This window comes from Aythya fuligula, chromosome 1 (assembly GCF_009819795.1).
Source record: "Aythya fuligula isolate bAytFul2 chromosome 1, bAytFul2.pri, whole genome shotgun sequence".
Classification (NCBI taxonomy): Eukaryota; Metazoa; Chordata; class Aves; order Anseriformes; family Anatidae; genus Aythya; species Aythya fuligula.
This window is the reverse complement of record NC_045559.1, coordinates 18800404-18872492: the sequence shown is the minus strand read 5'-3', so window position 1 is coordinate 18872492 and position 72089 is coordinate 18800404.

Sequence of the window (72089 nt, the reverse complement as noted above, 5' to 3'; positions counted from 1 at the left end):
TGTTATAGTACATAAAGACTGTTTAATAGGAGCTCAGTTTTAATCTACAAATCTTACATCATGAGAAGCCAGCTGAAAGAAGTTTCCTGTAGAACTTCTCTAGGTCTTTATGTTCTCTTTCACTTCAATATATCCAAAGTCTAAGGTGCATCACTATAGGCCCATTAACCAACCGCATCATGTGTCTGATCAATAGGTGCCGTGAGGAATTTATTTTGTTATTATATGTTTTTGTTGTCTTCTTATAAGAGCTACAAACAGACATTACCTAGATGGAAGTGATATTGGGCTAGCTTTCAACATCCATTTCACACATATGGTTTGCTTTAAAACTAAACTAGACATCCACAAAGACCAGCAGTAAAAACTGCTGGTGTTTTTATTTAGTGTTTTTATTAGTGTTTTTAATATTTTCCTCCCAGAACTAATTCTGCTTCCTTATGTTTTCATTACTCTCTATATCTTTTTTGTTTGTCCTTGGCTTTCCTTTTTCTGCTTTTCAATATCAACTTGTTTACCTTTAAAGTAATGCACACAAGATTTTAAACAATTTACCTATCCAGAGTGATAATATGAAGTGTACAACTGTTGGAGTGGAAGTTTAGTTATTCAAAGACCTGGACATCCCCTTCTTCCTGTACATTCTACCTTCATCATTACCACTTCCTTTTCACATCAATATTATCACTGCATGGATAATAATAAATATTAGCACTGCAGGATAATAATGAAAGTAGGACAAACTTAACAATTTTAGGATAGCTAGAAAAGCATAGAATTGTAAGAATTATCAATGCCTGTGAAGACAGAATTAATATCACTGACACTTCTCTTGATATAACACTTAGTCATAGGTATCAGTTTGAACCTTTTTCAAAACTCAGTTTTGTTTTTTGATATTTAAGAATTTGTTACTGAAGTGATGATTTTAATATGAACTTCGTTACAAATAATCAGAATCTTAAGATGGAAAAAGAAAAAAAAAAAAAAAAGAAAAAAAATCTATGCAGAAACAGGTGTCGTGTTAAATACAAGAGATAAACATGTTTGATTTAGAAAAATAATCTGCTTTACCTTATCTTCTAATAGTGTCAGTTCATTGCTTTCTATTATTATTTCATTTTTTTAGATTATTTTTGTCGTATTTGAGCTAGTTTCACTGCTGATATAAAGAGGATATCATGGTATTGACATTAAAGAAAATGATTGATAAAGTTGATAGGAACACAATTTTTACATAATGATAAATAACTGTAACCAACATCATGTTCACAAAGATGAGATGGAGAGCCAAGCAGAAATATCTCAAAGGATCCATTGAATTAAAAACTCAACTGTGAAATATCAATGTGTGTAAAATGGTGTACATGTATTTATTTATTTATTTATTTATTTATTTATTTATTTATTTATTTATTTATTTTTGTCTGCTTCTTGCATTTAACAGCATATGTACCATCAGTTTTACTTCATTGCTACATAATCAATTAGATAGGCATGGCTTTTTGTGTTGCTGGAAACACTCTTTTGAGTAGCAGTAAGAGAGCAGATATAAAGAATTGAATTTTAGAATGGTATCAAGAGACAGTCAGAAAAAATATTTTTCATTATTAACACAGAATTAACATATCCTACAGAATTGTGTTTCTGCTTCATCTGCCTTAATGCAAAGTTTCAAAGAATTTCAGAAAAGAGTGTTGTCCTGTGCAGACTGCAAAACATTCTGGCTATAAATGTTCCCAAACATGACGTAGTGGCTATTTTAGCTTCATGCTAAACAATGCATAAAAATTGCTATTTAAAAGTAATTTAAAAACAAATGAGAATAAAATAAAATAAATAAAATAAAATAAAATAAATAAAATAAAATAAATAAAATAAAATAAAATAAAATAAAATAAAATAAAATAAAATAAAATAAAATAAAATAAAATAAAATAAAATAAAAATTAACTTCTTCCAAAAAGGCCATGAAGGTAATTATCTTGTAGTGTATATAGAATTGCATGGAAAATATTGAAGGAATTCTACCTTCACAAGGTTAAAATTAGGAGTTTTGTTTCAAATTTTTGAGTTGGGTTGTCTACAGAACAGCTTAAAAAAAAAAAAAAAAAAAAAAAAAAAAAAGGTGAGAAAAGGTGAGAAATACATACCAGAGCTGTAGATTAATTTTCAATTGTTTTGTTTACTTGAAATTTCAAGAAACAGTACTCTATTCTTTTTTTCCTGTTATATATGCAAAAATCCTAATGCTATGAATTTGAGGTGCTGAAGAATTAAATTTTCTTAGTGTTTACATATCAGTACCTTTTCCCTTCTTCCTTCTTGTTCTTTCTCTCTCTTTCTCTTCCTTTCTTTCTCCCTTGCTGTCTTCCTGACCTCCTGCCTTCCCTTTCTTTTTCAGGAATTCATGTATCACAAAGACTTCTGTAGCAAACAAAATAGAAAAATTTACTAGATGAGCATTAATGGGATCTTTGTAAAGTGAGATCTGATCTTCAGTCTATAGGCTTTCTCATTACTGTTTTTTTCCTATTTTCTCCCCCGTTCCACTAAGCTGAGAAGAGTAAGTGAGCAGCTGGGTGGGAGTTTGGCTGTTAGAAAAAGCTAATTTACCACAACCACTTCAGTTGTTAACCAGAACAATAAGAACCATTTTTTATACAAATATAAAATGTGGTCAGTGCCACTAACATCATGCAATCTGCAAGAGAAAAATCAGTTTTAACAATGACACCAGAATTTCAGGGATCATGTTCTCAATTCCACGATCATAAGCAGCAAAGCACTAATTATGTAGCTGCTTAAAAGTATAAACATATCAAATTTCAGCATTTGCTAAAGCTTAAATGCTAATAGTTATTCATGTAATCAGTATCTCATTTTAACTCCTTTGTTCACAGGTTCGTGTTAATTCCTGCAAACTAGGAGAAATGTGTTTTGCTTAAACTGCCTGTAATCTGTCTTGATTATATAAAGACAATAATTTAAAAGTGTAAGCATAATCTTTAATGGAAAGTATAGGGGGTTTGAACTAAACTGACCTACTATCTGGGCTACATATAAACAGGAAAAAATAATAATAATAATAATAAAAATAATCTTAGAACCTGAAGGCCTGCATTCAAGTCATAAAAAAATACATTTGCTCTTTTTGATAAACTAATTGATTCTTTCTCTGTGACCGTTTTTTAATCATACTCTGTGGAGACCTCTGCTGTGTTTGTCTGTGTGAAAGCTGATACGTATGTCAATTCCTTTTCATTTTCTTTTCAGAGTTAATTAGGAAGTATTAAGTATGGGAGAGGGCAGGAGGTAAGGAATTTTATGAGACGTATGCCAAACTGTTCTACAGATATTCTAATTAAATTTAACTTTCATAAGCATATAAAAGGAAGCCATCAGGGAGAGGTTATGAAAGAAACTATGCTAAACAATTTAACTGTTACTTGGAAAGAAGAAATAAAGTGCATATTGCAATGGTTTTGACTTAAATAAATATATAAATAGGACTCAGTAACCTCATTTTATTTTCTAAAGAGAAGTTGAACAAATGTTTCTGAAGAATACTAGAGAATTGTTATTATATTTTTAACAGAGAAAATATAGGATACTGAGAAACTCATACTGGCTGGGAATGGCTGCAATTTCCTGATTCCAAATTGGCTTGGACAAGGTGGCTTGAAATTACTGCCTACATGACATTGCAAAAAAGGAAGCAGAAAAAGAACTAATCCCCAAATCTCTGCAGTTTCTAACTCAATTAGACTTGGCCATTATCAGGATTTGGTCCATTATACCTGTTCTATTTTGAAGAAGTACCAAACCAGTCACCCGCCAATTCAGTCCCCATTTATTGTAGCATTATGAATGGCAGGGGCTTGATGAAGAAAGACAGAAGTATTAGGCTTTTGCCAAATTTAACCAAGCGGATGCAATTTTATTATACGTTTATTAACAAACAAGATAATTCTAGAGACCACCTGTCTTGGCAGCAGGGAGAGGGAAGAGAACAGCTGTCTTGAGCTATCACCAGCTGTCTCCTCATTTTAGTACTCAAATAAAAATGACTGTGCAGAGCCCTAGTGGGTTTGCACAGCAACCCACTTAGCATAGTATATTCCCAGGTCAACTCTTGTCTCACCTTAAGACTTGCCCATAGGAATCACTTAATGTGTCATGATGGTCAACAGAATTGAAGCCTCCTTGATTCATCTCCTTGATTTCATCTGCTTGTTCATCTTTGTAATGCCATCTGTGATTTTAGAAACATGTAACTAGCTTATTTTCTTCCCCAGGAAGTGTTTTGTTTTCTGTTTATTTATTATTATTATTATTATTATTATTATTATTATTATTATTATTATTATTATTATTATTATTATTATTATTTTATCTATCCTTCTCTAGCAGCCTTTTTATATCTTTCTTTTTATATCTTTGATCATTTTCTTTGTTTTTTTTTTTTTTTTTTTCTTCTTCTTTTTTTCTTTCTTTCTTTTTGGTTCTGTTACATGAATTTTAAGATGGGAAGTCATGAGCTACACATAGGGCTAAAGAATGTTTCTGTTTGTTTGTTTGTTTGTTTTCTTCTTCCCAAAGTGCCATAATGGCATTTTCTGTTTTGTTATTCATGTTTTTCTTAATAATTCCTTATGTTCAGTATTCCTTTTTGAGAAGTGATGGTCACTTAGGTGATATTTTGAGAAAAAAATTCTGCAATGATTCCAAGATGTTTGAACTCATATCTAGTCTTTGAATAACTAGGATTACTTTCCTTATGTGAAAAACAGACATTGCATTTCATTTGACACCTTACTGCCCCTGCTCTTTCCTCTGCATTCCTCAAAAAAACTCATAGTTCAACCAAAACCATAAACAACCGATTTTTGTCTACACATGGCCTAAGCTATTGTATTCATCTTAAATTCTTTACAGGCTTTTACTCTTCAGTTATAAGACAAACTGAAAGGAAACCTCCTATAGCTTTACAGCTGTAACTCTGGGGTTCTGTCTAATCAATTTTCTCTCACTAATCAACATGCCTCCTGTGCATTCAAGACAGAGCAGTCTCTTGGTTCATACACTGAAGCCTTACCCTTTCCATCTTCAAAAAGTTGTAAGATTTGCACCACCTGCCCATTGGCAGCCTAAATTCACAAATAAGAAATTATTAGTTTTGACTTACTGACTTGAGAGTTAAGAAGATTCTGCTAAAACTACTCTCTCTCAGGCAGCCATTCTTTAAAGGTATTTATATACTGAGAAATTTTCTAAGACAGAACTAGGAAAACACAACTGTACTCACCTTTGGTAGAAGAGAAATAACATTGCATGGGAAACACAGTTTCACTTATATTTGTCTAAGGTTTGACCATTGGTATAACCAAATGCCGGGCAGGGGAACATTATTTTCTTTCAGCAGCATCTGCCTCCTTGGGAGATTCCTCAGACAGTAATCTTGGCAGCTTCAGAATAGCATCTAGTTCTGTCATGTAGCTACCCTTGTCCTTGCAACAATGTTTTATAGTGATTCAATTTGTTTCTGAATAATGTCTGCAATTTTTACACAATTAAGCTCTAACACAAATCACTTACGAAATCTCTAAGCCAATATTTTTATGGCAATATGCAGTACTTCTTAATTATTGACATTCACCCTACTAAGATTTTATTATAATAAATAAAAATTACAACAAAAACTATTCCTTTACCAGCCTGGAAATAATCCATCCTTTACATTCATAGAGTTCTTTGTGAATATTCTTATTTTCTGCTATTTGCACAGACATTTTTCAGATAGCTGTACTCAAGTTTGAGCCATGACAATATCATTACCTATCATTTAATCCATGCAATTAAAATATCATACAATATGTTTGATGTTATGTCTAAGGAGATGAGTGTATAACTGGTTATATAGTAGTTCGCTTTTATTTACAGCACTGACCTATTCTTGAACATTAACCATTGAAAAGATGCTTGCAAAATTTTTGTACCCCAGACTAAAAACTGAATCTTTATTGGTAATAAATCTGCAGAATTTTATGTTGTATTCATTGAGAATCTTTCATTTAAATAATACAAATAATTATAGGTTATTTCCTTGTTTTCACATATCGCAATATATTTTCTAAGTAAAAGTACATGTAGATGTGTGAAAAGATGTGTGAAAATCTTACACAAAGACAACCAGGATTAAAATTTTAAAAGAGTGCAGGCCTTAAATACCTTTAAAATCTTACTTTCTAGTGCTCTGGACAGGGAGGTTTGAAACTTTTTGCTCTCAAGTTAGTTCCTGATAAGAAGACTATTTTCCACTGAATACTGCTAGACCTTTAAAAAGTATTTTTCTGTGTGAATGTATGTAGGAAACCTCTGACAGCTTCAAATGATCCCACATCTCATCAAAATTCCTGCTGATACTATGGAGAATTGGGTACTTGAATGCTTGAGAAAATGCTATTAGACAAAAAATTTGCATAGCTAAACACACATCTAAACACTTGTAAAATAATTGTTCAGATTTTAGAATTTTTAATGAAAATATTTGAAGTAATACATGAAAAAAAAAAATTATATATATATATAAAATCCAGACATGTCTCTACAATAACAAAATCACTGACACCAGCAAATCCTCTACATTCCTTTACTTTTAAACATTTTAAATAGTAGCATTGAAAACAGGCCTTGAAAACATTTTAAATAGTACCATTTCCCTACCTATCTTTCCTCAGGTGCTGTTCAGATATGGCAACAATATCTGAGGCAACTTAGCTGAATCCTAGAGTCCTAAACAAATACATGAGAAATTGACACATGCTTGCTGTTTGCTATTTGGCTGACTTGTAGATATTTTGGATTAGTCTGCAAACATTGTCAAAACACAGAAAACATAGTTTCAAAATGTTCTGAAGAAAAAAAAAAAAAAAAAAAAAAAAAAAAAAAAAAAGCAGAGTGTCTGCTTAGTTGGTTAGTAAAAAAACAATAAACTTATTTCTTTCCATGGTGACTGATGTCTGCAAATAACCACATGCTTGACTCACTTTATCAACTTCTGTCTGGGTACAGAATTTCTCTGTCACAAACCAGAACAGTTTTCTGTACTTAGAGTTTTGGTTATTACTATATTTGAGGTTATACTTATGCTGTGTAGAGCAATAGGCTAATAGCTTGTAACACTGATTGAAAACATTGCTTGCTGGTGTTCTCTCTTGCAATTTGCAATTGTATCAGTATGTAATACCCTTAAAGTTCTCTATACTGTTGAAAATATTTAATATTTCTGTGATTAATCAAATCGATCAAATAAAGGTACAGTTAAAATAAATAAATAACCGGGGGGGGCAGGGAAGAGGCTACCTATCAAGATGAGGGTGTGCTCTTCCTCACAGTATTTGCATTAGCGGATTAGCGGTAGCTTGAGTTTAGCAAGAGCTTTTTGTAAGAGATCACCTTTCTACCAGGTGATCTCTAAAGGCTCCTTCCAACCTCCACTATTCTGTGATTCTGTGGCCTGAGAAGAGTCTGTGTGTTTCACACACTGAATTAGAAACAGATCTGCTTCAAAACGCGATGTCATCTTACCAATTTGTTTGCAGGTTCTTTCATATCATGTTTTGTTGTGGTTTAACCCAGTCAGCAGCTAAACACCACACAGCCATTCGCTCACCCTCCCCCCTCCCTCTCTGGGACGGGGGAAAGAAATGGGAAAGTGAAGTCTGTGGGTTGAGATAAAGATAGTTTATTAAGACAGGAAAATAATAATAATAATAATTAATAATAATAATGTGTACGAAACAAGTGATGAACAATGCAAATGCTCACCACCCACTGACCGATGCCCAGCCTATCCCCAAGCAGTCAGCCCCCCACCCCAGCTAGCCATTCTTATGTATTGTTTAGCATGACATCAGGTGGTATGGGATATCCCTTTGGCCAGTTTGGGTCAGCTGTCCTTGGTCTGTCCCCTCCCAGCTCCTGCTGCACCCCCAGCCTGCCTGCTGGCAGGACTGAGCAAGAAGCTGAAAAGTCCTTGGCTTAGTGTAAGCACTGCTCTGCAACAATTAAAACATCAGCATGATATCAATACTCTTCTCATCCTAATCCAAAACATAGCACCCTACCAGCTACTAGGAGGAAAATTAACTCTATCCTAACTGAAACCAGGACAGTTTACATTCCTTCCCACCAAGTTTCTCACATCTATATACCATATGCATGTGTGATGCATGCCTCTGTCTTAACTGTTAAATCACTGAAATTTTGTCAGCTCAGAATTTTGCTTCTGGACTTTTCATTTTCTGTGACACAACAGGTGCAAAAGTATTTTCTGAACTTTATGAATTAAAGTCTCACAATTTCTAAGGCACCAAACAGGGAAAATTCTATAGATATAGAAATAGATAAGTAGAATAGATTTGAGATTTATTTCTTTAAGACAAAAAAAAAAAAAAAGTAATTGTAAGAAAAGTGAGATTTATTTTAATATTCCTCTTCTTCATTCTCCAACTGAATCAAAACCAAAGAATTAGTTAAATCTCAAGGGAAGACAAAACTGGGTTCTGTTTGTATTTATAGACCTAACTGAAATCAGTTTAACTTAATGGATTCACAGTAGTAACTCAAGGATATCAAAAGAAATTACATGAGACCAGTGAAAGGCATTTGTCATGAAAAGATAGTTATTATACAAAAGCATTGAAATAATACAAACTAGCTGCTAGATAATGTCATTACAGTACCACACAAAAATGTGACACCCTTCCCACTGCCTCAACACACTGTACAGTCAACTCATTGCTGTCAGGTTTTTAGGAACCTTTGTTGCCCATCTGAAGTAAATATCCATTTAACTCCTAGCTTTTTTGCTAGCCTTTACTCTTGTGTAAAGTAAGATGAATAAAGACAATAAGCAGTTTCTCTCTAGTTTATATAGCTAGGAAAAGGGTTTTAGAATTTGAGATCTCTCAATTCCAATTCTGGATTGAGATTCTATATTATTTTACCTAAAATAAATCATCTTAATCATATCTATCTATCTATCTATCTATCTATCACTTTTCCAACTTCTAAGAAATAGATGAGACAGAACTGTTTTTACAGTTGAAGAGATTATGCTTTTGACACATTGTAGAAAAAGGAATATTCACTAGTTTTAGAACTTAGAATTAAAAAAAAAAAAAAAAGGAAAAAAAAAAAAAGTGCTGATTTGTGTTCCAGAGAACAAAGGTTTCCTTCTTACCATTGGAGGATTGCCCAGGGAGGTGGTGGAGTAACTGTCTCTGACAGTTTAAGGAAAGGCTCTTCTGTTTAAGGAAAGGCTGGATGTGCTACTTAGGGTTTAGTGGGTAATATTGGTGGTTGTGGGACAGCTGGACCAGATGATCTTGGAGGTCTTTTCCAACCTTAATATTCTATGATTCTGTGATTCTAAATATTCTAAATACAGGCTGTAGTGTAAACCATATGACAGATGGGAAGCTATAAAATAAAGCATAAAAGTATAAAATAGATTTCAAGCATTTTAATTTCCCTACTTTTCCTTACAATATATATTAATGAAAGTGTAATTCTATGATTCAATGATATCAAAAAGAAAAAACAGAAAAAAAAAAAAAAAGTAGCGGTACAAAACGTTTCTACTTTGACATGCCACTTTGAATGACACAGTTTGATTTAGACAGCTTCATTAGGGAGTTCTTTAAAAATAGATAAAATGATAGAAGTCAATTGGTTTAAAGTTTTTGATAGTTAATTTTATATTTTCAGTAATAAGAAATAGCCCTGATAAAATCAGAAGTGAACTGCATAGAAAAAAGAAAACAGCAGGCAAACAAAAGATACCAAAATCTATATATACTAACTCCTTCTAATGAAAAAAAAAAATCAAATGAAAAAGAAAAAAAAAACAAACTAATGTTAATTTTAAAACATCTAAACGATTAAGCTGAATTCCATGACTGTGAAGAAACAAAATATTAATGTATACAGATCATCATCTAAATGATAAAGTACATAAAGCCGGAGATAACTATTCACCTACAGTATCTAAGAGAAGCGTATTTTATCTTATTTTTTAACTCAGCACCAGGGTTAACTCAGTCATAGGGTTACTTTCTGTATAACTTTGAGAAATTAAAAACATAATTAATAGATGTGCTTGCATACTGTCCATAACAAAAATTAAATTAATGACAGGTACTGTTACTCTTTTTCATTTCTGTTGACTATTTATATAGATCTGGGATCATCGTAATGAAATGTGACTCATGATTATACATATATATAACTATTTTGTGAGCTGTAGAAGTGAGATTTTACATTGTTTATATGTCATCTCCTCAGAACACCTTAATTGTGAAGATACTTCAGTTTTTAAATCCAGGATGAAGGTCTAGTTTCTTGATGTAGCTGTAACTGTTCATAGAATCGATGTCAAAAATGTTACTTCCAGGTGTATTTCCTTGGTTTGATTAGTTTTATTATGTGATGCTTTGCCCAGGAGGTGCAGTAGATAAGCTGATGGTACATAACAGTGTCTGGGGCAAAGCAGAGGAAGAACACATAGAATGCTTTGCTATTTTTTGAGCACTTGGTCCTAGAAATGCATAAAAAAACCTCATGACTATCATACCAAATATTACACACATATATTAAAAGAAATCTTTTTCCCTGTTATCACTGTCATAATTAGTTTCAGTACCAAGGCAACCAATTAATTATACCTTTGGAAAATTAACTTTTCCGCTTATAAATTCATTCAAGCCTCTTTCCTTCCCCTTTCTTCAGGCTTTACATGCTCAGTTTCAATTTTTAGTCACTTACAAGTTTTCAAAAAACTTTAAAAAACTTTCAGATTTCCTTAGAAGTCCTTAATCTACCCCAGAGAGATAAATATAGACAACAGTGTTATGAAAACAGAACAAAACAAAACAACAGAGATGTTTGCAGTTGGAAGTAAAGAAAAAAATAAAATAATGATTTAAACCAGGATTTTCTTCTATGTCTGTATGTGTTTCAGCCTAGTAAATTATGGTGAAGAATATGTCAGTCTTTGATACAAATTTATTTCCAGTGAGTTAATAAAATTTAACATCTTTTTGGTACCTCAGACACACATGAACTTTGGAGAAAAATGTAAATGAAATTAAATCCTTTTAAATATGTATCTACATGCAATCTCTAATTTCGTAATTTACTATTGCTGTTTCTGAAACACCACCGTGAAAGCCTAGTGTAAGGTGTAATAACAGTTATTACACCTAGTGTAAGGTGTAATAGCAGTCAGTTTCAACAGTAACATTACTTATTTATGTGTAACAAATTACAATAAGATTTTCTGTAAGTGAAAAGTCCAGTAATTATAATAGAAACCACCACTGACAAAATAGTGTTGAATTTGTTTTTGTGGCTTCACAAAGTTCAATATTTATTTATTTATTTATTTATTTTTAATGAATCAGAAAAGCAACTATGAAGTGTCAAGACTCAAGACTTAGCCATTATGGTCTATAACTAAAATGCCACGTTCTGATGTTCTGTGCTATATAATAGAAATATACATGAAGACTTTTTTGATGTTTACAAATTCAAAGAATGCATTAGATTATATTAAAAAAAAAAAAAAAAAAAAAGCAATTAGGCAAGGAACTTTTGTTTACAGTTCAGATTAATGGATAGTATACATACTAATGAGGTAATTTAGACTATCTGAATAAATAAAATCAGGAGATAAACAATTTAGATGTTCTGAGCTTAGACACAAAAATGCCATGATCCCTTGTATTTCAATATTTGCCTGCAGAAACAGAACTATGAAAGATCAGAGTTGTCCAACCTGCAACCAGTTCTGAAACCAAGAAAGAAAGGTTTCCTTCCCATCTGCTTTCACACTTTCTTCTTTAATATAGATAAAACAACCCTGATTGAGATCTCGATATTCCTACTGTGCAATACATTTGTTAAAACATTAATTCGAGGTCTTATCTCCAATTACCTTGCAAACAGTTTTCGTGCTGTCATTAAAGTCAGCCACAAAAAAGAACAGCATTATGTCTGTGTGTATGTTTGTCAGTATGTTACAATTAAAATACTGCTCAGCATACCTCTTGACCTCAGTTTTTTATATATGCACAACAAAATATTATCAAAATATTTACAAAGTCTGTTCAATATATAAAAGAAACACAGTAAACAAAATAGAGAAGGATGAGCAATAATACACGAGGCCCTCAGAAAATTATTTCTTTGCATAGAAGAATATTTTATAATATTGATAAAAGGGCAAAAAACCTTGCCAACACCTTAATCATAAAGAGATCTTTATTTTTCTTTCATCTCATAAATATATTCTTCTCAGACTGGTTAATATGGTTCATTATTTATTCATCATTTATTCATTCAACTGTGTGAAAATAACATACCATTTATAAATTGCACAGAAACAAAGATACTCAAATAGGAATCTGGAGAGTTTTCAAACATCGAAGAACATGTTTTCTCTCACTGAAATTTCTGAAATTTAAATTGGCTGAACTTCAAGAGTACTGAGATTTCAGTTTCTTACACATAGACAAAAAAAAATCCACACACATGTTGTTTCTAAATTCCTCTAAAAACAGAAACAAACAAACAAAACAAAACAAAACAAAAAAAAATTTTAAACTCTTCCATTTCTATATAGGTAGAACCTATATAGTCTACCATTTCTATAGGTAGACTTTGTAGAGATTTTGAAACTGAGATTATGGTAACATTGTCGGAAATTCCTGATATTTAACTTAAAGTTCCCAAATAATGCATAAAGTTTAGTAAAAAAAAAAAAAAAAAAAAAAAATTAATAATTCTAAAAATCTAATTTCCCACTAATTTTAACTTAAACTTCAGTGAAGCCAGTACACTCAAAGAGTTGCCATATCAGGTCATATGAGGGGAAAAGAAATAAAAAAATGTTCTCCTTAATTTGATATTATTTTATAGCATAATTAATATTTTAATCTTATAGTCTCCTGTGTGTCAATTTGCGTTCTAGGTAAGGATTACATTTCAACATGCTAGTGTGCATTTTGATCTAGTTCTCAAGCCCGTGTTTATTATAATAATCTGAATGATTAGTCCCATTCAATTATTAGGAGCTAGTAACATGATTGAATTATCACCTGGCTCATTAAGATTGCATTGGAAAACTTAGCATGTGAGATGCAACCTTTTGAGAAAGAAGGTCTAAAACATGATTTCCAAAAGAGCATTGAAAAGAGATTTATGGCAGTCCTTCTGACTATCTTGAAAAATAGTGTCACTCAGGTTTACATGACGTATTAACACCAGACACCTTTCTAATAAATGCAACAGAACAAAATTAAATGTGATATTCTGTTATTATGCCCAAATATTATAGCCCTATCAAGTAAAATCCAATAGAATCCAAAGAATACCACACTTTTTTAATATCAAATATTAGAAACACATTCTAATCAAAGGTTTTCAAAGTTCAAATAATATAGAAAGATTTATATCTTTACTAATATCTGCTGTAATGTAAACCATTAGACAGAAAAGACCATAGAAGAACACTGCATTGTTTCTCCTCTCACTGAACATCAGAACTCAATGGGTTATACAACTAACATAGTATGGAAGGGAACTCATTTGTGTTATTTCCCGGGGAATTATAGGCCTGTCAGTTTGAACTCGTTGCCAGGGAAGCTCATGGAGCAGATCCTCTTGAGAGTCATCATGCAGCACTTGCAGGCAAGCAGGCGAGCAGGCCCATTTGGCATGGGTTTATGAAAGGCAGGTCCTGCTTCATGAACCTGATCTTCTATGACAAAGTGACGTGCTTGGTGGATGAGGGAAAAGGACTTTGGCAAGGCTTTTGACACCTTTTCCCACAACATTCTCCTCAAGACTATGCTTGTGGCTTGGACTGGCGTACGCTTCATTGGGTTAGAAACTGGCTGGATAGCTGGGCCAAAAGAGTTGTAGTGAATGGAGTCAAATCCAGTTGGAGGCCGGTTAGATGCCTCCAACGCCTGTTAGATGCGTGTGTCGATCTGCTTGAGGGCAGGAAGGCTCTGCAGGAGGATCTGGATAGTCTGCACTGATGGGCTGAGATCAACTACATGAAGTTCAATAAGGCCAAGTGCGGGTCCTGCACTGGAGGGCAATAACCCCAAGCAGAGCTACAGGCTGGGAGATGAGTGGTTGGAAAGCTGCCAGGCAGAGAAGGACCTGGGAGTGATGGTTAATAGTCGGCTGAATATGAGCCAGCAGTGTGCTTAGGTGGCCAAGAAGGCCAACAGCATCCTGGCTTGCATAAGAAACAGTGTGGCCAGCAGGGCTAGGGAAGCGATCGTCCCCCTGTACTCAACTCTGGTGAGGCTGCACCTCAAGTACTGGTTCAGTGTGAGCCCCTCGCTACAAGAAGGACATCGAGGTGCTTGAGCGAGTCCAGAGAAGGGCGACAAAGCTGGTGAGGGGCCTGGAGAACAAGTCCTACGAGGAGCGGCTGAGGGAGCTGGGCTTGTTCAGCCTGGAGAAGAGGAGGCTCAGGGGTGACCTTATTGCTCTCTACAGGTACCTTAAAGGAGGCTGTAGCGAATGTGGGGGTTGGGTCTGTTTCCCAACATGCCTGGTGACAGGACAAGGGGTAATGGGCTTAAGTTGCGCCAGGGGAGTTTTAGGTTGGATGTTAGGAAGACCTTCTTTACCGAAAGGGTTGTTAGATATTGGAACGGACTGCCCAGGGAAGTGGTGGAGTCACCGTCCCTGGAGGTCTTTAAAGATGTTTAGATGTAGAGTTAGTGATATGGTTTAGTGGAGCGTTAGGTCAGAGGTTGGAACTCGATGATCTGAGGTCTCTTCCATCCTAGAAATTCTGTGATTCTGTGATTCCATAATAATGTAACAGCAATATCTTAAATATAATATTGTGAATAATTATCCAAGGACATTTATATTCCATTCAAAAAATGCATATACATCTCTGAAGTAAGAAACAGGACAGTGTGGAAAACATAAAATTTAAAATAATATAGTTTACCAGACTTATTACATTTACAGACTCTTATTTACAAGTCTTACTAGGAGCAGCTGAGGGAGCTGTTTTTTTTTTTTAGCCTGGAGAAGAGGAGGCTCAGGCTGACCTTATCACTCTCTACTCCTGTATTAGTGTAGAGTTAGTATTAAGGTGCCTTAAAGGAGGCGTAGCGAGGTGGGGATCAGTCTATTCTCCCATGTGCCTGGTGACAGGATGAGGCGGAATGGCCTACAGTTGCACCAGGGGAGGTTTAGGTTGGATATTAGAAAAACATCTTTACTGAAAGGGTTAGGCATTGGAATAGGCTGCACAGGGAAGCAGTTGAGTCACCATCCCTGGAGGTATTTAAAAGATGTTTAGATATAGAGCTTAATGATATGGTTTAGTGGAGGACTTGTTAGTACTAGGTCAGAGGTTGGACTAGGTGATCTTGTAGGTCTCTTCCAACCTAAATGATTCTGTGACTTAAATGTAGCTAAAGTTATGAAAGATATGAATTCTCATGAAATTTAGGAACCAATAATTTACTTTAAGAATTAACTTATAGATTTAGGTTAAACTCTAAAGGCTGATACCATCATTCAATTCTCCAAAATTTTGACCAGTATGAAAATTCATTCTTGAATATTTCTGTTTATTAACAGATTTTTCAGTCTGTTTTTGTACATATCTGTGAGCTGTCCTGGTGATTTTTTTTTGTTGTTTGTTTTGTTTTATTCTGTAGGATTTAATTTACATTTATCTACAGTCAACCTGATTTCATGTACATATGCTTTTATACATAAAAAAAAAAAGTGAGGAAGGTCAGATGCCTCTATCCTCTTTTGAAATCCTTTGGTAACTATCATAAGTATGTTTAGAACCTAAATTTAACTGTTAAGTAATCATGATGGTATTTTAAAGCACAGTCAGAGAACCTACCTTTAAGAACATGACCTTGCTTCCCAGAAGGTGCTTCATGTTATACAAATAATGCTTAGCCTCTTGCTTATTTTGTGTTTGTCATACTAATAAAAATGCAAAAAAAAAAAAAAATGCAAAAAAAAAAAAGACTACTTTTGGTATCTTGGAGTTCCTATCTGTTGATCTGGTTCAGAATGCAGAAAATAAGGAAATCCATCTTTATCAAAATAGGAATATTAAACCTCAGTTGCTGGTGAATGGAAATATCTCTGGATGCACACACTTTATAGTTTTTCATTTTAAGGTCACATCTGGCACAATGACTGCATGTACTGTGGGAACAAAGCTGTGAAAGGAAGAGGGGATCCTGAGCTGATCAAAATCTCAACTAGACCTCTTTACATATTCAGAAGTATTCAACATATACTTCCTCAAAGTAGTCTCATTGCAATAAATAATAACTAAAATGAATGAGACATAAATCAACCCCGGTGATTTATTCAGTGTCATAATGATGTTGTCCATTTAGTTCTGAATCGTTTTCTCAATACTTCCTAGCATTTGATTCCAAAACCAGTAAGTAAAGACCATTGAATTGCAGGTGTACCTCATCTGATCATAGAATCATAGAATCATTAAGGTTGGAAAAGACCTCAGAGATCATCTGGTCCAACCAGATGACCCTTACCACCAGTATTACCCACTAAACCATGTCCCTAAACACCTTGTCCAACCTTTCCTTGAACAACCCCAGGGATGGTTACTCCAACACCTCCCTGTGAAACCTCTTCCAATGTCTAACCACTCTTTCAGAGAAGAAATTTCTCCTAATTTCCAACATGAATCTCCCCTGATGCAGCTTATGACTATTCCATCTAGTTTTATCACTAGTTATCTGTGAGAAGAGGCTGACCCCCAGCTTCCCAGACCTTCCTTTCAGGTAGTTGTAAAGAGCAATAAGGTCTCCCCTGAGCCTTCTCTTCTCCAGACTAAACAACCCCAGTTCCCTCAGCCACTCTTCAAAGGACTTCTGTTCCAGGCCTTTCACCAGATTCATAGCCCTTCTCTGGAGACACTCCCAGACCTTGATGTCTTTCTTGTACTGAGGGGCCCAAAACTAACAAAGTACTCGAGGTGCAGCTTCACCGGAGCAGAGTACAGGATAACAATCCCTGTTCAGAAATGATGGTCTTCTTCCCCACCTCCTCATCTTACAGTACATATTAGAAAGATATCTAAAGGTGATTTCCTGTGTTGTAATGTACTAAAATGGCAAAGAAAAATAAAGAAAGTATTGCTAATATACAAAAGAAAAACTGGATGGGATTAAATTCCCTCTAGTAGCAAAGACTGATGTCAGTTTATATTATGCGCTGGGTAGACGTTTGTGGAAATGTAGCAAGAACATAAAGAAGATAAAAATCAAATACCCAAAAATATGAAAATTAAGATTGAGATACATAATGAGATATGCTTTTCATATCCCCACCATTAGGTAACGCTTCATTTATTTTGAATCCACTTATTATGTCAAAATATTTTCAAAATAATTTGAAGATATTGCTTGAGCCAGTAAGATATTCTAAAGATTTTGAATTGATTGCATAGTTCATGTATAATGGGATTTATCCATGAAAATATGGAATTACATGTACAAGTCTAAGAAATATCACCCTTGTGTATAAGAGCGACAGTTGTGAAGGACTGGTCCATTAGTTTGTAAAAAAAGATGTGTTGAAAACTGGTCATGACAATTATGTGTTATTTTTCATTCACAGAATATGATTGGTCATATTATTCAGGTTTCATGATTGTTTATGAATTATCTTAACAGAAGACTAAGAATAAAGAAATCAATATCAAATGAATAAATGTACTTAATTTATAATAAAAATCCATCACGATTTCTGGAGTTCTAAATATGTTAATAATCATACATACTTTGTTTCACAGATTTGTATATAACTCATAGTGTACATTACTGAGAAGCAGTCAATCAGTTTTGACTTGTGTCCTCAACAATATGTTATCATATCCACATTTTATTTTTATTTAGTTATTGTTAGTCCAAACAAGATGATGAAAATAAAAGCAGTTATAGCTCAAGTAGTGGAATAATTTTATTTTATTTTATTTTATTTTATTTTATTTTATTTTATTTTATTTTATTTTATTTTATTTTATTTTATTTTATTTTATTTTATTTTATTTTATTTTATTTTATTTTTTCTTTGTGTTAAGAGCTTTTGCCACAATTGAAGGCAGCAAAAATGCAATCTATTTCTGTTTTTGCTCAAGCATGAAGACCTGAACATTAATTTAGTTGGTGGCAATTATGTGGTCAAACAAAGGAAGTAAGATGCAAAGAAAGAAGTCTAATATTATGTCTAATCTTTAGCACCTAACTGAGATGCTGGAAACTTCTCAGGCTAGAATACCACCTATACTGCAGTTTTACTTCACATACAGAGATGAGGCCCTAAAAGCGATTTATTGATTTTATGTTTGAAACCACATTCTGGGTTTCAAACAAGAAAACAAGAAAAATAGCTTTTCTGAAAATAGATTTATGTAATCTAAGTAACCAATATTGGTCTGAGTAACCAATATTGCTAATGTAGTGCAATGAAATAATGCAATTAAAATACTCTTAATGGAAGGAAGAACAGGAAGTCGGAAGCAGGAAGAGTGAAGGAAGTGGATCATATCATTGTTATAAAAGTTTATGAATTCAAGGTAGTTGCTGTTATTTTTCTGTTTTGTAATTGTTTGCTTTCTTTAGCATCATATACCCACAAAAATTGACACTGAAGCCTTCAGACCCAGGATTAGAAGTGTATTTGCTTGATCATTTCAGTTTGAGATTGGAAACTGCTGCCATTCAGTGACTTTCATGCCTTTCATGTCACACTCAGTGACACATGACTTTCATGCTCTTTAACCTGCTTTATTGAAAAAAGCAAATGCAATTCATATGAAAATACAGTACATGCTTGAAATATCTTCCAGTTAACCAATGGCATCTAACAGTCAGTTTGCACTGATTGCATACACAGAGGAGTGTTATATTTTGCCCAATAATCACAAACCTATAAAGTTAGTGTTTCGATGTAAAAAAAGAATACATTTTCCCTTGAGATAAAATGTCATCAAATGCCATCTGTGCTGTCTGTAAATTTCATCATAAATCCTTGTTGTATTTATCATAGATTTGTTTTTCAAAATAGCTAATTTTCATCTCAGATTCAGCCACACTTTAATTTTCTTGCTTCTTTCTTGCTGAGAAGTCTAATGTAATAGCCTCTCATAGAAAGGGTTTGGCACTTGCCCAAAACAAAATAGGCTCATCTGCTTGCATAGAAATAGTTTCCTTAATAGGGCAGCAACTTAGAATCATTAAATACAGTAATTAAGAAAAAAAAAAAAAAGAAAGAAAAAAGTAAAGCCAAATTAATAAATAAATAAAATTGTTATATAACAGAAACGGTTAAAAGGGTAATGGGACAAGGCAAAGTTTACAGTTAAATTTATATTTAAGCAATTTAAACTCTGAGGGTTAAAGGTTCATGCAGGCAGAAAAAAATAAAGTATTTGATATATGAGAATGGAAGGAGCATGGAAACATTACCAAGTCTGAACATCATATGTTTTTTTTGAATGACAGATAGTATTAACGGGAAACATACAAAGCATGTTTCACTTATTATCAAAGACAGAATGCCTGCAACAGAATGAATGAAGAAATGCCCCAAAAGAGTGTGACCTTAAGCATGCCAGTTTATTTTTTCTTATATTCAGTTGCCATTTATTAATGTAGTTTGTTTGTATTTTAAATTACACCAAATCAGAATTGCTGCTCGTTGTTTTAAAAGAACAGTTTTGCATTGGTGAGTTACCCTGATCAACACCCTGAGCTTCAATCCAAGAACTTCGGAAACAGGAGTCAACACCAAATGCAGAATCACAGAATCACAGAATGCCTGAAGACAGCTTCGGAGAATGCCTTGCCCGTCCCCCTGTTCTAAGCAGAGTCACCTAGAGAAGGTTGTTCAGAGCTGTATACACTCATGGTTTTAATTTCCCCAAGGATGGAGATTCTACATCCTGCCTAGGCAACACGTTCCACTGTTTTACGAATATCATAATAAAAAGTAAAAACTATTTAAAAAGAAAAAAAAAAAAAAGTTTTCTTTTATGTTTAGACAGACTTTATTGCATTTTAGTTTGTGCTCATTTCCTCTTCTTTCACAGGGCACTCTTGAAAGTGCCCCAAACCTCATTTTGCCCAGTCTGAATAAGTACCAACTCTCTCAGCCTCTCCTTGTATGACATATATTCCAGTCCCTTAACCTCTTTATGGCCCTTCACTGGACTGTCTCCAGTATGTCCATGTCTCCCTTGTAGTGAGGAGGCCCAGCACTAAACTATGCACTCCAGATGTGCTCTCACCAATGTTGTGTAGATGAGCAGGATCAACCTGCTTAATGCAGAATGGATGATCTTATTTTATGTTAGAACACACTGCTGGCTCATTTTCAGCTTGATATCCACCAGGATCCCTAGATCCTCTTCTGCAGATCTGTTTTCCAGTAGTCAGCCCTCATCTTGTGCTAATGCATGCTCCTTCACCCGATACAGGACTTCACCTAATTAAATAAATAAATAAACAAATAAAAATAAGGGTGTGGTTGTGTGTGTGTGTGTGTGTGTGTGTGTCACAGCACAGAATTACTAAAATAAATAAAAAATTGGTCCAGGAAGGAATTTTGTCTTATTGATTTTGAGCACCAAACAAATTTCCTTTGTCTGCAACTCCTATAGTGTTTTCACTGGACTCTCAGAGATAAGAAGTTTAGATCCATGTTAAAATACTGTAAGTAGGACCAGAATTTGGCACAAGAGATAGACAAAGTGCAGAACAAACAGTGAAGAATAGCACCACAAATCAGGCACTGTCAAAGAAAATCATAAATCATTCATTAGGAGCACCACACAGCATAACAAAATTCACTGTCTTTCTTTCTTCTTTTACTTTATTACTATACACAATTTGAACTTTTTGAAAGCCAGACTCCAAATTAGGAAGCTGTTCAAAACATGCAGAGGAAGAACAAGTGGTTCCAATAAAAAGTGGTTCTCATAAAAGCTCTCAGTGCTCCTTTCTCGTTGATTAACACTTTTAATTGCACAGGATAATAGATTACCATTTTGCACGATTCACAAATAGGCAAGCACATAGTACAAGTTCACTGATTTTTAGTTTTCTCTGCCAAAATTTCCTTGTGCAATGTGCACAAACTGGAACACACGAAGTTCCCTCTGAATAGCAGGAAGCACTTCTTTACTGTGTGGATGACAAAGCACTGGCACATGTTGCCTAGAGAGGCTGTGCAGTCTCTGTCCTTGGAGATCTTCAAAAAACATCCGAACATGGCAGATGGTGTCCCTGCTTTAGCAGAGGGTTGGACTAGAGGACCTCCAGAGGTCTCCTCCAACCTTAACCATTCTGTGCTTCTGTGAAACTGAAAATTCTTGAAAGGATATGAAGGAAAGTTCTTCAATACAATACTACAATATGGGATGTGTATTCATAGGTTAGGTCATATACATCAATTGCATCTATAAGCAGACAATGTTTCAGATGCTTAAAACAAACAACAAATTGAAAATGGGTGTGTGATAGATGTCTTCCAGTGTGCCTTCTGCTCTCCTTGCATGTAAGGCACAGCTGGGAGAAAACACAGCTGGGAGAAAACACAGCTGGGAGAAAACAAGATGATATTCAAGATGGTGAAGGTGAATACCTGTCACATAACTGTCATTTGGAAGCCTCAGAGAAAACAGAAATGAACAAAAAGATGTTGCAGCCTTTCAGTACTTAAAGAAATACTTTCAATACTTTATAAAAAAGATGGAGAGAGTTTTTACAATGGCATGTAGTAACAGGATAAAGGGAAATATTTTCAGACTGAAAGAGAATAGATTTAGATTATAAATTAAGGAAGACAGATAAGGATTATAGATAAGGAAGAAATTTTTCATGAGGGTGGTGGAACAGGTTACCCAGAGAAGTTGTGGATGTCCCACACCTGGAAGTATTCAAGGCCAGGTTGGATGGGTCTTTTGGCAACCAGATGGAGTAAAAGATATCCCTGGCAATGGCAGGGAGGTTAGACTAGATGATCTTTAAAGGCCCCTTCCAATCCAAATCATTCTATGATTCTAGGACTGATTCTATGATTCTATCTGTGAGCCAGACAAAGGCTTAAAAAAGAAGATAAGCATGAGAAACAAATCCAAGCAAAAAAAAAAAAAAAAAAAAAAAAAAAAAAAAGTTAGAGATTTAACCTCTATATTAGTTTTCTTTCTTTCTTTAAAACATCTTTGAAGAAAGACTAAGAAAAACAAACAAAAATTACATCTACAATGTAATGTACATGTACATGTACAAGTATTACATCTAACAATGTAATAGAGATGTAATACTTAAAACAAAATTTTAGAATTATGTCCCAAATCAGCCAGTACCAGAATAATCAAGTAAAATTATATTGCTTATAATTGTTCTTTCTCTTAATCCATTGTTCTGTCTTTTTATGCTTCATTGTCTTTATTTTCATCCCTTTGTGCACATTCGTGATGATACGTTCTCTGTCAGTTTATTCTTCTTTTTGTTAATTTATCTATCCATCTGATCAATCATAATTCAGATTAGAGCTGTATTTTAACCTACAATTCAAATTTATTGGAATAAAAATTTTAGTATGAAATAGGTTTAAATTACATGCATAGATATGGAATGCACATAAAGCTTGCTGCTGGTTTAAGAATCGAGGTGGAAGACAGTTTTGGAGAGATAATTGTTGCTATTTATGGGAAATGGGTGCTCATTAAAAATAAAGGTTAAATGAGGAAGTTAGCTCCATCCTGGCAGAGAAATTTACATTTCTTTGTAAAGTGACAGCTTTCAATAGCAACAAATTCTAAATTTAACCTTGCTATGTATTAGACTTCCTTCCTTATTAAATTCTTTTTGTACTTAATGAAACAAACTTCTTTTAAAGTTTATTGCTGCTTATACTTGGCTTCCTTCCTGCAGCAAATATTTCCAAATATTAGAAAGATCCAAAGATATCAGGAAAGGGTTTTCCACCAAGAAGGTGGTCAGGCACTGGAACAGACTCCCGAGGAAAGTGATCACAACACTGAACCTGAGTTCAAGACAATGCTTTAAGACACATGGTTTGATTATTTATTTATTTGTGTTTTTTTTTGTTTGTTTGGAGTGGTCCTTTGGGGACACAGGAATTGGAATCGATGGTCCTTGTGGGTCTCTTCCAACTCAGGACATTCTATGATTCTGTGATTCTATGGTTAGTCAAAAATCCCTTCAGCCATTTTATAAGAATAAGAATGAAATCTTATTTCATAAGATCATGAAATGCATATTCCTATATAAATGCTAAATTTGACCACCAGTTTCTTGGTGGAATAGGTTATTCAAAACCAGCTGAACTTTGCAACTTTTAGAAGGCAGGCTTAGAAAAGTAAAGCAGGGATTTTTCCTCTGCATATGTTCTAAAAGATTGTTTCTCCCCCAGCTCAGACCTTGAGGTAAATGTTATGATGCAGAGATACTTTTTTTTCCAAGGAAAAGGATTACAGTAGAAGTTACAATGAATACAGAGGAAGATTTTGACAGAACCACTGCTTAAGGAAGTTTCTGCTCATTGGCAGAACTCACATCTATTTAAAAATGAATGGTAGCCATGCAAAATGACAGGCCAGATATTCAACAAAGAAAAAATGCTACAACGTCTACAATATTTTCTTATTTCCTAGAATGCTTTTCTAGGTAAAACTTATGACCACAAATATTACTGACTTTAAACTGGAATATTCATGATAGAAATAGCCCATTAAGTTCTTGGCTAGAGATGTGCAGAAGGAAGCACGTTTCTGACTACTGTCTTGCCAAATAGATAGAAGAAAGATTCCCAATCTAACAATATTTTTGTTTGTTTGCTTTAAATCTGATTTTCAGCTGATGATATTTTTTGGATGATACTTTTGAATTGTGTTTGATGAGTCAAACTGAGTCAATTTTTCCATAGCTAGAGTTAATCTTCATGCAATTCCAAAATCAATTTCTACATTGACAACTTTTCTTTAAGAAAGAGAACATTGTCCTGTCACTAAACAGAACATAGTATTTAGAGGGAATTGTAAATCATATAAGCTATATGACATACAAGCTATATAAAGAACTACACTGTAGTAAGGAAAAAACCACTAATGAAAAGTTCTCCAGTAAATGCATGTTTGTTTGTTTGTTTGTTTGTTTGTTTTGTTTTGTTTTGTTTTTCTGAAATGCTTGAGAAGTGCTGGGAGAAACACAAGCGCTATCGCTTCTATTGAAGAGTCTTGAAGAAAGTTCATGGTTTATCTTGTTGGTTGCCATTCTTTAGATATTAAATGAGTACCTTTAAAAACAAAACAAAACAAATCCTGTGATACTAATAAATTTTACTTTTCTGTAGCTGTTTAACTCTAGTAGGAACATTCCTTTTAGATGTTTCTATACAGCAATTCTCATAAAAAGAAATAAAATAAAGCTTGCGAAAAACTGCTTACAAACTAGTGACTACAGGTTGCTAAACGTATGGAAATGAAATTGCCAGGCACAAGAAATACTAACATTTTCCAATCTGTAGCAAAGACAGCCCTCCTTGCATAAGATGTACCTTGAGAGCAAATCTTCTAAACCTAGCAATTCATTCTTTACTAACTTTATGAGTGTATGTGTTGTCTTCAAAACAATTCTGCACAGAGATACAACTGCTGTTACAATCACAAGTCACAAAAGAGAAGGCAACAGATGTATAAACATACTTTTGGTATTTATTACATATCTGCTGAATTGTTATAATCCTGTTGCCTCATTAATGAAATCCGTATGGATTAACTACTGATTCGCAACACCTTCATCGACAAAGATGCAAGGAGGATTTGCATTTTCACCTTATCATTACCATTTCACCTACTCATTATCATTTCTTTCGTAAGTTACTAATTATAGGCCTTTATATGTCTTTGCTCTTTTCTTGGTAAGGGCTGACAGAATTGCTGACTGTACTGGAAAACAAAAGGATATGTAAAGGAATCCAATGAATAAATACACCAAACTAAAAAAATTATTTTTCAAACTGATCAAAGTTAAGAAGTATCGACTAACAAAAAACAAACAAACAAACAAACAACAACAACAACAAAAAGTCTTAGTTCTTAGAAAATTAAAAGACCACAAGGATTCTGCTCATAACAACAAGAGTAATTTTGACTTCACTACATGTAGGTTTATAAATTCCTGGAGAAATTTGTTTCTTTTCACACTCTATAGCTAAATAACAGGACATTTAGAAAAAATAAAAATAAAAAATTAGAGAGCATCCTTTCTTAATATGTATAAGAAAAGAACATCTGATGTACATTTTGCATAATAAGTAAGCTCTTCAGAAGCCATATCACAAATTCCACTTTCTGGATCCATCAAGGTTGATATTTAGTTGCAGCTAAAAAAGACTGAAAATGTCTCTTAGTCATCCAAGCTCCATGATGATACATAAGATACACAACTACATCTCAAATGGTCCTAGTTAGCTTTATCTAGAAGGAAGAAACTAGTCTCAAGGGTGGGATCGCATTTGAGATAGGGACTGCTACATTTGAGAGTCTATATATTCTCGTGTTTAGTAGTCTAAACCTCACTGGATATTTATTCACAGGTGATGTAGGCTAAAGAGAAATAAAGATAGCCAGCCACCAGGTTTCTAGCGTAAGCTGAAAAAACTCTAGGCTACACTGACTTTGCCAATCAACGTATATGTGTATTTATTTATTTATTTATTTATTGTGGACTTTAGGCATGTTGCTTATAAATAGATGCACAGACAGCATGTTTTGTAAAGAGAATCGACACAGCAAAAGCCTATAAGGGGAAAACAAAACAAAATAAATAAACAAAAACAAAAACAAACAGCAACAATAAAACAAACAAACAAATCAGGTAGTTACACTTCTGGAACAGTCAGGAGCTGTCAGAAGGCAATGCGGAGAGGAAGTTCTAAAGGGTCATAAAATCAGTGTCTTATTTAATCTCTGGTTTTTAGAATGCAGTGGAACTATTCCCAGGCTTGTCAGTTGAAGGTCATTGTCTCCCCTGAGTATCAGATCTGAGAGATTTTTTCACTTGTTTTGTGAAAAAATATTCTCTTAATGGTTCCGGGCATTTCTGTCCTTTATTTATGTCTGTGTGGGTTCCTTTTGGATGACTTCTCTTAGGTCATGACTTCTCTAAGACTTCCAGTAGTGAATTGAAAGTTGATGAGTGAGACTACCAAATCCCCCATACACCTTAAAGTATACTGGATTTGCAATGGGTTGAAAACTGCTGCAGTTTATGAGCTGACCTAGGAATGGATTAGACTGTTTTTATTTTAGGTGTAATAACAGCATTGAGCAAAGGACAAGTAGGATTGGTGAAAGTCTCAGACTATCATATTTTATTCAATATCATGTCTGTCATATCTTGTTGTCCATAGTATTTCTTTCAAAATGCATGTACCACTCAGTATATTTCCCACAAATTTCATTATCTTAGCAAATGCTTTTAGACAGAGGTCCAATATATAAATTTTCATTTCTGTCCACATGTACTTTCTCATTTTAAGAAAAGAACATTGGAAGACAAAACATTATGTGAACAATTGTCCTGGTTTCAGTTAGCACAGAATTAATTTTCTTCCTAGTAGCTGGTGGAATGCTGTGTTTTGGCTTAGAATGAGAAGAGTGCTGATAACACCCCGATGCTTTAATTGTTGCAGAGCAGTGCTTATACTAAGCCAAGGACATCTCAGCCTTTGCTCTGTCCTGCCAACGGGCAGGCTGGGGGGTGCAGTAAGAGCTGGGAGGGGACAGACCCAGGACAGGTGACCCAAACTAGCCAAAGGGGTATTCCATACCATCTGACGTCATGCTAAACAATATATAGGGGTGGCTAGCCGGGGGGAGGGGGCCGGACTGCTCGGGGTTAGGCTGGGCATCGGTCAGCGGGTGGTGAGCAATTGCATTGTGCATCACTTGTTTGTACATACTATTATTACTTTCGTATTATCACCATTGTATCATCATTATTATTATTATTATTATTATTTTCCTGTCTTATTAAACTGTCTTTATCTCAACTCACGGGCTTCACTTTCCATTTCTCTCCCCCGTCCCAGAGAGGGAGGGGGGAGGGTGAGCGAACGGCTGCGTGGTGTTTAGCTGCCAGCCGGGTTAAACCACGACAACAATATATGTAGTAGTTTTGTTCTATGAATTCCTGGCCAAAAGTAAATAAATAAATCACATCTCACATAGTTTTGCTTTATGATTTTAAGCTATTTTTTTACCTGAACTGATTTTTTTTTTTTCCTAAAAGGAACGGTCATAATGGACAAACAAAAATTCAGGATTAACCTCAATGATAAATTAAAATAAATAAATAAATAAATAAATAAGGAAAAGAAGAAAAGTATTTATTCATTAAAAATAGCAATAATAAACTAGCATGTAAAATACCATAAAATGTTAAAATGCCATATGAAGTATTTTGCATCGTTGGATCTTGTCTGGAGTTATTTTCAAAGATATAATGTACAGTATCACAAATGTGGTTTGTAGGAAAGCATCTATGAAAGCTTTCAGGTATTATATATATAATATTGTTTGCTTATGGTACATTATCTATACATGCATATATTTTTTATTCTATTTGTTAGTTCACAGTTGTTAATTTTGTTTCACTTTTGTGTGCAGCTAAAAAGGACAAACCAAGAAATCAATTATAATGTGGGTTGTTGAAACAAAGAAATGTTGGAGACTGTAAAGAGCCAGTTTGCACTCGACACGTTGACTGAGAATACAGAAAAGAAATGTTAAAGAGAAGAACTTGAGACAGTCTGCGTTGAATTAAAAATCAAGGATACACTGGCCAGAACTCAATCACCCCAAAGAGAAAGAAAGAAATAGGATTCTGATTCATGAAGAATAAGAAGAAATGCTCAAATTCACAGTAACATGACATGGACCTACATGGGTAACTGAAGGAAAGATATAGAGAATGACTTCAATATCACTATATTTTTATTAACTTCTCTCTTCCTTCCATATTATACATGTAACTGGAGATAAAACAAGATAGTAAGGCTCATTAAATAGCCAATGATTCGTGGAGAGGTCAGTTCAGACCATCTCCTCCTGATCCTTCTTTTTGTCTCCTCAGAATATACAGAAGGAGAATCCAAAGGAACATTATTGTAGTAAAAACTTCAAGCTTACCCTTATCTTCAGGGAGAAAAGCTCTGACAGTCTGACAGTTCTTTAGATGAGAATAGCTCAGCAACAGAATACCCCAACATCCAGCAATCCTGATTACTGTACTCATGAAAGGCTCTACAGGCTGAGTCTTGTTACTTCAGTTAATTTCATCACTGTTAAAGGAAGAAGAAATGTAAAGAAATGGTGACAAATAGGCCTGATTCACCTGAAAGAATACTGGACAGTCCAATGAATCTGTAGTTGTCTTTCCTAAATCTCCTTTACATCTGAGGTAACTACAGCCTATATTGTATTTCTGATAGCTGAATTGCTGCTATCTAACTCCACTGTGTCTTAACATTAATATACTTACTGTTTCTTTTTATAATTTAACACCTTCTTCTATATGCAACAAAAGTAAAAAGCTCTCCAGACACTTGTCACTGTGTGAGAGCATAGGACAGTTAGACAAAGGAAAAATAATTTCCAAATACCTGGAAAGACTGTTTGTTGAGATGGATTCATGGAGAGGTATGACAACTCTGAGGTGTAAGAGACAGAGCTGAATGATTCCTTTGCTGTTGAGAAGCATAGCCTCTTCACAAACTTCAAAGAAATATGAAAAAGATCAAAGACCCAATTAAATTTTCCTTTTCCTTCTCAACATTTGTTATTCCCCACTATGAAATGGCAACAACAACAATAAAAGTTAAAAAACAGAGAGGTTTTCATTAAACAGCACTAAACTGAGCTTGTGAACAGTTTGTGTTTTTGTTTGTTTTTGTTTTTTTTTTTGGTTTTTTTTTTTGAATGCTTATAACTTTTTGAAACTAAGAACTATCTTCCAGCCACCAGTCATTAATGCCATTAATGCCATAACTCTGACACTGACCACATAGAAATGGAACTTTATTTAGTCATTGTCCTGTTTTTAGATCAGTGCCGTGTCCAGCGGTGATATATTGCTAATTTATTTTGTTACTAGACTTTAGGATGGGCATGAAAACTTATTCCAACCCATACACAATTAATAGAGCTAGCCTAGATTTGGCAGAGTTGGCTCTGGAAATAATATACCAAACAGACACTACTACTACTACTACTACTACTACTACTACTACTAATCATCATCATCATCATCATCATAAGTGCTATTTATGATATGATATATTTATGATATGTTTCATTTAGTTTTAAAGTGTGTAAAAGGCAAAGTTTATAAAAGAAGTTCTATAATTCTATATATTTAACAATATTGTAGAAATCAGTTCTGTGGATGAGTCATGCTCTGACAAAGAAATAAAGTATAGGAATAATTGATTTCTAGTTTTTACAAAGCTAGAAATTAAACTGTCAGGTACATTGAAAATAATGAGAAGAACATGTAGTTGTCACAAAATAGTGAAAGCTGTAACTTTAAGTGATCCTCTGTCCCAAATAAGTATGTGTCCAATCATAGAAGCATGGAATCATAGAATCATTATGGTCAGAAAAGACCCCAAAGAGCATCTAGTCTGACCTACCACTGATGTCATCCACTAAACCATGTCCCTGAGTCCAACATTTCCTTAAACACCTCCAAGGACAGTGACTCCAACACCTCCCTGTGAAACCTCTTCCAATGCCTAACCATTCTTTCTGAGAAGAAATTTCTCCTAATTTCCAACACAAACCTCCCCGGTGCAATTTGAGGGCATTTCGTCTAATTATATGCTAATACTAATTATCTGTGAGAAGAGGCCAATCCCCAGCTTCCCACACGTTCCTTTTAGGTAGCCATAGGGAGCAATAAGGTCTCCCCTGAGTCTTCTCCAGACTAAACAACCCCAGTTCCCTCAACTACTCCTTCGTAGGACTTGTGTTCCAGGCCCTTCACCAGCTTCGTAACCCTTCTCTGGCCATGCTTCAGAGTCTTGATGTCCTTCTTGTACTGATAGGCCCAAAATTGAACACAGTACTTAAGGTGTGGCCTCACCAGAGCAGAAGATAGGGGAACAATCACCTCCCTGATCCTTCCAGCTACGTTATTCCTGATACAAGGCAGGATACCATTGGCCATCTTGGCCACGTGGACACACTTCCAGCTCATGGTCAGGTAAGCATCAACAAGCACCCCCAGATCCTTTTCCTCTGCATGGCTTTCCACCCATTCTGCCCCAAGCCCATAGTGTTGCCTGGGGTTGTTGTGGCCAAAGTGCAGGACTTAGCACTTAGCCATGTTGAACCTCTTCCCATTGCTCATCTCTCCGCCCGCGGATCCAACTTGTCCAGGTCCTCTGCAGAGCTTTCGTACTCTCCAGCAGATTGACACTTTCCCCCAGCTTGGTCTCATCTGCAAACTTACTGAGGGTGCACTCAATTCCCTCATCCAAATCATCTATAAAGATAATATAGAGGATGGCCCCAACACCAACCCCTGGGGAGCAACAGTCAGGACCATTCCATTCACCACCACTCTCAGGGCCCAGCCATTCAGCCAGTTTTAAACCCAGCAAAGAGGGTACAAGCAATGGGCTTGTACAAGCCATGGGCTGTAGTGGGTTTACGTGGCAAGGTTTTGGTAGCAGGGAGCCATAGGGGTGGTTTCTGTGAGAAAGATCTAGAAGCTGCCCCATGTTTGGGAAGGGCCCCATTGTTTTCCAGATCCGAGCCAATAAGCGATGTTGTTTTGCGCCTCTGTGAGAGCATATTTAAGACAGGGAAAAAACGCTGCGCCACACAGCAGCCGGGAGAGTCAAGGGAGTGAGAGAACAGCCTTGCACCAAGGTCAGTGTAGAAGGAGGGGGAGAGGTGCTCCAGGCGCCGGAGCAGAAGTCCCCTGCGGCCTGTGGTGAGGACCATGGTGAAGCAGGATGTCCCCCTGCAGCCCATGGAGTACCACGGTGGAGCAGGGTTCCACGCTGCAGCCCGTGGAAGAGACCACGGTGGAGCAGGTGGCCCTGCACCGACGGAGGCTGCCACCTGTGGAAGACCCCTGCCGGAGCAGATTCCGGGCCGGACCTGTAGCCCGTGGAGAGGAGCCCACGCAGGAGCAGGTGATCTGGCAGGAGCTGCTGCCCGTAGGGGAGCCAGGTTGGAGCAGTTTTCTCCTGAGGGATGGACCCCGTGGTACGGACCCATATCTGGAGCAGTTCTGGAAGAGCTGCTGCCTGTGGGAAGCCCACGCCGGATCAGTTCATCAAGGACTGCATCCCGTGGGTGGGACCCCACAGCACAGGGGACAAGAGTGACCGAGAAGGAGCGGCAGAGAAGAAGTGCTGTAGACTGACCATAACCCCCATTCCCTGTTCCCCTGCGCCGCTCGGGGGGAGGAGGTGGAAAAGGGGTGGATGGGGGGGAAGGTGCTTTTGTTTTTTTTTCCTTTGTTTTCTCACTTCTCTCGCTTGTTAGTTGTAGGCAATAAATCTTACTATCTCCTTATGCCGAGTCTGTTTTGCCCGTTACAATAATTATTGCGTGATTTTCTCGTCCTTATCTCAATCCTTGAGCCCTTTTCACATATTTTCTCCCCATTCCTCTTTGAGGAGGGGGAGTGAGAGAGCGGCTGTGGTGGAGCTCGGCTGCCCACTCGAGCGGAACCACGACAACAAGCCATGGGCTGCCAGCTTCTCCAGGAGAATATGGTGAGAGGCTGATTAAAAGACCTTCCTGAAGTCTAGGTAGACTATGTCAACTGGCTTTCCCTCATCCACCAGGCTGGTCACCTGGTGATGGAGATGAAGGAAAGGAGGTTGGTCAGGCAGGACTTGTCTTTCATGAACCCATGCTGACTGAGCCTGATCTCCTGGCTGTCCCATACATGTTGTGTGATCACATTCTAGACAAGCTGTTCCGTAACCTTCCCTGGCACTGAGATCAGGCTGACAGGCCTGTCGTTCCCCAGGTCCCCCTTATGACCCTTCTTATAGTTGGGTGTCGCATTAGCAAGTCTAGTCATCTGGGACCTCTCTGGATGATCATGATTGCTGATAAATGATGGAGAGAGGCTCAGCAATCACATCTGCCAGCTACCTCAGAACCATTGGGTGGATCCCATCTGGCCCCATGCACTTGTGACAGTCCAGGTGTAGTAGCAGGTCTCTAACTCTTTCCACCTGAATCATGGGGTGTTTATTCTGCTCCTGATTTCAATCATGTTTTGAATATCTCCAAAGATGGAGACTCCAATATCTCTCTGAACAAGCTGTTCCAGTGGCTGATCACAACTACTATGTCTATTTATTTATTTATTTTTCTTATGTGTTTCAGTTTGTGCGTGTTGCTTCCTGCCCTTTAACTGAACTTTCATGAGATGAGTCTGGTTCTGTCTTCTTTATTCTTCCCATCAGGTATTTTTTCACATTGAAAGGGAAGAAAAGAGGTTTTCAAGTTTCATAATCTTACAATTTATTCCACATATGTTTTTGAAACTTTTAGACACCATGTATATTAGTTTCAATGTGTACATTAGTTAGTAAAAGCCAGATAGTTCAATTAATATTAATACATTTTGGCCAGGTATTTGGCCAGTGGTATCTTCATCCACAATTTGTGAACTGGAATCTGTGTAACCTTTCATACTGTGTGATCATTTACATTTGTAATAAATTAATGTGAAAATTACTCTTTCATTTCGTAACATTTCACACTCATTTCACAGAAGCAAATGACAAGTACAACGGTGTATTAAAGTGAGAATACGATGTAGTTGTAATCATGCTAAATACCTTTTAAAGGTAAACCATCTTAGAAGGAAAAGAAGAAGAAAAAAAAACCTTCGAGGGATTAACATATTTAATCTAGATTTGAAAATCTTTATATATTGATTTTTTTTTTTTTCCCTTTAGTGAAATTCTTGAATTTTCCCTTGTACTTAGATAGAGTAGATTGCAGCCAATTTTTATTGGAAACCTACTGACAAGCACTTTCCTTCTAGCTGCTAGCTATAGGTCTTATCATTTTAACAAGATTATACTCACCAGTTTCTACAAGCAAAGATAATCTATCCGAGTCCAAATGAATCAAGTGAAAGCATTCTAGCTTTCATATTGCATAGTCCTGTTAAGTGGGAAAAAAATAAGGCTATAGATGTTTTGTATGTGTGTGTGTGTATCATCTGTTCTCAAAAATCAGGCATATTTTTGATACAACTATATACTTATAGTGCAAAACAATATTTGAATTTAAGTAATAAAAATACATATATATTGATAGAAAATTATAATTAGTTTAGGGACTATTCCTGAAGCCAGACTTACATGTGTCAAAATCAGAATTTTAGAATTTTTTTTATGTTAAGATCTGAAGTGGTATAAAGTCTATTTTACACAGTGAGACTAAAGTGATCAAATATTTCATTTATCAAAGGGAAGGCTAAGACTTGATCACAGTCAAGAGAAACAAAAAGATTTCTAGTAGTACGGGACTACTAAATTTGTCCCAAGAAAACATATAAATTTTCAGTTTCTGTAGGGTAAAGGAAGCTCATTCAGATAATGAAACAAAAGATGTAATTTTGGAAATACATGCAATTTACCACTAGGACAATATACCTTCTGATGTAGTAGTTTCTCTAACTACAACAAAATCCCCAAATGTCTGGATGCCCTTTTTCTAAAACATATGCTCCCAGTCCACTGGAATTTGCAGTTTCACGGAGAAACTATTTGGCAATTCAGAGTCCTTCCTATTGAGGAGAACATATTGCTAAAACACTGCTTCATTTCAGTCATCTTTGTCTAATAAACATTTCCTTAGGCTTCCTTACAGACCAGCAAAATTCACAGCAGCCATGTGGGTGCTCACATAGATGCAGTACACACTGACACCCAGCTGCTATGACTATTGAAATACTCAGCTAGACCAAAAAGCTAGAGTAATTAAAAATGGGAAACTTCCTTTGTTTTGGTGAATCGAAACAATCTGGGAAAGTGAGAAGACATTCAAAGCTGCAAATGCATTTTTATCATAGGACTTATTTTTGCTGCCCACCACATAGGAAGTTACCACAGTCAGGCTTTCCATATCTCTTGAATACCTCTAGGCAGGGGCCGGGGGAGCAAAGCTTACTGTAAGCAAAGCGCAGGTTTGTGATCACCTGATGCAACTGAACAGGTAGAAGTCTATTGGGCCCGATGACGTGCACCCTACGGTCTGGATCACTGGCTGATGTGATTGTCAAGAAATGCTTCATCACATTTGAAAAGTCCTGGCAGTCAGGAGAAGTCCCTGGTGACTGGAAAAAGGGAAATATCACTCCCATTTATAAATACTGTAGAAAGTAGGACCTGGGGAACTACAGACCAGTGGGCTTCATCTCTTTGCCTAAAAAGATCATGGAACAAATCTTCCTGGAAGCAATGTCAAGGCACATGTAAGACACATGTAAGGCACATGTAAGAGGTGATCTCAGATAGCCAGCACAGCTTCACCAAGGGCAAATCGTGCCTGACCAATCTGGTGGCCTTATATAATGGAGTGACTGCATCAGTGAACAAGGGAAGACTAAAAGCTGTCATCTACCTAGACTTCTGTAAGGCCTTAGACATGGTCACACATGACATCCTGATCCACAAATTGGAGAGATATGGATTTGAAGGGTGGACCATTTTGTGGGTAAGGAATTGTCTCAATGGTTGTGCAGAGAGTTGTGGTCAACATTGTGGCTCTATGTCCAAGTGGAGGCTGGTGACAATTCATGTCCCTCAGAAGTCTGTCTTGGGACATGTACTGCTTCATATCTTTATCAATAACATAGACAGTGGGATCAGCAAGTCTGCACCCTCAGCAAGTCTGCAGGTGACACCAAGCTGAGTGGTGCAGCAGAAGAAAGGGATACCTGGACAAGCTTGAGAAGTGTTCTGATGTGAAACTATTGAAGTTCAACAAGGACACGTGAAAGGTTAGGGCAATCCCAGACATGAATACAAACTAGGTGAAAAGCTCATTGAAAACAGCCCTGAAAAGAAAGACTCTGGGGTTCTAGTGGATGAAAACCTCAACATGAACCAGTAGTGAGCACTTACAGCCCAGAAGACCAACTTCATCACCAGAGGCATGTCCAGCAGGTTGACAGAAATGATTGTCCCCTTTTGCTCTGCCCCTGTGAGGCCCCACCTGAACTACTGCATCCAGGTCTGAGGCCCACAACACAAGAAAGATGTGGATATGTTAGAATGGGTCCAGAAGAAGGCCACAGAGATGTTCAGAGGGCTTGGTCACCTCTCCTATGAAGAAAGTCTGGGAGAGCTGGGGATGTTCAGCCTAGAGAAAAGAAGGCTCTGTATGAGGAGGCCACATTGTGGCCTTTCAATATTTAAAGGGGGCTTATGAAAAAGATGGAGAGTCCCTTTCTACTTAGGCAGGCAATGACAGGACAAGGTGGAATGATTTTAAAACTAAAAGAGGGGAGATTCGAAGTTAGGAGGAAATTCTTTACTGAAAACATGGTAAGGCACTGGAACATGGTGCCCAGAGAAGTTGTGGATGCCTCATCCCTGGATGTCAGGTTGGATGGGACCCTGGACAACCTGATCTAGTGGGTGGCATCCCTGCCCATGGCAGGGGTGTTGGAACTAAGTGATCTTTAAGGTCCCTTCCAACCTAAGCCATTCTATGATTCCATGATCTATATTTAGAAAATCTGGCAGAAGACCCAGTCATTTCATTGACAGAAGTACTGATTCATTTTCTATAAAGTGGCATTCCCAGATGTATTATTTACTACAGGAATTGCTTTGGGGGATAATTTTAATAATGCATGACATGTGGCTAGGGGAATAATACATCTAGATAGGGTAGATTTTTTTTTTATACTCAATAATCCAAAACAATTGTGACTAATGAATGGTAAATGTAAGCAAAAATGGGCCTCATCGTCTGCTGCATGCTAATTGCTTGGCAATTATGTGTAGAAGAGGCTAGCATAAAAGTGTTTTCCAGCTCAGTATGCTCTAGATTTGCAGAGGTTAATAACCGCACAAGACAGTGTTATGTAATATTGTCCTTTAACCTCACATATAGGAGAATAACAACAATTCTGCATGACTAGCATTACTGCCAGAGAATATTCAAAGATGCAAAAATCAACTGCCTTTCTTGAAAGACTGTCTTTTGAAACTAGCTGACATTTTCTATTTGTGAAACAGGTAATTAACCTCTTTAGGTCTCCAATACGTGTACAAACTAAAGCACTGTGCAAACTTCTAGTGACCGTATCTTCCTTATTCAGAATGGAAGCTGAAGGCAAGTTAGACTCCATTTACTGTGCGTGGAAGAGACCATGGAGGCTGGAGAATGGAGGTTCAAGGATTTCTGGAGAAAAGAGTAAAGCAATCCCATTTCTGCCATTGAATCTGGCCACAAAGAATGCAATGTTTGAAAGCAGAACAAACAAGATTAGATTTTTGTTTGCAGCTCAGTGATCCCAAAGATTTTCTAAAATATGGAAGTCCTGAACTCCAGTCTCTGCTTCTTGGATTTCAGAACCTTGGCTGTATTTAGCCTGTGGGAAAGTTCATATGTCTGAGTCTGTATCATCTACCCCTGTGATCAAGCAAATGAAATGTAGGTTTTATATAGATGACCCACCTATCCATTCTGTTTCACTACCCCCGAAAAATTATTTTCATACAACCAGAGACAATCATATTCCTATTAAAACTAACTAGAATGATCAGGACAAAGACTCCTTCATGCTGTATAATTTCAAGAGGCATCCTTACTGTAGAAACCAAACTTGTAAATTTATACCTTTAAAAATGCTTTAAATCTGAAAAGAGCCACAGAATAACTCATTATTCTTATTCACCTTATTATTAGATCATTATATCAGGAAGACTCCTTAAAGATACATTATCTCTTATTGTTATCCAATCGTTTCCATTTCTCTCTCTCTCTCTCTATCTCTCTTTCCTTGCTAGCCCGTGCCAGTAGAGATTAAACAGAAAGGTAATGCATAAAACAAAATTCCTAAATCCCATGTAACTTGTTTAGGTTCTATAAAACAGATCCAATTTTCTAACTTTGCATATATTTGAAGATTTGTACCTTTGTATTGGAAAGTATGAGCTATGTTAAGTGAATAGCACTGAGGGCTAAGTATTCAACTTGTCGTATATTTTTAACCATCAGTAACATGATTTTTAACCATCAGTAACACTAACTATCAGTAGCACTACCAACAGAACTGTTTTTACTATTTTTGAACAAAATGAATGCTATATTCCATGCTACTAGGTTACAAAAGTCTTGCGTCATTTTCATTTGGATCTATAAAACACAATCTAATTTTGATATGATGGGATAAATATGTCCCAATACTTTACCTTTCCCTGTAACATTGAAAAGAATTTAAATAAGACATGCCACAGTTCTGAATTTTAAACATAGTGAAAGGAAGCTGTATATATTTGAAAAAAAAAAAAAAAAAAAAAAAAATCCTAACATTTACTGTTAGCGCTTTAATTAAATTGCTTGGGAAAACACCCTAAATTGTAGAAAATTTTGACACCAAAATCTACTATTTAATCTACCAGATTAAATGTAAAAAAAAAAAAAAAAAAAAAAAAAAAAAATCCCAAAGGCAAATTTAAAAGTAGCAAAAAGAATGAAAATAAGTACTATATAGATATGTATATATATATATACATATATATATATTATTTTTTTTCCAAACAAATGAATAATAAGTTTTCAAGAGAACCTATGAACTCACATGATCATTTGGATATAAAACAACCTTTTCGAGAGTTGAAGGCCACCACAGCCTTGTAAATATATATATATTTGCATCAGTGTTCACTGTCAAAAAATGGGAGTCATTCTTCTGAAATACTGAAATTCTTTTTTATTGAAGACTAAGCAGAAATTCGGTCTGAAATCAAAGTGACTGCACAAGGAGTATTGGAATAGGCCAACAAAATATTCCTTTTTTCATCATCTGAGTTGTAGGGAATACTAAGCTTTTGATACAGTTGAGTAGAGGGAGCTATGTGGTAATTTCTGACCGGGATAATAAAACTACAGAATGATTTGTGTTGGAAGGGACCTCGATGATCATCTAGTTCCAGCCACTCTGCCATGGGAAGGGACACCTTCTAGTATAGCATGCTGCTGTAAGCCCTCTCCAACCTGGTCTTAAACACTTTCCAGGATGCGGCATCCACATCTTCTCTGAGTAGCTTACTCCAGTTTCCTCACCATCTTCATAGTAAAGAATTTATTCTGAATAGCTAATTTAAATCTCCCCTCTTTTAGTTTAAAGCCATTACCTCTTGTCTTGTCTCTATAGTTCCTGATAAAAAGTCTCTTCCTATCTTTCTTGTAGGCCCCCTTTTGGTATTGGAAGGCTGCTATAAGCATGGAGCCTTCATGGAGCCTTCTTCAGAATTTGTGTGGGACTTGCTGCTTCAGCTGGATTCATACAAGTCTATGGGGCCCAATGGGATTCAGGGTACTCAGACAGCTGGCTGATAGCATCATGAGACCATTCTCAACTAGTTTTCAATGGTCTTGGGAATGTGGAGAGGTCATGGCTGACTGGAAGCTGGTAAACATTGTTCCAATTTTCAAGAAGGGCAAAAAAGAAGACCCCGGTAATTACATGCCTGTCGGTCTCTCTTCAGTGCCTGGCAAAATTACGAAGAAAATTATTCTGGGAGTCATTGAAAAACACTTAAAATATAATGCAATCATTGATCATAGCTAACATGGGTTCATGAGGGAAAGGTCCTTTTTAACAAACATAATTTCCTTTTATGATGAGGTTACCCACATAGTTGACCAAGGGAAGCCAGTTGATGTAATCTTTTTGGAATTCAATAAAGCTGTTGATATAGCATCCTCTGGACAAATGTCCAGCATACAGCTAGATAAACACATAATATGATGGGTGAACAATTGGCTGATGGACTGGGCTCAAAGGGTGATAGTAAATATGGTTACATCTGCCTGGTGTCCCATCACTAGTGCAGTTCCCCCAGGCTCCATTTTAGGGCCAGTTCCCCTTAATGTTTTCATAAATGACTTGGATGCAGGACTTATTACTCAGTTATACTGAGTAAGTTTGTGGATGACACTAAATTAGGAGGATCTGTTGACTCCATTGAGGGTAGAGAGGCCTTGAAGAGAGATCTTGACAAATTAGACAGCTGGGCAATCACCAACAACATGAAGTTTAACAAGAGCAAGTGCCAGATTCTGCACTTGGGAACTGGGGCAACCCTGGCTACATGTACAGACTGGGGGGCAAAAGGCTGGAGACTTGCCTCACAGAAAGGGATCTGGAGGTTTTGGTTGATGGAAAGTTGAATATAAGTCAACAGTGTGCCCTAGAAGAAAAAAGTCCAAATGTATCTTGTGGTGCATCAAGCACAGTATTGCTAGATAGTCGAGGGAAGTGATTTACTCTGCACTGGTTAGGACTCATCTCTAGTACTGTGTCTAGTTTGGGGCTATAAGAAGGACATAAAACTATTACAGAGTGTCCAAGGGCTATGAAGATGGAGAAAGGTCTATAGCGAAAGACTTGTGTGAATCAGATGAGGTCACTTGGTTTGTTCAGCCTAGAGGGGAAATCTCATGGCAGCCTACAGTTTCCTCACAAGGGGGAGTGGAGGGGTATGCACTGGTAACTTCTCTCTGTTGAACAGGGATAGGACCTGAGGGAATGGCATGAAGCTGTATCAGTGGAGGTTCAGGCTGGATGGTAGGAAAATGTTCTTCACCAAGAGGGTGGTTGGGCACTGGAACAGGTTCCCCAGGGAAGTGGTCATGACACAAATCCTGCTGGAATTCAAGAAGCATTTGTACAATGCTCTGAGACATATTTTTTGATTTTTTGGTGGTCCTGTTGGAGCCAGGAGATGGACTTGATCCTTGTTGGTCCCTTCCAACTCAGAATATTCTAAACAACCCCAGCTCTCTCACACCCTGTCTTCATAGGAGACATGCTCCAGCCTTTGACCCTCCTCATGGCCCTCCTCTAGACCCTTTCTAACAGGTCTATGTCTTTCTTATGCTGGGGATGCCAGAGCTGAATGTAGTAGTCCAGGTGGGGTCTCACAAGAACAGGGTAGAGGGAGAGAATCACCTCTCTGCACCTGCTGGCCATGCTTCTTTTGATGCAGCCCAGGACAAAATTTTCTCTCTGGATTGCCAAGCATACGTTGCCAGCTCATGTTGAGCTATTCATCCACCAGTACCCCTAAGTCCTTCTCCACAGGGCTGCCACTCATCCCTTAGCCTGTATTGATGTTTGGGATTACCCCAACCCAAGTGTAGGACTTTACACTTGGCCTTGCTGAACTGCTTGTTGTTTGCATGGACCCATCTCTTGAGCTTGTCAAGGTCTCTGGATGGCATCCCTTCCCTCTAGTGTGTCAACTGCCCAACTAAGTTTGGCACCATCTGAAAACTTGCTGAGACTACACTCAATTCCACCATCTATGCCACCAACAAAGATGTTAAATACTACCCTTCTCAATACAGACCCTTAAGGAGCACCACTCATTTCCACTTGGACACTGATCTTAAAGCATGAAATTAAGGGAACTAAGCTGACCATGTTAGTTACAGGAAGGCCTTGGTTTTATGACAGATAGTTCTAATGCTCAGTTAAAAATAAATAAATAAATAAATAAAATAAAATAAATAAAACCAAGTGTCAGAAAATAATAATAAAAAAAATAAAGAATGAAATGGAAAATACAATTATGCCATTGTGTAAATTCAGGTTTCTACAACATTTTGAGCACTCTGTACAACTCTTGTCCTGTACTTCAATCTGATTCAATATATTTCCTGGAAAAAATAAATATATAAAACAGTGTTGCATAGTTCATGAGTTTCACTGTTACAATTGCAAGAATGGGTTATTGACTTATATTATGTTATGTCTGACACCAGTCAAAACATTAATTAATAGAATGTGAGACTGATGATATTACGTCAGACCAAAATTTTATATATTTATTTTTTCCAGTTTTGGGCCCCTTGCTACAAGAAGGACATCAAGGTGCTTGAGCGAGTCCAGAGAAGGGCGACAAAGCTGGTGAGGGGCCTGGAGAACAAGTCCTACGAGGAGCGGCTGAGGGAGCTGGGCTTGTTCAGCCTGGAGAAAAGGAGGCTCAGGGGCGACCTTATCACTCTCTACAGGTATCTTAAAGGAGGCTGTAGCGAGGTGGGGGTTGGTCTGTTCTCCCACGTGCCTGGTGACAGGACAAGGGGGAATGGGCTTAAGTTGCACCAGGGGAGCTTTAGGTTGGATGTTAGGAAGACCTTCTTTATGGAAAGGGTTGTTAGACATTGGAACGGGCTGCCCAGGGAAGTGGTGGAGTCACCATCCCTGGAGGTCTTTAAAAGACGTTTAGATGTAGAGCTTAGGGATATGGTTTAGTGGAGGACTTGTTAGTGTTAGGTCAGAGGTTGGACTCGATGATCTTCAGGTCTCTTCTAACCTAGAAATTCTGTGAATCCATGATTCTGTGATTCTGATCACCTAGGAGATCTGATGGAGTTGAATGTTTTAGTTAAAGAACTGTTATTTAGAGTTCTCAGACCCTCTTGATTCTGTTTAATTGTTATTCTGTGAGCTTGTCAAATGCTAAATAAAGAAAGTAATAAACAATGAGGTGACCTATCTGGACATCTTTTGATTAGCATCCTAGTAAAGACAGATAGGAAAAAAAAAATAATAATTTAAGACTTCAGTGATTCTTTTTCCTGAAATCTTATAAAGCATCAATATAGATTTAAGAAATACATAGATTAAAATAAATACATAAATAAATTTCAAATTAAAAAGATAAAAGTTCATTTATTTGAGAACATGCTTTTTGGAACATTAAGTTTTATTTGTGAATGGGCTTTTTCTGCTTTTTAAGACATTTTTAGGGTCATTTGTTTGTTGTTTATGTTGTTGTGGTTGTTTTTGTTTTTTTCCATTTTTCTTTTTTCTTATTTTATCTTCTGTTTCCACAAGGCCTAGATTCCACACCGGATTAGAATAACTCCACTTTTTTATAATGCTTGGTAGAAATTTTGGAAATGTTTTCTTCCTGTTAAGCATTAACCATAATGATTTCTAGCTACCGATGTAGCTAGAAACTACAAAACAAAAAATGAAATAACAAAGGAAAAAAAAAAAAAAAACTTTTTTTTTCTGCTCACTAGAATCAATTCCCTTCTTCTGTGCTATTATGAAAACTTTCTATAAAGGTATTAGTTAATGTGAAATCGAATAACATGAATACATTAATTTATTGTCCTGGTGTTACCAAAAGCGACTGCTCAAAATCCACTGATTCGCTCTTGTGATACTCCACCTGTATCAGACCAGGGAGCAGGCAAAAAAAAAAAAAAAAAAAAAAAAAAAAGTACATTCTTTCTGAGGAGGTTTTTGTTTGTTTGTTTTTCTGTTAGTGAGCTGAACTGTGTTAATGAGTATTATAGTCATCATGACCAAACATACAAACACACAGGGCTGGAGAGTGAGATTGACACTCTTGGCAGCAATGAAGTTTCAGATCTTCTCCAGTGTATCATGGAACATCATCTTTAGGATTTATATTTAAAATAAAAGTATTTTTTTAAATAGACTAAATAATCAAGACAACAGAAATAGTCATTTTTACTCTAAGATTGCAACAATCACAATCTCCAAATAATCATTGCAAATATTTTCAACAATTATATTTCATCTCTGAGTCTCTTCTTGACTTATGTTACTACTCAAATATTCACCAAATGAACTAATTCTAATGAAAACTGTTATAATAAATTAGCAGTCATTTGATCAATATTAATTCTAAATTCACAAGATAAAATTTCTTTTATGTGATCACCAATTTAAAAAAAAAAAAAAAAAAGAAGCTTATTTTCATCAGTTTCATGTATCACTAAGAGATGTCTTATTACAGCATTTTATTAATGTCCAGAATCTATTTAATTTCACTTTTAACTGACTGCATCAATTAGATAATTCATTTAATCTGGCAGGCTTTGGTGGCTTACATTACTGTGAGTTGGTAGTGATACAAAATGTCAGAATTACATGAACAAAATTTATGGTTGTAAGTGAGAGAAATTAGATTAAAAATCTAGAGGGCATACAGATTACACAAACTATAAAGGACACAACATTTTTTTCCTCTTGTTGTAAGTTGCTTCTTTTCAGTTTCTATGGGCCTCATTTTGTAGTTCAACTCTATGATGAGTGTCATGCACAATAAAAAGGAGATGAACTAAAGTTTGCAAATTTTATTTTATTTTATTTTATTTTTTTTTTTTTAGCCATGGGGAAAAACAAAATTTATAGAAAAATAACTCTTGAAAAAAAATAATCCTCTTTTCAAGGGAAGGATGGTGATTATAGCCTTGTTATAAGCAGGTTATAATACAGGATCTTAATAATATTAAAACTATAATACAGCATTAGGCTCTGTATTATACCAGCATTAGGCTGGAGGTATGGCTTCTGTGAGGAGTCAAGAAGCTGCTCCATGTTAGTTAAGAGCAAGCTCCAGTTGGCTCAAGGAGGAACTTGCTGTTAGCCAAAGCTGAGTGACCTTTATTTATTTATTTATTTATTTTGCCTCTGTGAGAGCAGATTTAAGAAAAGAAAAACAACTGATGTCCAACAGCAGCTGGGAGAGAGGGGTGAGAAATAACCAACCTGGAGATAACAAGGTCAGTGCAAAAGCAGGGCAGGAGGTACTCCAGGAATTGGAGCAGAAGTTCCCCTGAGGCCCGTAGAGAGGCCTCTGGTGGCTGTCCCCCTGCAGCCCATGGAGCAGATCTCCACGCTGCAGCCCATGGAGGAGCCCCCTGTGGAGCAGGTGGATGTAGCCTGAAGGAGGCTGCGGCTCATGGAGAGCCCCCGCAGGAGCAGGCCCCAGGCCGGAGCTCCAGCGTGTGGAGAGGAGCCCACGCAGGAGCAGGGGGTCTGTGGGGAGCTGCTTACATATGTAGACTATTCAGCCTCAGTATGTCAGAGGTATGAGATCCCTAAACAACTCAGATATGTTACACTACAGAATTCTTTCTGGTTTTCTTTCAGTTCAGATAAGCTACGAGTTGGTTTTGCTAAAGGGAAGATAACAGAGCTCATGGTAGAAGGTATCTATCAAGGTTCTTTTTGGAAATTCAGTGAGAGGTACTTACTATTTCCTTTGTTTTCATTAAAATAAAGATCCTAATGTCTGCTAAGCCAACTGTTCTTGATGAATTGTGTATAAAGGTCTCAGTGTGAAAGAAAATTAATGGTCTTAATGATCAGTCCAAATTTTAGGACCTGTTATTTGCTTTATTTATTTGCATATGTGTGTGTGTGTGGTCATAGACAAGAATATCCTTAGGGATATATTAGTTATGTAAATGTCTATTCACACACTGCATATTAGCTAGTCATAACAGCCATGAAGTTGAGTGACTGGAGAAATAGTATAGTCCATCAACTATTACAGTTCCACACCACCACCACCACTCACCAATATGAGACTGGATTCTGTTTAATACAAATTTTGTAAGAATACATTCTTATTTTATCCTTTCTCATCTAAAAAGTTAATTGTTCACTGGAAAGTTCTATAATATTGATTTTAGATGCCTAGCATTTGGCAGGTAGATCTGTAGGTTGGATGTTAGGAGGAACTTCTTTACCAAAAGGGTTGTTAGACATTGGAACAGGCTGTCCAGGGAAGTGGTGGAGTCACCATCCCTGGAAGTCTTTAAAAGATGTTTAGATGTAGAGCTTAGTGATGTGGTTTAGTGGAGTGATATGGTTAGTGTTAGGTCAGAGGCTGGACTAGGTAATCTTGAGGTCTCCTCCAACCTAGAAATTCTGTGATTCTGATTCTGTGATTCTGTGTATCTTCAAGATAGGAAGGTTGGTTGCTGTCTTGCTGAGAATTTTGAAGTCCCTAAGTGCTAATAAAGACCTGTGATTCTAGTAAGAAATTAAAATTTTAAAACTCCTAATCTACTGTTGTTCAACCTATATACCTTGAGGATCATACATGCCTACTGTTTGATCATTTCTCTTACTGAAATTTCTTGTTTCAGTGTGTTACACATCCTGTTGAGTGTTTGCTCCACAGAGAAATGCACTAAGTTAACTTAGTCAAGTCAAAGCCACATTTTATTTATTTCTAGATATGACCTTTTGATAGCATTAATTAAATATTTTTCACTACATGCATTGACACTGTAACATCATGTAAAATATATGAATAAGGAATATATATTGTATTCTTTTAATTATTTTGCATACTTTAAAGCATTTAGAAAAGTTTTGAAACACAAAAGATGCATTTTAGCATGGGAGTGTTTGTTTGGAAATTCACACATTTAGTTGTACAACCATGAAGTTATTGAATGGTAAAGATACTGCCTTCAGTGATGAGGAATCTCCGATGTTGATAACATCCTCTGAATACTGACAGATATGAGGGCTGCAAGGCAGAAGTGATATTCAGCTAACTTCTTTTTCAAGTATGATGATTTTAAGAAGACAAAGAATCCTATGATACTTCATATATAAACAACCAAATCCCAATGTAGGGAAAGCTCATATAAATAGCATGTTATATTGTATGGGATCCCTGCTATGTGTAGAGATTGTCACCCCAGAGAATATGGACATTACAAATAGACTTCCTAGTGTCCTTTTCTTTTTCAAAATCATTTTTGTTGGTCATTCTTTAATCTTAGAATCTCACTAAAACCTCTGTTTAAAGAATTTAATTAGTGCCTATCACATTGCATGGCTGATACTTTTGAGACATTATTTAAAGCTCATTTATATCCAGAAACCCAAAAGAAGAAATATCTCATATCCCCCCCCCAAAAAAAAAAAAAAAAAAAAAAGTGTAAACTGATATAAAATCTCTTTAAAATTTACAAAAAAAAAAAAAAATCTTTTATCAATTTAGCTATTTACCCCATGTTCAAATTACAGAGTATTGCAAAATACTAAACCTAATTAAGCTTTTATTTATATGCTTGATTTTTTATTTATTGTCTGAATTTCTCTGTGAGTTTCCAGAGGTATGTGATGAGAGCATTTACCACTTCAAGGTGACTCACAAGGGACCATTGGAAAACAATGTTTTTCAGCTTATCATGACACTAATGTAAATATGAAGCCAGAATATGTTAGCCACTAGTTAGTCTTGTGACTCAAAGCTTTACTAGGTGAGATGTGAGGCTTACCTGAGATACTGGATTTTTTGAAATGATACTCTTGTCATGTTCACTTATTTTTCACATTATATGTACCAAATTAAATCAAACAAATAAGACAGGTGGCTTGTGAAATGATGTGGGGAAAAAAAAAAAAGGGGGGGGGGGAAGAGAAACATTATGTAAAACAAAATATAACTTACTAGAAATGTCAATTTGTAAATTTTTGTGTTATTTTTTCCACTAGCATTTACAAAAAAAAGTCCCTGCTATTAATGCTGAGGGAAACAAACCATGCTATTTGTAATTTTTTAAATCATTTTATTATCCATTCAGAATGTGCACAGCTTGATAAGATTCTCTAGTTTAAGGATCTTGAAGTGTGATATCTCTCTTCCTCTTATAAAAGATCAAATTTGTTCTAAAAAAGCAGCTGCTAAATTATCAATAATTTTCTTCATGTGCTTAAAAGTGATTGAATCAACATAATCACATACTACAAATGAACAGGTGCTTGAAACATGGCTTCAGACATCTCAGAAAAGATCAAACCAGGCTGAATAAGCTCAATTACAAAAAAGTAATCTTTTTGGTATTCCATCAGTTTTAAAATAGTGGAATGTTCTGAAGATGATTTTATTCAAAGCATGTTACCCTCAATTAAGCTTTTCATAAGTCTCCCTAAAGCTTACAATAGTCATAGAAGATTGGTAGTTTTACCCCGATTATCCACAGTCCTGAGAAACAGCACTGAGGGAAAATTCAGGGTATATTAAGGCATTTTTTGAGTTATGTGATGTATCTATTTCTTTCTTCATTTTAAAATGAACCTAATAATATAATGTGCTGTTTGTTTTGTTGTTGTTGTTTTTTGTTTGTTTGTTTTTGTTTGTTTTTTCCTTTTTAAGCTTCCAAAGGTATGCAAAGCCATCTTTGGAGCTTCTTATTCCTGCTTATTCTTTAACAATGGGGTTACAAGATAACAACTCTTAGCTTCTCCTCTTCGTCTAAGAGGAAAGTTCAGTGTTCCTCTGCAAATCACAGTTCACTGTTGGAGTATGAGATTTGTGGTGAACTTTATCATACCAGTAGAGGTGACGATGGCTAAAGAGACATTTTTGTCAACAGTATTAAGATTTTTACATGATACATTTACAAAGCACCTAAGACTTACAAGAAACAGTGAAAGCAAAAAGTGTTTGTTACTCTATGAGCAAAGCTGTATCTCTATAAATTTATGGCAATGTGATAAGACACATAAATGCCATAAACATAGTCCCTAACTGATATAATTATAGCTTTAAACCAATACTGTGCTTATGATAATCCCAGATGCACCATGTAAAAGACTTTTTTAACCACACTAATCAGGTCACATTTCTTTTTCAAGTCAGGTCAAAAAAACGTTTATTTTTTTGCTTAATACAAGGAGACTTAACTGTGCCATTATTCTATTGTGTGAACCCAACCAATATTTGACAGTTATGATCATATATTATTTACATTGGAAACAGTGGAGATATCAATATATAAATATATTAAATTTACTCTTTCCATTTTCTTTAGTGTAATTTTAGAAAGTAAGTATTGACTTCTCTTGTAATTTCTGGAATACAACAATGAATTTCTTCATTTATTTTGATTTTTCTCAATGTTGTTTCCCATTTAAATTCCTATAGCTTCTTACTCCCAAATCCACATTTGCATAGAAATTAGTCATATGTATTCACCACAAATGTATTCCACCTCCAATATTTTTTACTAAGTAAAATCCTAGCCTTTTTCTGAGATCTGAAATTAACAGTACAGAAATAAAATGACCTGAGTTACATCACAGTAACAGTTAAAAAAACTCGTGGTTTCTACTCTCCCACTTTTAAAATTCTATGTTAACCACAGAATAAGCCATTGACTTGATGCAGAAACTTGATTCAATAGCTCAGGTTAGAATATGTATATGAGAGACTGCTTTCCTCTTAAATATTTCTTTGGGCTTCTAACACTATCCACCTGATTTTAATTTTTGGCTCAGCTGAAAAATAGTTTATGTTTTTCTGCATTACAGATTCACATACAAAGTGTCAAGCATTTAACTTCACATCAAGTAACTTTTATGCATGGAGAAATAGTACCTCGGTGGCTGGTTTGGGACCTGAATAACTCATGGCAGTGTGAACAGCAGTACAGCTGCCTTACAAGTAACATCTCAATGCTCTGTGTGATGGACTGTAGACTGTAAGAAAGCTGTGGTTTACATTCTGTTGTGAGACCTATCTAATTCTTATAAGTGGAGTAGGGTAAGGTTCATAAGCTTGTTGTATTCTTTAGAGTATGTGATGCTCTGGGTTTTGTTGAAAAGCAGAACTTGATTTTATTTTTTTGCTCAGTTATTGGAAAACTTCTAGACAGGGCTTCATTGCACCCTAGATATTTGGTCCTGATATTTTTCTTTGTTGAGTCTATTCTGTAAAGAGAACTATGAGACTTCCATAAAAGTTGAAAACTGAAGCCTTTTTGCTTTCTTTAAGAGAAATTATAATAATGATATTTATAGAGCTGTTACTCCTTAAACAATATAATTACCATATTTCTTCTTGAGAAGAAAATGTGTTCTTTGTCCTGCTTTGAATTTGAAATATAATATTACAGACCCAAAACATTTCCTACTGTCCTATTAATCAGTTTGAGATATTTGTCTAAGTCATCACATATGCAAAATCATCATATATAAGAAACCACACATGAACATAGAAGAATATACAAACCTTTTCAATAACAAACAGAGTATCTGTATTGGTCCCCAGCATTCTGACTTAGACTGCAGATATTTGTGAATATCTAGTTACAAATATGAGTGAGTAAACAACAGTACAGTGTTACTTTCCCAGAGCACATTCTAAGATTCCAGCAGTCTGTGATGCAGTGTACATACCCAATGACTTTGTTTTAAGAAGTTTTTGATGGATCATGTTCTGTGAATATGTTCAGTTAATTCTGAATTCATACAAACTTGAAACTTCATCTCACATGTATTTTCACAAATAATTATCATTTTCTTGTAAGTTGTGTGAAGAAGAAGCACTTCTTTGCCTCTCCTCTGCCCTCATAGTCTTGTTCTGTCTTGAGACTTGACATACAGTTGCCCCAGCATGTGGTTAAAATGCATTCAGCCAGGGTTGGGGGTGAGAGGAAGAGGAAGAGATAAGAACTGAGAGTCCATTGAAGGGATTAGTTGATGATTCCTTGAATTTCAAGAATGGATGAATGCCAAACCACAGGCTCATACGATAGACCAGTCTAAATGATCTTAAATTTATTAGCTATAATTTACTGAACTGATATTATGCAGGACACAATCAGTAGAACCCAAACAATTCATGATCATACTGTGAATTTGAATTAATTCCTTTCACAGAAAGATGAAGCTGAGATACTTTGAGCATATACAGTCAAAGCAGACCTGGTTCAGCTACCCATATGAAAATCCCAGTGACAAGCATCCATATTACTGCACTCTGGAATCCTCCCAGTTGTAGTCATCTCCTTATGCACCAAACGAAAAAAAAAAAGGGGGGGGAGGGTGACTGGGGGGGTGTGGGGGGGAGGAAACAGAATGAGGAGCTCCTGTTACATTAACTAGTATATGAGAGAAGCTTTCCTTTACCTTCAACATGAACAGGGAAAGTTTCTCTAACTCCATTTTTATCTCCTTCCACATCTGCCAGCTATCCTCTACTATTTGTTATAGCTGTTAAGCATAATGACATCTCCAAAATACCACTTTGTGGAAGGTCATCTTCTAAGGTTGTTCTCAGTGATTTGATACAGATGTCAGTACGGAGGAATTCTGAAGATAAGAAAAATCATCAACTGTCAGGAATTGCAGTCACCATTATTATTACTTTTCCTGTTCATTCATTATTTATGCATTAAGTATAACAGTCCCAAGTAAAAAAGGGACATGAATAATTTTCTCCAAAGGAAACCCTTCTTAAATTTATTCCATTCATGACAGTTTTCATAACAGCCTAAGGGAACTTTCTAGTATTTGCTTCAGCCAACTGAGCCTTATTTTGCTCCAATATTTATATTTGTTTTTCTACAACAATACACAGTGTGTCATACTTCAAAGATAGCCAGCATACAGAAGCAGTCTCCTGAACATGAAAGCTAGGATAAAAACAGTCCAAAATCACCCCCATCTATACACAAGATGCTATTTCCAGTATCATGTAGATTTTCAGTGTTAATTATTTTCTTATTGCTCCCTCATTTCACCCCAATCCCTTCCTTAATATCCAATTTCCCTGACAGCTGGTCTTCTAATGGTGGAACTGTTGTGAGTGAATATAGATAAATAAAGTGGTTTCCCTGGAAACAGAAACTAAGATACAGCATGTAAAAGATTTTAAAACATTTTTATTCCCACTTACATCCAGCCAGCAGTTTTCATATCATTTGTTCTTTTTTTTTTTTCATATCAAATGTTTTTTATTTGTTTGTTTGTTTTTCTGATTAATAGCAGTATAGTACTGGTATTCCTTCTTCTCCCTCACCTCATAAGATGATAAGATGGATGTTAGGAAGAACTTCTTTACCGAAAGGGTTGTTAGACATTGGAACAGGCTGCCCAGGGAAGTGGTGGAGTCACCATCCCTGGAGGTATTTAAAATATGTTTAGATGCTGAACTTAGTGATATGGTTTAGTGGAGGACTGTTAGTGTTAGGTCAGAGGTTGGACTCGATGATCTTGAGGTCTCTTCCAACCTAGAAAATTCTGTGATTCTGTGATTCTATATTTATCAATTTTACTGTTATATGAAACATAATTTAGTGGACACCTACACACTTTATGATATCAAAGATCTGTACATATAAACAAGTTTTTGTTTGTTTTATATATATATATATTCAGTAAGACTGCTGCTCTAGACTAAAGAGTTTATATAGACTTGAATTGTATTGAATTGCACTAGGAGGAAATTCTAGAGATCATAATTTACACCTTCCAACAGTTATTCTCTCACTCAGTAGTTATTCTCTCACTCAGTGAGTTATTTCTCTCACTCTTTAAGTCCAGATGATTACAAACAAATATGTGGCTCTATAGAATGTTGATGATGGAAATTCAGAAATACATTTGTTGTTTTACCCAGAACTAGGCCCTGTTCATTACCATGAACATATAACAGGGGTTTTCTCTGTTTGTATTTTGTTTGCTTGCTTGTTTATTTTTCTTTGTAGTCACCCACTAGTCATCCTGAGACAGAAACATTGCATTTCTGGAAGATTCTTGAAACAGTTGCTAGCTTAGTATGTGGAATTATAAGCTTAAAATCCAGTTTACTGCATTTTAATTGTGACTATTTGATTTGCATACTGATACATAATAAGGTAAACACAGAAGTGGCATAGGTGTTTGTTAGCAAACCCTTAACTGTGAGTTAGTAGTCATTAATGCTGAGGACTGCCAAGGAATTTGTCCTAGTGTTCAAAGATACAGAAAGAATTATACGGCAGAAGTTTTCCTTCCACTTTTACTCATTGACTATGGAGAAAAGATGAATTGCATGACCAAGTTCTTTTCTCACCTAAAATTTTAAACACTAGAGCATTACACACTACAGAATACATTGAGATCAAAGCTTCAGACAACACCATTCTCCTTATTATCTGACTTAGTTAGGGTTAATAGTTTACAGATGATCCATAGTCACCTGAAACAAGTTATAAAAAAACACCCAAGGTTGCAATAAAGAGTTTTATAAACACTAAAATAAAAATACAGATACACACATACAAAAGCAGAAATGTAAAAAGTTTGTAAGACTTCGACTCTTGTTTAGCGGAGGGAAAATAGAGTCCTCCAATGTTCTCAATAGATGGGTTTGCTGAGCTCCCAGCTCTCCAGTGGAACCTGGAACCTGCCAATGAGGAGGCACTACCCTCTCATTCTTTCACTGTCTGTGTGAATTAAATTGGTAAATCTAGACATAAACAATTTTTTGCCTGGGACACTTTAGACACTCTGTTTCTTTTTACTCAATGTATTTTGTTTTTGTTTTTTTTGTTTGTTTGTTTGTTTGTTTTGTTTTGTTTTGTTTTTTCAATTAAAATTACTTATATGATACTTATTACCCCAAATGGTTTATATTGAATAGAAAGAATTACAGAAATTAAATTGTGTTTCACTGTACCAAAAGTAGCATGCACCTCCCTATTGAAAGGAGATTGGTGCTTGTAAATTACATTGAGGTGGAAAGAATATTAGTGAACCAAAACTACTACTTTTTTGTTTGTTTGTTTGTTTGTGGTTTGTTTGTATGTGTCCAGTGTTATCCCAAGTAATCCACTTCTCCTCCCTGTGAAAAGGAAGCGTTCCTTTTTCAGGTTCATTGACAAATGCTAATAACTAAACATTAGAGAGGACTTTGGCTACAAAGTTGAAATATAAATATTTCAAAAACCAATCTCCATTTTTGCTATATTTATTCTAAGATGGGATACTACTTTTCTGATATGACATAGGGACTGAGCTGTATCTGGGTTAGTACAGAGTGTTTAGTATCTAAACTATTCTCTCTGTACATTATCAGAATATATGGTCATTGTTTTTTTAAAACGGCTTTCAGTGCTATAAATACTCTTATATAGATACTTTCTGGTTTTGCTTTTAGTTTGTTAAATCTTCAGATGTTCTGTACCATGTTTTTCAGTTCTCATAGGTCTTGAAAGTGTACTATTTTTCATCCCAGTGTGATGAAGAAAAAAAAATCCTCAGATTTTGTGTGTTTTGGACCATGGAGGTTATTATTATAACTTCTGAATTGATCAATGATTATAGGATGACAAAAGACTCTCAGAACACAGGAATTCAGCTTTAAATTGATTATACATTCTAGAGGATATGCTTATAATATTTTGCTCAAGGCAACCTGGAAGCAACCTTCAAAATAAGTGATTGTTTTCCAAACCTCAGGGCTGCATGCATGTATGGCTTCAGGTGGAGACAGCAACTCCCTGAACCCTGTCCAACCATACCTGAGCTGCTATTATAATTTCAGCATGATTCACAAGCCATCACTTTAATGGAGATCAGTGGGATGTGGCTAAAATAGCTAAAAAGATATTTTAGAACAGAATTTCTTATAAGGTTTCCCAAAAATCTGTTCATGATCCAGCTATAAATATCACCCAATCACTTATAAATTATGGCATGATGAAATTCAGCCCTGTTAGAAATCCAGCGGAAGTTGTTACATTACATGAGATTTAAGTGGTGGATAGGCCTTGTGTCACATCTTCATATAGGAATAAATTTAATTGAGTGAGGACTAAAAAGGCTTATTTAGAAGTAAAGAAAAGATAATGACTCTTTTCTTGGTCAGTGTTTGGTCACATTTGCTAGTCAATTTGTTTTAAGTAGATCTATTATTTTTTTCAGCTATATTCATGATAAACAGTTTATTTGGTCTGTTTACCATTTATGTTTACCATTTACCATGTCACAGGCTGTTATTTCCTCTAAACAGCTGGATGACTAAAATTATCAGTCAGAAAAAATAATGAGGAAATAGTACTGATTTTCTATTAAACAGATATTTCTGCAAGAAAGGCTAGAACTTTGGACAAAGAAAATAACTAATGAAAACCTTTGGCTAAGATCCAACTAATTAGTTGTAAACAAATAACATAGCCACTGAAACTACAAGTTATTTAGATTTTGTTGACAGAAGAAATGTATCACTTTTACTCTTTTTTTTTTTTCTTTTTTAAAGTCAAATTTTAATGCCAGTTTCAGTTAAAAGTAGAACAAAGTAGAATGCAGACAAAATAGTAGTCACTTAATAACCAAGAAAAAGGGTCCTCTTTGTTTTGTTCCTAATATTGGAATAACTTTAATGGATGAAAGAGAAAGTTATTAAAAAGCTCCAACCATCAGTGAACATACCTAACTAAATGAAAGACTGAAGAATTATTCAAATAAACTTCTTTCTCTAAAGGCAGTTAATTCTCCATAATAGACCAGATAAAAATAAAAATCTTTTAATAAATATTAAGAATGATAACTCACCATAAGTTCTCATATACATGCACTCGCAGAGGAATACTTTTTTGATTCATTCAAGGAAAGCAAATTTTCTCCTTTTTTAAGTTAAAAAGGAAAATAAATTTCCTGCTATACTTGTTACAATATGAAGCACTTACATGTTCAAAAAGCAGAACTAAGATCTGCAGATTATCTCAGGTTAAAGGAAAATATTACATGGGTTATATGTCAGCTAAACCTTAGTTTAAAAGGAGCACTCTATTGATGCATTCATAGCATGTATCACATGATATATTTAATATTTGTATCTAAAAATATAGTCATACAGGTCAAAAGCAGCAACCTACTGTTTCAGTAAAAAATAATAATAATAAAAAAATGTTTAAACAGATAGTAGGCGTAGGAGTAGTAGTACATGTGGACACATTATATTCACACCTGTCTTTCATTCAGCAATTATTTTCAAAAGCCATGATATATACAAATATGTAGCTATTTCTTAAAAGGCTGTTGCAGCGTAGCTAGAAAAGTGATTAAAATTACAATAACAATTTAAGCATAATGATATGTAATTTGTAGTACAAGAAGATGAAACACATGACATACCTCTGTCAATAAGAGGTAAAAATTACATGTAAGGTGACTTATACCTGATCTGGTGGGTGGCATCCCTGCCCATGGCAGGGGGGTTGAAACTAGATGATAATTAAAGTCCCTTCCAACCCAAGCCATTCTATGATTCTGTGATTCTATGATGCACTATGACAGTAAAACACAGCAGGTATTCAGTAAAAGCAGTCAGTCTTTTAGATTATGGAGATCTTTATGAAGAAGGGACAAAAATTCTTAGATAAAGAATGCAAGTAAAGACAGAACAGTGGGAATGGGAAAGGACAGAGAATTAGAGCTGTCAGCTGACTTTGCATTTAGGATAGAAATGGAATGACTTGTCAAGCTATTTTCACCATTTATTCCTGTCTTTTTTCAACTTTGCTAGCACATGACCCAGGGCTCTTCTGACTTGTGAGTATACTTGGATTACCTAGAAACTTGATTACTATTCTCCTGAATTTCATAAACAATAATAATTACATTATTAATATAGTTATTATAGTTATTATATTTTATTATTATTATTGTTGTTGTTGTTATTGTTATTATTATTATTATTATTGTAAATGCAAAGTCTCACTTGTGAAATAATCCTAGATAATATGAGTTATGCTCTGTGAGTATGTGTTTGTAGCCAGGTTCTTGCTGAGGGTACCTACTTTTGCAAAGTAGGTACTTTGCAAAGAAGGACTTTGCAAAAGTAGGTACAAAAGTAGCTACTTTTGCAAAGTAGGTACATCATATCTTCTCTTTTACATGTAGCATAATACAAAGTTGCTTCAATGTACAAAACATATTTCAGTTAATATGAAGAGTATCAAGAATCTAATTCTGACTTTCCATATATTTTGTTACTATCATCTAGCAAACTCTTCTTAAACACCAGTTTATTTCCTATAGTAATACCTTTGGCAATACACCTCTTTCATGCATGTCTGGGCATTATTATTTGATTATAGAGGTTCCATGTGTGTATGCCTACCCTTCCCTCTTGTTCCCTAATTTTTTCACATTATGATTTCAGAATACAAGGTACAGAAACTGAAAGCTGCAACTCCTGTGAAAGGTCTTTAGAATCTCTGTTCAACACTGCCAAAAGGGATAAATCATCCAAAAAATAAAGGTAGATACACTGTGAAGTCACAAATGGAAAGATCTAGACTATCAGCATGTGTGTCAGGAATATACTAGAAAATATGCTATTTATTAAAGGGGAAAAAATGAGAAAGGAAAATTCCTGTCACTAATGAAGACAGATTTTAGAATAAAAATCACATTTCACTGTACAGAAATCAAACTGTTTTCTGATTCAAATTACTAAATTACCCATGTAACTCTCAGACAAATCCCTCACAACCCGGTGCTCCCAGCATCTGAAGGAATGTAATACTGTCTGCACTATCCTCTTTCTTTATAGTGTTAACTATACTTGATAAATATAGTTACCATATAGAATAATTATATTATTTATAGTGTTAACATAGGTAATAAATGGTGTTTTAAATGATACTCAACAGAATATAAGAGCCTTTCTTACAGGAATTGCAATGACCCAGGACCTCCTGGTATAAAACAATTCCTCACAATGCAAAACAATTCCTGACAGATAAAAATAAGCAGTGAGAAAATGAAAGATGCAGTTTAAACATCTAGAGAGGGGCCAATGGCTTGGATTTGGGGCAAATTAATAAAAACTTAAATGACAAAGCCAATTTTATCTGAGTCTGTGATAAAGATAACTGGGTGAATTCCTGATTGATAGGAGAAATCACTGAGTAATCAGTCTTAACATTGGACAATAGGCAAACTACAACCTTAGAACATCAAAAAATGAAAGAAACACCGAAATTGAGATCCCATAAGAAAGAACAAGCCAATTTAGCCAATTATATGAACACGTGAGTTTAAAATACAGATAATCATGTGCAGAAGGATTTTATATTTCATGAGTAAAAAAACAAGTTGGAATAAGAGCTAGAAGGCAGGGGTATACTGAGCATAGACACAGAAAGAGAAGCCAACAAAAGCTCTGAAGAACTGATTGTTCTTTTCCAAATTTTTAATTCAGATTCAAAATCATTATGTGAAGTGTTTCATTTCATACCTTCTCATTTCACTTGTATTCACTAGACTATAGAAGTATTTAAAATATGTAAATTTACAAATCAACAAACATTAGTCCTCAAAAAACTAGCTAATTAACACAAGTAGTTCCTGAAGCCAATGACTTAGCAGGATTTAAATAATAGTTTATTTAAATATTGGATATGAAGAGTGTCCTGAGTTCTTTAAAACTGGGCTTTGGGGTAGTGTGTAGAATGAGCTCTCTCTTTCCATATATACTGGGAGAAGAAGATTATTTAAGACAAATTGTTGAGATCCTTATTGATATTTCAAAAGAACAGCCAGGAAAGATTCCTAGGCCATAAATTATAGGAATGCTAATTTCAGCAGACAGTAACTGGCAAATATAGTCAAACTCATTACCTATTATTAAGATACATTTCATTTAAAAATAAATTTTAAAAAAATGACAGCATAAAACTGGAAAGAGAATTAGAGTGATCAGAATTAAATATATGTCAGTAGCAGAATAATTCAGTATGGGTTTTGCAGGCAAATATATATGTCCAGTGTATAATCCCAAAATGGATGTCCATTATGGCAATGAAAACTGTCATCAGAAATATGGAAGGATCACATGCTAGATGAAAATTGGATTCCAACAAGCTAGAAGGAAATCATTGTTGGGAACAAAATTGATGCAGAGGGAGATTCTGTCAGATAAAGTGCAATACTGATGAAGGACTTGGAGCACCTTGAAATGATATTTAATCAAGATCATATATATTTTTTTCTCCTTTCCATGCTGAAACTTCAATAAATGCAATCAGACTGTTCTGGCTTGAGAAAGAAATTTTAAATGTAAGTACAGGTTTCTTGAAGTTAATTCTAATCCATTGTGAGTTCCTCCCTCTGTTCTCAGCATACAACTATAATCACATCTTAAACACATACTTAAATCAGTTTACTTTGGCTTTAATAGTAATAGTAACAAATTTATCAAAGATCTTAGCTGAAGAAATAACTTGAAATAAAGCTAACCAGCTTTCAGCTGTCTAAACATAGGCAAATAGAATTGTTTTAGGTTCTATTGAATAACTTGCCAGGGCTGCAGCTGTAATTTCAGAAGGGTGCAGGTCTCCCTCCCTTTCATATGTGGCAGCAGATGTCACCTGATACCCTATGCCATTTTGAAATGGCATATCTACTGTCAAACAATTTAATCCCATCTTATCTGAAATCTCTTGCATGAGAACATGACTAGATAAAATAGTTGTGAAAATCACATACATTTTTTAATGATTTATAAACAACATGAATATTTTGTTGCTGCTAATCAGTCATTTGGCTGAGCACTGCTGAAATCAGTAATAACAGGATGAAACAGTGAAATGCTGATGCATTGGAGTAACTTGCTCCATTCTTGTTTTTGTTACAATGCTGAAAATGTGAGAGTAAAACTCTTTAACTGAACAATCTGTTTTCCCACTTGATATTAAAAAAAAAAAAAAAAAAAAAAAAAAAAATTCAGCAAATATTTATTGAGGCACTAACCCCAAAGTCAAATCAACTGTGGAAAGAATTCATCCATACATAATGGAGGTAAAATCCTTAGTGCCATGGTCTAACAAATACTGTTTGATGTTAAAAAATTGTCCCTATTGGGCTCTTGTGCACGTTAGAGAAAAAGAGAAGTTGAAAAACTGCATAAGTGCTGTCAGAAAGAAAAAAAAAAAAAAAAAAAAGTAGAAAGAAGGAAAATGTCACATATGAAATTATATGTGTCACTTTCAAGAGAGAAAGAGCAGTATATTTATTGATTTCATGTAGTGATCTAAGAAACCTTAATCTTTGTTAAAGACTTAATGAGATTCAAAATGGGGAGGGACACTTGATTATTTACTTCACAGAGGACAGTGTAAGTCAGTCATGTCAGGGAGACCTTCCTACTGAATCACAAGTACCACGTTTGATTTCTAAATTCCATGAGCCAAAGAGGGAAGGAGTCTGGGTGCAGATGACTCCACTCCTAGTCCCAGACTTGATCAATGGTTTATATCTAAGAATTATATGTGCACAACTAATCTAAGACATAATCTTAGTGAAATTTACAAAGTTTAGCAAGCTATTAATCATTTACTGAGGATCTGTTGTAGTAAGGACTCTCTTGTGAGGATTAAGGGATCACTGCAGCAGGTGTGACCTTGAGAGGCATCCTAACTTGGAGAGATGCTGCCATGCAGTCAGCTGCTGTGCAGAAGAGCTCAAAAGGCTCTTGGCCTGATCACAATTTATGGGGTAAGATGATGGACTAATAGTCACATTGGGTCTTGGTGCATACTTCTTTGGCCCTCAGCTGCCAAACAAGACATCTGCCTGTCAGTTTCTCCAGCACCCAGGTTAAGCTGATATCGTGGGCACTACCTGCCGGAGCAAGGCCTTGGGTGTAGCGAGGACATTGGTCTCTGTCTGAACAAGGCCTTGGATGCAATGGCCTGTGTTTGAGTAAGGTAACAGACAGACTGAAGGCAAGAAGTGTGTGCATGGGAGGGAGAAGCACATCACAGAAGGAGAGAATGAAAAGTGAGGTTGTGTAACTTTTTTTTTTTCTTTCTCAGTGGAAATTAGATGATTCTTGCATAGCAAGGGACAGACACTGGATGAGGGGAATGAAGATGACTTGAAGGAGAGAAAGTATTGAAATAAAAACTGGGATTAAAAACATAATAATTCAGTGGAGGAAATGAAAAAGATTAAAAAAAAAAAAAATCATTGGAAGTCATGCATATTCTAGTACATATTCCCCAGAGGGACTGAGAAAGTAGTGCTAGTGATGTGACCATGTAGATGAATTATTAACTAAAGGAGCAGGACAAAGAATCAAAAAAAAATACAAGAGAAAGAAAGTAAGAAGAATCATTCACCCTCTGTGATACAAGAATTGTTTGATTTGTTTGTCTACAGTTTACTGGGAGCAGGTCATTTCTTTCCCAGAAAACTATTACGAATGGTTAAAAACTTCAGAAGCAACCAGAAAGAGGAGCAGCAAGAAACATAGGTATGCATAGGTATGCAGCAGCATAGGTATGGTGACTTAAGCATTTGGGGTCTGTTGATTAATTGTTTGAATTGTTTGAAAGAAAGGCAGGGGAAGAGAGCAGTTTTACTGTCAGGTTCTGGACAAATTAAGGTCCCATCATACCGTATCTTATCATATCAAAGAGGAAAGGGAACAGGGGTCAAGAACAATGCAGAAAGAGCTGAACAGAGACATAATGCAGATAGATTGAAAGTCTGCTGAGAGTGCTGATAGACCAGCACTTGATTTAGAAGTGAGATGAAGGAAAAAGTAGTGCCAGTTTGGCACTGCAGTTGTTCTGCAGTGATTAAATACTTAGTTGTTTAACTCAAGGACTTCTTTGGATTTTGACTCAAGGACTTTTCAGCTTCTCCTGCTGTCCTGCCAGTGAGGAGACTGGGAGTGCAGAAAAAGCTGGGAGGGGACAGAACCAGGACAGTTGACCCAGAATGGCCAAAGGGATACTCCAAAAAATGGGATTTCATGCTGAATAATTATATAGGGAGAGCTGGGGGGAACATTGCCCATTGAACATTGATGAGCTAAGCATCAGTCAGTGGGGGGTGAGCAATTACATTGTGCATCAATTTCTTTGTACATATTATTATTATTACTATTATCTGCAGGACCTGCAGGGATGGATGACCTCCACAAGAAAAATCATAGAATCATAGAATGGAACAGATTAGAAGGGACCTTAAAGATCAACTAGTTCCAAATCTTCTGCCATGGGCAGGGATGCCACACACTAGATCAGGTTGCTCAAAGCCCCATCCAACCTGGCCTTGAACACCTCCATGGATGGAGCATCCACAACCTCTCTGGGCAACCTGTTCCAGTGCCTCACCACCCTCTTGAGTGAAGAATTTCCTCCTAACCTCTAATCTAAATCTCCCCTCTTTTAGTTTAAAACCATTCCCCCTTGGCCTGTCATTGTCTGCCTGAGCAAACAGTTGTTCTCCATCTTTTTATAAGCCCCCTTTAAATATTGAAAAGCTGCAATAAGGTCACCCTGGAGCTTTCTCTTCTGTAGGCTGAACAACCCCAACTCTCTCATCCTTTCTTCATAGGAGAGGTGCTCCAGACTTCTGATCATCTTTGTGACCCTTCTCTGGACCCATTCTAACAGGTCAACAGCCTTCTTGTGCTGAGGGCCCCAGACCTTGACTCAGTACTCCAAGTGGGGCCTCACAAGGACAGAATAGAGAGGAACAATCACTTCCCTTGACCTGCTGGCTACAAGCAAACACTGCTGGCTCATGTCAAACTTTTAATCTACAAGAACCCCCAAATCTTTCTCTGCAGGGCTGCTCTCAATCAGTTCTTCTTCCAGCCTGCAGTCATGTCTGGGATTGCCCCGACCCAGGTGCAGCACCTTGCGCTTTGACTTGTTGAACCTCATTAGGTTTACGTGGTCCCACCAGGTAGGTTGTCATCAGCTGATTCCTTCAGGATCCTGAGATGCATGTCATCAAGCCCCATAGACTTGTACTTGCTTAGTGTTATCAGATGGTCTTGAACCTGTTCTTCACTTACAGTGGGAAGGAATTTGATCCCCCAGCCCCCTTCATGTTCAAGGAAATGAGAAACACGGTAAGCCTGACTGGCAGAGAAGACTGAGGCAAAGAAGTCACTGAGTTATGTCCATATGTCCATGTCTTTTGTTAACAGTTCACCCTTCTCATCCATCAGAGGTGGTATACTCTCCTTGGCCTTTCTTTTCTGAACAATGTACCTATAGAATCCCTTCTTGCTATTTTTTGTGTCCCTTGCCAAACTCAGTTCCATCTGTGCCTTGGCTTTCCTGATCCCATCCTTGCACACCGGGAGAAGAGATCAAGTTCTTTCCCTATGCCAGACACAAGTGGTTCCAATGGCTCCAAAATGTACTCACCACTAACTAAAGTTAATGCCATCCACAAAAATGGTGGTTACACCACAGTGAGAGCATATTTAAGAAAGGATGAAAAGCAATGTGCAGCAGCAGTGAGAAAGGGAAGTGAGAAAAAAAAAATGTGAATCAGCTCTGCAGACATCAAGGTTAGTGAAGAAGGAAGGCAGCAGGTGTTCCAGGTGTAAAAGCAGAGATTCCCTAGCAGCCTTTAGAGGACCATGGTAAAGCAGGCTGTCCCCCTGCAGCCCATGAAGGACCTCACTGGAACAGATATTCATGCTGCAGCCCCTCGAGGACTCCACACCACACAGCAACTGGATGTGCCTTGAATGAAGCTACTGCTCATGTAGAGGAGCCCACAGTAGAGTATGTTTTCTGGCAGGAACTGCAGCCTGTGGGGGACCCAAGCTGTAGCAGTCTGTTCCTGATGGATTGCATTCCCTGGAAAGGACCCATGCTGTAACAATGAAGAAATGAAGCTCCTGAAGAGCTTCAGCCTGTTGGAAAATCGTGTTGGAGCAGGTCATGAAGGACTGAATCCCAAGCAGGGAACCCTATAGTGCAGCAGGTGAAAAGTGTCAGGAGAGAGGAGCTTCTGAGTGTTTTCAACCCTCATTTTTTATCATATCTTAGTGTGGGGAGGAGGTAGAAGAGTCAGAAAGGAAGAAGTAAAGTCGACCCTGGGAAGAAGGGAGTGCTGGAGGAAAGGTGTTTTTTAGTTTTGTTTTCATTTCTCGTTATCTTGCTCTATATTTAATTGGTAATAAATAAAAATCATCCTCAACATATGAATCTGTTTTGCCTGTGACAGTAACTGTTAAGTGATCTCCCTGTCTTTATCTTGATCTACAGCTTTTTTTTGTTTGTTTGTTTTTCTTTTTCTACCTGCCCTGTTGAGGAGGGGGATGGAGAGAGTGGCTGGGCGGGGGTATGGCGGACAGCCAGGGTTAACCCACCATAATAGCTCTTTATGCTTTAATGAAAAAAAAAAAAAAAAAAGCCAATTAGGAGTAAACTGGTTAGTAAGAACATAAGGTCATTTCTTGGTGACAAATCAATCAGAAAAATGCTAATTACATATGCTCTAGTAGGCTTGGATTAATTTATTAGTAATTAAAATGAACTACAAATCAAACATCTATCCTAATATTAGCCAAAAGGCAAAAATGCCTTTCTGTTGACCAGTAAGACAATACTATTTAGCTCATTGCAGTAAGACTACTTAACAATTATTTCAGATGCCTAGAATCCTAATGACATAATAAAACTATTATTTAATGAAAAAATATAAGGATATTTTATTTTACAGACACATAAGATGAATTTTGTGTTATTTCTGCAAAGTTATGCTTATAATCTTATAAACTGAATGATGCAGAAATATTTATTTATTTATATTTATATTTAATGAATACCTAATACAAAAGGACAAAGTCCTTTCTGGAAGATATAGGAATTTAGATAAACACAATCAGCCTTTTTAGTATGATTTCCTTTCTCACTGCAAATGTAGGATGTGAAAACTTGCCTTTATTCCTCATGTTGTTTAGAAAGGCTTCAGAACAGTGCAAAAGATTCAGAAGTAATTTTATAAATCCAATTTTCTTTTTTCACCAACAATAAAGAACTGATCATATTTTCTTAAATTTTATAGAATCTCATGTTAGAATTCTCATGTATTTGGCTTCTGACACTTTATTGTAGAAATATTTCTCAGACTTCTAGTGGAAAATATTCTGTGATTTCAACAAGATTTATTTGTCTTGTTTCCATCATACTGCTCTTCATTCTAATGCTTTGGTGTTTGCACCTTTTACTCGTTAATATCTTTATTATTTTGACTTCTTTTACTTCTCACTCACTCAGTCCTTCTGATTCCTCCATCTTACTAATTTTACTATTTGAACTAATTAATTTTACTAATTTCAGCTTGTCAATATCTCTAGAAGTTCAGGTATGTCTTTATACAAAAAACAAACAAACAAACAACAACAACAAACAGAGTTATTCATCATCCTGTTTTATTTTCAAGCCCCATTGGAATCTTATCTTTAGTTTTCCGTCACCTTCATCTGAGGTGTGATTTGGCTGTGTCGTTGATTCCCCCCCTCTTCTGAACACAGAATTTATTACTTTTTTTTTGTTTGTTTTGTTTTGTTTTATACCACCATGTAATTAACTTTATGCTTCAACCATTGTTTTCATAAACATAGTGTTTACTCTTTCTTCCAGATTACTAATAAAGCCATAATATTGCTCTCTGATAAAATAACTGACCTTCTATAAGAAATGCAGTAGATTCATGTTACCTTGGATTAAGTGATGTGTTTGATGTGGTTCACTCTGATAACACAGTTCAAAACCAGGGAAAAGCATTTAATAAAAAGAATCATAAAATGAACAAAGAACAAAGAACCAACTAAACTATAAAAAAAAAGTACTTCTTAAGGAAGAATTATTAGTCTGTAGTGAGATTAATAATGTAATCTCTCAGGCCTGTTCTTGGGACTAATTTTGTTTCATATTCTCAGTGACAATTTTGGAAGAAAAAGTAGGCATAAGATAGTGAGACTCTGCATCTAACCACACACTGAAACTCATTAGCAGCACAGAGAAATATTGGAATATCATAGAGGGAGAACTGGAAGATCTTCAGCACAAAAGTAATAGAAAAGCTATGAAATTTAATAGTTCAAGGTGCAAAATGATACAGTTAGGAACTCAATGGTTTGTTGTTGTTGTTGTTTATTTTGTTTGTTAGAAGTAAAGGGATTTATCCAGTGAAAATATTTAGAAACATAAAGATATGTCAGTGAGCTGCCACTGTGATGCTGCCAACTAGAGAACTAACTTCATAGAATCATAGAATCATAGAATCATAGAATATCCTGAGTTGGAAGGGACCCTTAAGGATCATCAAGTCCAACTCTTGACACCGCACAGGTCTACCCAAAAGTTCAGACCATGTGACTAAGTGCACAGTCCAATCTCTTCTTAAATTCAGACAGGCTCGGTGCAGTGATCACTTCCCTGGGGAGCCTGTTCCAGTGTGCAACCACCCTCTCTGTGAAGAACCCCCTCCTGATGTCAAGCCTAAATTTCCCCTGCCTCAGCTTAACCCCGTTCCCGCGGGTCCTGTCACTGGTGTTAATGGAGAAAAGGTCTCCTGCCTCTCGACACCCCCTTACGAGGAAGTTGTAGACTGTGATGAGGTCTCCCCTCAGCCTCCTCTTCTCCAGGCTGAACAGGCCCAGTGACCTCAGCCGTTCTTCGTACGTCTTCCCCTCCAGGCCTTTCACCATCTTCGTAGCCCTCCTCTGGACACTCTCCAACAGTTTCATGTCCTTTTTATACTGTGGTGCCCAGAACTGCACACAGTACTCGAGGTGAGGCCGCACCAGCGCAGAGTAGAGCGGGACAATCACCTCCCTTGACCTACTAGCGATGCCGTGCTTGATGCACCCCAGGACACGGTTGGCCCTCCTGGCTGCCAGGGCACACTGCTGGCTCATATTCAACTTGCTGTCTACCACGACCCCCAGATCCCTCTCTTCTAGGCTGCTCTCCAGCGTCTCATCGCCCAGTCTGTACGTGCAGCCAGGGTTTCCCCGTCCCAGGTGCAGGACCCGGCACTTGCTCTTATTGAACTTCATGCGGTTGGTTATCACCCAGCTCTCCAACCTGTCCAGATCCCTCTGTAAGGCCTTTCCACCCTCATTTGAGTCCACAACTCCTCCAAGTTTGGTGTCATCAACAAACTTGCTCAAAATACCTTCTATTCCTACATCCAGATCGTTTATAAAAATATTGAAAAGTACTGGCCCTAAAATGGAGCCTTGAGGGACCCCACTGGTGACCGCCCGCCAGCCTGAGGCAGCCCCATTTACCATAACCCTTTGGGCCCTGCCCGTTAGCCAATTGCTCACCCATCGTATGATGTTTTTATTTAGCTGTATGGTGGTCATTTTGTCCAGTAGGATCCTATGGGAAACCGTGTCAAAAGCCTTGCTGAAGTCCAAAAAAATCACACCAGCTGGTTTCCCTTGGTCCACCATACGGGTGATCTTATCATAAAAGGAAATCAGGTTAGTAGTATATATATATCAATCTTCCCATTCAGTGTTTTCGATGTTAACATCCAGAATAGCCTCTATGACTTTTTGACTTCTGTGTTGTTAAAAGCAGACACAAGACTCCCTAAAAAGTATTTTAATAAGTATTATCATAAAACATTTCTTTTAATTTAATCATAAAAATAAGCAATCTGATTGGTAATCAAAACATTAAGACTAATAAAAACTTCATCTTATTTTATCTCATAATACTTCCAAATGTTTGTTTATATCAATAACAATCACAATGTGTTTGATAAGAACTTCTTAGGCTGATAAAATAAATCCAGTGCTATTTTATCTTTAAAAAGGCAACAGACTTGTAGAGAAAATACTCATTAGTATTTTGAAAACCATGTTATGTGACACTTGCATTTAACATTTATGCAGTACCTTTTATCCCAAAGCAATTTACAACTTATAGCCAGAGATCATCACTTCATCTCCAGTGAAATTTGGCAACTGTGAAGTGTTGCTCTATACTATAAAGCAATAATTCTGGCAGGTAACAATAAATATAAGGTTTCACTTGAAGAAGTATGACCTACATCTATGCCCCAAATGAAATCAAGGAAGAACGTTAAATTATTTTTCCGAAGTTGCATTGTCTTTTTAAGTAGCGTCTACCAGCAAAATCAGAAATAGATTCTATAAAAAGCAGAAAAACTTTTGCAGCACCCTCTGATAGATTATCTCAAATAAACATTTCCAGCAATATAACCAGCCCTACAAGGACTCTGAAAGTGCCATCTATTGTATGGTTAAAACTTCTTCCTCTACTGCCTCTTTTCATGTCTTTGGCTAAACATCTATATATATATATAGATAGATAGATATAGACATAGACATAGACATAGACATAGATATAGATAGAGATAGAGATAGATATAGATATAGATATAGATATAGATATAGATATAAATCAGATTCTGTACGATGGGAGAGATTAAAGAAACTATGCTTCATGTGAATGTAGGCAGATGATTTGTCATTTCTTTGGATTTTGTAGATCCTGTATACTGGGCAGTTCATCAGAATATTAGTGTTACTGTATAATATCTGGACAGGAGAATATTTATTACTTTGTGAGAATGACTATTATAAATGCCTTCTACGGAAGTCATAAATAACAAATACCCAAATTATGGGTATACATGTATATACCTGAAGGGAAGGTGTAAGGAGCCAAGCTCTTTTCAGTAGTGCTCAGTGACAGGAAAAGAGGCAGTGAGGAAAAACTGAAACACAGGAGGTTCTGTCTGAAGATAAGAAAACACTTTACCATCATAAGAGTGGCTGAGAACTCACACGATTTGACCAGAGAGGTTGTGAAGTCTCTCTCCCTGAAGGTATTCAAAAGCTGTCTGAATGTGGTCCTAAATAGCTGACTCTAGGTAACCCTGCTTGGGCAAAGAAGTTAGGTAAGATGATCTCCAGATGTCCCTTCCAACCTCAATATTTCAGTGCTTCTGTGATTCTTAAGTTTGTGTTGGTTTACCATGCATGAATAATGATTTAATTTTATTTATCTCTGGGTATTTATACATGAGTTTGCTTGTGTAAAGAGCTAATTTAAATTCATAGAAATCAATTAAACTTCTGGAAGCTTTTTAGGCTGTGGACTGAAAACCAGGCACTTCAGGTTGCTTCTATTTGATATATATTCATAGTCTAAAATTGAGATCTCTGGTTTACACTTTGAGGTCAGTGAAGCAAGGACAGTGTTTCCTTCGTTTGAATCATCAGGTTTCCTGTAGCACACTTTCATAAGATGAGAAGAGATTCCATCTTTGAAGTCCCTATTCTTGTCTCTGTATTTATATTGCTTCTGAGGTAGCCTAGATGATGAACAGGCTAAGTGTATGATATTTAGAAAGCAAGAATGTGAGTGAATCTTGGCTCTTATTTGGAACACTCTGAAGAATTTTGACTTATTTCACTCAAGGAAATGGATTATATCTGCAAAACAGGTTTTATATTGGAAAGCTGTAGCCACTGAAGGATGCAAGAATCAAGTACATTATCACATCAGTGTTAAGGGAATATTTCCATTGAGTTTGTCTTCACTCTTGAAAAATCTAAATCTTATTTTGTACAGTGACCGTCTCTCTTTCCTAGAATACCCATTCATTGTCTCACATCCTGACTATAGTTGTCTTGATTTGCAGTCAGAAACTCAATTTCTCAGTTTAGTCACATCCACGTTACAAAGTTGTCTTCTGTCATCAGTATGTTTAAAGCAGAAAGTCTGTTCACACAACAGAGATACTTCTTACTTTCTGATTCAGTCTAAACAATTCCTTAATTAAAATAATGAATAAGTACATACTCAGTTTGGAAGGTGTATAAACTCCAGTGAAACTACCAGCTTCTTTACACAGTGAACTTCTTACAAAGTCACCGGATTCAGTAGTTATGTGTAACTCTTCTCAGTTTATGAGAGACACTTCATATTATTTAATCATCTTTGGCATCTTCTTTTTTTGTGTGTCTATTCATTTGTCTAACCCATGTAAGCCATTGTGAACTCAATCAAATAAAGGTGCATGTATGGGGAGAAACAACTTCAAAGACCTTATTATCCCCTTATAGAAACAGCGTGAAAACAACTCTGAAGTTAGATGAATGATACTCATGCAAAAGGAAAAGACAACTCATTACTAATGTTTAACATTTAAAATGATCAAAGGTTATATTTAATGGATCCCAGATGTCTCTTCATTGACATTTCTTAAAAGTGTTAAAATATCTCCATATATCACAATTTGTTTAAAAAAATACTAACTACATGATATAATCATATTGATGAAGATTAATGGAAACAAATGTAAACCGCAACTATTAAATGCTTAAAAATGTCTCTGTCTTCTTTTAACTTCTCATAATAATTTGATGTTAAAAATGTCATCTGATCATGAATAAGCTTGTATGAAATTAAAGGTTTACTTCTTTATTAACAGGATGGGGCCAAAAGTCTTTTGGGGAAAGACATGATAAATTAAATCTCTTTTCCTCACCATGATACCGTGAAGAAGGATTTTCATATAAGCAATATACACTGATTCCCTGATAAGTGTGTGCAGTTTAAGGTGACTTTGACTCAACTGAGAATGCAGCCAGGGAAGACATGTAATTTGGCTTTGCCTCTTGGTCAACCAAGAGAGAATTTAACAATAGCTTGGTCAAACATATTTTCTGCATATTGTTACTCCACAGTATCATATACCTCTGGGATAACACGAAAAAGCATTGACTGTTTTCAAGCAGAGAAAGTTCTGAAGTCCTGTCACCAATAAAAAAAATAAAAAAAATAAAATAATAATAATAATAAAAAAATTCAGAGGAGTGCATATGACAAAAAAAAGTTCATCACATTGCAGTATAGAGTAGATATTATATTAATTGATGCAAAAAATTGATGGTATCTCAGAACAGGACTCCATAGTGAACATTGATCTTTTAATACAATAAAGTTACTGTAAGTTTTACACTTTTTACATAAGCAGGCAAATAAATGTTTTAAGTGACCAACAATCATATGTATTTAAAAACAGTATAAACACAGTCATTTTCTTTGTCAAGAAGAAACACTTGCTATTAACTGATGCTTTAACTACTGTGTCATTTTTGGAAATATTGCTGATTTTCCTTTAAGCTTTTTTTTTTTTTTTTTTTTTTTTTTTTTTAATTATCAATCTATCGTTATTTTAGCGTAGAGAGAGAAGAAATAGAAAAGGAGGTGCACTGAAGTTTTAAAGGAAAAACAAATACATATATATATATATATATATATATGCAGCAAGATTGCTTTCCAGACACATAGGTAGTGGATATGCAAAATTCCTAACTAGTATATGTATACTTTCAAAATCTGCACAAATTTTCAGTTTACAACAAAATTGAAATATTAAAAAAAGTCTATAGAGTTTTTTTTTTTCAATGAAGAGGAATACAATTTGAAGATTCAAATATTCTTAATCATTAATAAAATGTCTTTAAGGGATATCAATAAGAATTTCCACTTTCTATGTTCTTTTTACTTCTAAATCTCACAGGATGAGGAATTGTTTTTTATTTTATGGATTGAAGAATAGTTGCATGAGTTTTACTTCTACTTACTTCTATTTTTATACAAAGAAATGACTGTGAATTGTTTAAATTCTTCAGTGATTTAAATACACTGTCTCTGATATGCTATTTAACAAGGTTGTTTATATAGTTTGTTAAAAGATGTTGTCCTCAAAAGAGATGGAATATATAAAATTTTCTCCTGGCATTACTAACATTTTGAATCTAAATTTGATTGTGGAATACAATAAATTTAATTTGCATGGGACATGATCTAGGCTGTCTTTAGTTATGCAGATTTTCCTTAAGAAAAGAAAAAATACCTTCATGTGATCTAATGTGACCATTCTGTTTAGTTGGATTTCAGAAATAAAATCATTGTGAATATGACATTAACAAAATATTGAAAAAGATATAATCCCACAGCCAGCAATTTGACCTCACAAGGAACAGTTCCTCCCAAATATCCTGTCATCAAAATCCAAATGAAATTAAGAATATAGATTCTGTAATCTATAAGCAAATTAGAGGGTCACAAGAGGATTTACTTGGTGAGAGAAGACTGATAGAACAACATAAAACCAGAGAAGTCATTACCATTTCAGCATACTTTTTCAGTAGATCACATTGTTTGCCATTTCGATTTCCCTTTAATGGTCTCTTTTCAACTTCAAGAAAAGTAAAAAAGGATCATCTCTAACATCACATGGAAAAATATACCATGTTAATACCCTAAAAGAAATAAATTTTTAAAGTTACTCAATTCAGTTTGAAATCTTAGGTATTGCTTTCCTGTTTGGAGGAAGGAATTGCCTTGTATTTTATCCCATTTTAAGACTGTTTGTCTAAACATTTTATACTGCTTCCTCTGTGGCCAAAGTGTTCTCCCTTCACAGTTTAACACAATCAAGCTTGCCAGTAGCATACAGATATAAGCCAACTGAAAATGCATTATATCTTTGAACTTTAACCTTCTCAGGACAAATTCAGCAAGGAAAAGCTCTGATTGCCTTCAGCTATCTTATAAAAGGGAATTTTTATTAATCTCTCATTAATTTCCCTCCGGTATTTTTATAACTATTTAAGTACTGTAGAATAACTTGCATTTATTAAAAATGTTATAAAAAATCATTAGGTAAAGATATTGTTTGTTCTCCTTTTTCTTCTGGAATATGCTAAAAGGTAGTGTTTGCAGGCCTGTAGGAGACATTTCCACACTCTTTGCATGGACTGCTTATGAATATGAATCTTAACTGTGTCTTAAATTAGCTTTAACTTCCCTATATTGGTCAAGATTTTGGATTTGAAGCATGTCAGATTTCTGAAGAATTCCAAAATAGGAATTGTGAAAAAGGAAACTGTCAGTTTTTGTTTTTTTTTTTTTTTTTTTTTTTTTTCTCTGAACTCCATACCTAATAGTAGGGAGAAACTACAAATCGTATTGATTAAAGATAAGCACAATTCCAATAGAAAACTGGTTTCAGTTTCTACTTATTTACTCCACTGATAGACACCACCTGTCAGCCTGACTTCCACTTTGTTCAAAATGATCCTCAATTAATATTCTCAGTAGAAAACAAAGAGGCTACAGAATTCTGGTCTTGATGGACTCAAGATTAAAAAAGCAACATTTCACTTCATGGAGAAAATGTAAAAATGTTTTTAGAAAGATGTATTTTCTGTTGATATCGCAAACTTATTTTCTGGAAAATATTTCCATCTTCCAGAAAAAGTCCTTTTCTACC